General features: G+C 41.9%; 1 long non-coding RNA gene and 1 pseudogene across 1 annotated transcript; both read right to left on the bottom strand.

Moving 5' to 3' along the window:
• Pnpla8-ps1 (patatin-like phospholipase domain containing 8, pseudogene 1) overlaps positions 1–22724 on the bottom strand; it is a 26725-nt pseudogene extending 4001 nt beyond the window's left edge.
• A 12835-nt stretch (positions 22725–35559) lies between these two features.
• On the bottom strand, positions 35560–71873 carry LOC134485146 (uncharacterized). The gene is made up of 2 exons (XR_010063096.1): positions 48878–71873; positions 35560–41424 (listed from the first exon to the last, which is right to left on the bottom strand). It is a non-coding gene; the product is annotated as an uncharacterized LOC134485146 (long non-coding RNA).
• Between the last annotated feature and the right edge of the window lie 216 nt (positions 71874–72089).

The following is a 72089-nucleotide window of genomic DNA, read 5'->3' as shown; positions in this document are numbered from 1 at the left end:
CAATAGTCACAAATAATATAAAATACCTTTATGTGACTCTACTGAAGCACGTGAAATGTCTGCAAGACAAGAACTTCAAGTCTCTAAAGAAAGAAATCAAAGAAGATTTCAGATAGAAAGGTTTCCCATGCTCATGAATTGGCAGGATTAATATAGCAAATATGGCCATCTTCACAAAAGCAATTTACAGATTTAATGCAATCCCCATCAAAATTCTAACGCAACTCTTCATAGAGTTAGAAAGAACTATTTCCAAATTCATTTTGAGTAACAAAAAACCCAGGATAGTGAAAACTATTCTCAACAATAAAAGAACATCTGGGGGAGTCACCATCCCTGACCTCAAGCAGTATTACAGAGCAGTCATAATAAATACTGGGTGGTATTGGTACAGAGACAGGCAGGTAGACCAATGGAATAGAATTGAAGACTCAGAAATAAACCCACATATCTATGGTCACTTGATCTTTGACAAAGGAGCTAAAACCATCCAATGGAAAAAAGACAGCATTTTCAACAAATGGTGCTGGTTCAACTAGAGGTCAGCATGTAGAAGATTGCAAATTGACCCATTCTTATCTCCTTGTACAAAGCTCAAGTCCAAGTGGATCAAGGACCTCCACTATAAAACCAGATACATTCAAAGTAATAGAAGAAAACGTGGGAAAGAGCCTCAGACACATGGGTACTGGGGAAAATTTCCTGAACAGAACACCAATGGCTTATGTGCTAAGATCAAGAATCTTCAAATGGGAACTCAAAATTGCAAAGCTTCTGTAAGGCAAAGGATATTGACATTAGGACAAAACAGCAACCAACAGATTAGGAAAAGATCTTTGCCATGCCTACGTCAGATAGAGGGATAATATCCAATATATACAATGAACTCATGAAGTTAAACTCTAAAGAGTCAAATAACCCTATTAAAAATGGGGTATACAATTAAACAAAGAATTCTCAGCTGAGGACTATCAAATAGTTGAGAAGTATCTAAAGAAATGTTCAACATCCTTAGTCATTAGGGAAATGCAAATCAAAACAACCCTGAGATTCCACCTCACACTAGTCAGAATGGCTAAGATCAAACACTCAGGTGACAACAGATATTGGTGAGGATGCGGAGAAAGAGGGACACTCCTCCATTGTTTGTGGCATTGCAAGCTAGTACAACCACTCTGGAAATCAGTCTGGTGATTTCTCAGAAAATTGGACATGGTACCACCTGAGGACCCAGCTAAACCACTTTTGAAAATACACCCAAAAGATGCTCCAACATATAAAAAGGACACATGTTCCGCTATGTTCATAGTCTTATTTATAATAGCCAGAAGTTGGGAAAAAACAGATGTCTTTCTACAGAGGAATGGATACAGAAAATGTGGTACATTTACTTAATGGAGTACCACTCAACTATTAAAAACAGTGACTTCGTGAAATTCTTAGGCAAATGGATGGAACTAGGAAATATCATGCTGAGTATGGTAAACCAATCACAAAAGAACACCAATGGTATGCACTCACTGATAAATGAATATTAGCCCCAAAAGCTAGAATACCCAAGAAACAATTCACAGACCATATGAACCTCAAGAAGAAGGAAAACAAAGTTGTGAGTGTTTCAGTCCTTCTTTGAAGGGGGAACAAAATAATCATGGGAGGAAATACAGAGACAAAGAGTGGAGCAGGGACGGAAGGAAACATCATCCAGAGACTGCCTCACCTGGAGATGCATCCCATATGTGGCCACCAAACCCAGTCACTATTGCTGAAGCCAAGAAGTGCGTGATGTGGATGTCTCCTGAGAGGCTCTACCAGAGCCTTGCTGATACAGATGGGGATGCTTGCAGCTAACCATTGGACTGAGCATGGGGACCCTAATGTAGGAGTTAGAGAAAGGATTGAAGGAGCTGAAGGGGTTTGCAACTCCATAGAAAGAAAGACAATATCAACCAATCAAACCCCCCAGAGCTCTCAGGGACTAAACCACAACCGAAGAGTACACATGGTGTGACTCATGCCTCCAACCACATCTGTAGCAGAGAATGGCATTGTCTGGCATCAATAGGAGGAGAAGCCTTTGGTACTGTGAAGGCTCATTTCCCCAGTGCAGGGGAATGCCAGGTTGTTGATATGGGAGTGAGTGGGTGGGTGGGAGTGGAAACATCTTCATAGAAGCGTGGGGAGGGAAAGTGTGCATTGGGAGAGGGAGGTGAGTGGATAACATTTAATGTAAATACATAAAGTATCCAATAAAAATAAGTTAAAAATACATTTTCAATAAATAAATAAATAAATAAATAAAATGATACATTGAGGCCTTTGAGGCCATTTGGGGTTAGGAAGTATTGAGGTTTTGAGATGTAGGCATAAGAAAATTTCTTGAACAAAACACTAATGCTCTAAGATCAAGAATCAACAAATGGGATCTCATAAAACTGCAAACCTTCTGTAAGGCAAAGGACACTGTGGTTAGGACAAAACGGCAACCAACAGATTGGGAAAAGATCTTTACCAATTCTACAACACATAGAGGGCTTATATCCAAAATATACAAAGAACTCAAGAAGTTAGACCGCGGGGAGACAAATAACTGTATTTAAAAATGGCATTCAGAGCTAAACAAAGAATTCACAGCTGAGGAATGCCGAATGGCTGAGAAACACCTAAAAAATGTTCAAAATCTTTAGTCATAACGGAAATGCAAATCAAAACAACCCTGAGATTTCACCTCACACCAGTGAGAATGGCTGAGATCAAAAACTCAGGTGACAGCAAATGCTGGTGAGAATGTGGAGAAAGAGGAACACTCCTCCATTGTTCGTGGGGTTGCAGACTGGTACAACCATTCTGGAAATCAGTCTGGAGGTTCCTCAGAAAATTGGACATTGCACTACCTGAGGATCCAACTATACCTCTCTAGGGCATATACCCAAAATATGCCCCAACATATAACAAAGACACATGCTCCACTATATTCATAGCAGCCTTATTTATAATAGCCAGAAGCCAGAAAGAACCCAGATGCCCTTCCACAGAGGAATGGATACAGAAAATATGGTACATCTACACAATGGAATACTACTCAGCTATCAAAAACAATGACTTTATGAAATTCATAGGCAAATGGATGGAACTGGAAAATATCATCCTGAGTGAGGTAACCCAATCACAGGAAAACACACATGGTATGCACTCATTGATAAGTTGCTATTAGCCCAAAAGCTTGAATTACCCTAGATGCACAGAACACATGAAACTCAAGAAGGATAACCAAAATGTGAATGCCTCACTCCTTCTTTAAAAGGGGAACAAGAAAACCATTGGCAGGGAATAGGGAGGCAAAGTTTAGAACAGAGGCAGAAGGAACACCCATTCAGAGCCTGCCCCACATGTGGTCCATACATATACAGCCACCAAACTAGATAAGATGGATGAAGCAAAGAAGTGCAGGCTGACAGGAACCGGATGTAGATCTCTCCTGAGAGACACAGCCAGAATACAGCAAATACATAGGCGAATGCCAGCAGTAAACCACTGAACTGAGAACGGGACCCCCGTTGAAGGAATCAGAGAAAGGACTGGAAGAGCTTGAAGGGGCTCAAGACCCCATATAAACAGCAATGCCAAACAACCAGAGATTGCAGGGACTAAGCCACTACCCAAAGACTATATATGGACTGACCCTGGACTCCAACCTCATAGGTAGCAATGAATAGCCTAGTAAGAGCACCAGCGGAAGTGGAAGCCCTTGGTCCTGCTAAGACTGAACCCCTAGTGAACGTGATTGTTGGGGGGAGGGTGGTAATGGGGGAAGGATGGGGAGGGGAAGCCCATATAGAAGGGGATGGGGAGAAGTTAGGGGGATGTTGGCCCGGAAACCGGGAAGGAGAATAATAATTGAAATGTAAATAAGAAATACTCAAGTTAATAAAGATAAAAAAAATGATACGTTTGAGGCCTTTGAGGTCATTTGGGGTTAGGAAGTGTTGAGGTTTTGAGATGTAGGCATAAGGGTCTTTAACTGTAATTGAAAGGGGTTTGTGATGTGTAGCAAAGAAAGAGGAGGTGGTATCCCAGGTGGCAGGATTGACTAAAGAAGGAAACAAGAGACAGGGGAGGTTTGGGGATTCAAGAGAAAGAGAGTACAAGTAGAGGTCAAAGAAAGGAGAATGAGGGACACAGAAGTGTCTTAGGCACTGTGATGAGGGCAGAAGGCATAATTTATTCCAATTTCAGAGAGGATATCTCTTTCTAGTAAAGAATAGGGCATGAAAGTATAAAGAAGAAGGAGTGGGGAAAGGAAAGGCCTTTAAAATAGCAAGTTAAGGGAGGATTTTGAGCACTCTGGAAAAATGTCTATATACTCCAGCTATGGGAGAGGGAAAGGGGGTGAATGGAGCCCCAGAATTCCATCAGGGCTGAGAAAGTGGCCCCAGTATATGGGAGGAATGTGATGAAGCAACATGACAGAAGAAGTGAGACCCTGGGCTCCTGGAAATTAATGGATGAGCCCAGGCCCTGTCAATCCTCTTGCTAGACCCAGTAGGTCCAAGGAGAATTCAGGAAGGCTGGATGGACCCCAAAGAAGTTGTGACCTAGGGCAGTCCGACGCTCAGTGACCCCGTTGTTGACACTTGGAACAAGAACAGGTAGGTCTGTGAGGAGTTGGACAAGTGCAGGCACAGTGACCTTCCTTGCCACACTTGAAGCAGGGACCTAGTGGCTGCTTCTGGGAGTTCATTAGAGACCCTGATCCAAGAGTTTGTGCTTATATTTCTGGTTGCATGCACCACAATTATGGAAGACCTTAAAAGCGAAGACCAGAACCTTGGCCTGGGGTATAAGCAGGCCTTGGTCTGGTCATTTGAATTTGGCCTTTATGTCTGAGTAGAACTGGGCAAAACAGTAGGTCATAAAAAGTTGTTGGTCAACTATGGTCCCCAGGTCTATGTATGAAAGTTGAAGCAGGGACTGTGTGGTGCATAAGTGGAAGTGAGAGGGAATTTTAGGCTTGCCTTAATTATCTCTTGGACTTTTTGAAAGTTAAGGGTTAAGGGTTGCTCCCCTAAGGCCAGAGGGGAGACAAGTAATAAACCAGTCTCTGGCCTGATAATCATCACAGTCATTGTAATCTCAATGAGGATCTATGCTAGGGGCTGCTGCAGCTCTGGCATGATGGGTCCTGTGTTTGGTATATTTGATCTGCATGGTCTCAGGCCTTTTTCTATACATGTCTGCATTCCCCAGGAAGGAGGTTATTGGAAAGAAGCGTATAGAGGTCATGAAAGGTAACGTCATAAGACTGGGTTAGGTATCAGAATTGTTTGATAAAGGTGTTAGTGTCTGAGGTAAAGGAAACCAGACTCTTTTTTTCAACGTATTAACGGGATTTTGAAACATTTAATAGCACACACCAGATTTTGAAGGGAAATCCACTAACAATGCCAAACTCAACAGAATGTGCCTACAGACCATCCAAGGAAGCCTGCCAAAACCAATAAAGTTTGTGGCAGGGTGAAGTCTTTCCAATCCTACAAGAAATAGCAGGAACAAAAGAAAAGAGCAGAAATGCTCAAAGATCTATCAAAATCCAATAACCTACGGAATGTTTGGTACAACAAGTGATGGGGATGTTACCCATCACCCACTGTTGGATAAGGAAATGGGGCAACAGAAGAACCAGAAAATGCAGAAGGCGGGTGGAGCTACTGACCAATCTTAGTCACATCACCAAAATAAAAGGACCTCCGAGTCTGCACAAAACACAACCATACAACAAACCCTCACTCCAAAGGAGATTTATTTACCCTGGAAGGTAAGTGGGCTGCCTCTGCACCCCACAAAAATAGCAGCAGGTGGCGCTGTAGGAGTGGTTTTTAAAGAAGAAAAGGGAGCTGGTCATGCTAAGTTGAGCTGGTTAGTTCTGATTGGACATGTTGGTCAGTGTAGCGAAATTAGAAATGTTGATAGCTGAACCTTGGTGGTCAGGCTCAGGAAAGAGGAAGTGGCCAAATAAGGAAGTCTAGTGATTTAACTAAGGTGAGACTGGAGTGCGGGCGAGAGCAAGACCTGCTGGCACCATGTTTGGGCCCTTAGAGTCTTTCAGGTATAATGATTAAGCAACTTAATAATCAGTTCTAAAATTTTAAGACATTTTAACTTCAGATTGCACATTTGTTGCTCTAAAATATATGACTTTGAAGGCAAATTTGAGGCAGAATATTACCTACCAGTGGTACTCTTAGTATGTTTTAGTCCAGCTCTTTGCTTATACAAAACAAAGAAAGTCACGTGTAAAGATTCAGAAGAAAATAAAGCAGTGAGGTAGGAATCCTATTCCAGGAAAATAGAACTCAAGCTATGGAATAAAGAGTAGAACAATGTGAAAATGAGAAGCAAGACCAAGGTCAGGGGCAATCTGCTTTGGAAGTCTTTACTTAAAACTCAGGGCAGCAGAGATTAACTAAAAATATAAACAGTGGAAGACATTATCAATATGATTTATTATTGTTGTTATTATTAATATTTAATCTTTAATTTTTACAGTGCAGTCGTTATCTGCCTTCCAGTCCACCTTCTGACTGTTCCTCCTCCCATTCTTCCTCCTCTGTTTTCAAGAGGACGTCCCTACCCCTTTACCCCCACCCTACCATACCTCCCCACTCCCTAGGGCCTCAAGTCTCTTGAGGGCAGTGTGCATCTTCTTTCACTGAGGTCACACCAGGCAGCAGTTATCTGCTGTACATGTGTGGGGCCTCTTACCAGCTAGTGTATGCTGCTTGGCTGGAGGTTTAGTGTCTAAGAGATCACAAGAGTCCAGGTTAGTTGAGACTGCTGGTCTTCTGATGGGATCATCCTCCTCAGTTTTTCCAGCCTTTCCCTAATTCAACATCAGTCTCTGGCCTCAGTCTCTGCATCTGACTCTGTTAGCTGTTTGTTGGGCCTCTCAGAGGACAGCCCTGCTAGGTTCCTGTCTATAAGCATTGTATCAGTAATAGTGTCCGGCCTTGGAGCCTTACCTGGAGCTTGATCCCAATTTGGGCCGGTCACTGAACCCCCTTTCCCTCAGTCTCTTCTCCATATTTGTCCCTGAAATTCCTTTAGACAGGGACAATTATGAGTCAGAGTTATGACTGTGGAATGGCAACCTCACCCCTCCACTTGATACCCTGTCTTCTACTGGAGGTGAACTCTATGAGATCCCTCGCCCCCACTATTGAGCATTTCATCTAATTTGAATCCTGAGCAGCTCTCACATACCAGGTCTCTGATACATTCTAGAGAGTCCCCCACTTACTACCTCCCTAGGTTGCCTGTTTCCAGTCTTTCTGCTGGCCCTCAGGGTTTCATTCCCACCCCCAATACCTGATCATGTTCCTCCTTTGCCCTTCCTGTCCCCTCTCCCAACCAGGTCCCTCCCTTCCTCTGTCTCCCTCTGATTGCTTTCTTCTCTCTCCCAAGTAAGATTCACATATCCTCACTTGGGCCATTTGGCTTCTTAATCTCCTGTGGATTGTATCCCGCATATTCTGTACATTTTTGGCCAATATCCACTTAATAATGAATACACAATCTGCATGTCCTTTTGGGTCTGAGTTACCTTACTCAGGATATTTTCTAGTTCCATTTGCCTGCAAAACTCATGATGTCATCATTCTTAATAGCTGAGTAGTATTCCATTGTGTAAATGAACCACATTTTTTGTATCTATTCTTCGTTTGTGGGAAACCTGTGTTGTTTCCAGCTTCTGGCTATTACAAATAAGGCCACTACAAATATAGGGGAGCATGTGTCCCTGTGGAATGGTGAGGCATTTTTTGGGTATATGCCCAAGAGTAGTATAGCTAGGTTTTCAGGTAGATTTACTTTCAATTTTCTGAGAAACCTTCAGATTGATTTCCAGAGTGGTTTTACCAATTTGCAATTCTACCAGCAATGGAGGAGTGTTCCTTTTTCTCCACACCCTCACCAACATATGCTGTCACCTGAGATTTTGATCTTAGCCATTCTGATTGGTGTAAGGTAGAACCTCAGGGTTGTTGTGGAAAACAATAAAAAGGGGCACTACCTGTTCCCACTCATACCCCTGTGGTCAGGCTCTCCCTAGTTTCAGCTCCAGTGGGCCATTGGAACTATCGCTAATTTATCTCAGCAGCTCCATGCTACCCCCAAGTACTTTCTGACCCACTGTCCAAGAGCCATTCCAATGCAGCGCCCTGTCGGGTCTTCCCACTCTCACTCACAGCTCTTTTAGCTGGTTTCCACCATGCCAGACATACACATCACAATTCCATGGTGGGTCCAGTGTGTTCTGCCACCATACACTCCCTTTAACTCAATTGAGTTGTCACATAAAAGAACACATCACACAATATCCTCTGACCCAATTGATAAGCTATAATTTGCCCATCTAGACAACACAAAATCCTGTACACAGCCACCCTTTAAAAATAGTCCTAACAAATTGTAATGTGTGTAGGGAAGAATCTTAACATCTGCCACCATGTTCTCTTAGCTGCCTTTTCTTCTCGCTCCAGCCTCCTCTACCACTCTAAAACTTTTCTCATGCCCATCCTTCCTTCTTATCCAATGACAGGCCTCATTCTATCATGTACTTGCCTTCACCTGCATAATGACATCAACCTACACAGGGTTTTTTGATTGGCATTTCCCTGATCACTAAGGACTTTGAACATTTCTTTAACTGCTTCTCAGTCAATCAAGATTCCTCTGTTGTGAATTCTCGGTTTAGCTCTATACCCAATTTTTTGGGTTGTTTGGGTTTTGGGGAGTTTTCTTCTTGACTTCTTATATATTTTGAATACTAGTCCTTTATCAGATGTGGGGTTAATGAAAATGTTTTTCCCAATCTGTAGGTTGCCAATTTGTACTGTTGACTATGCCTTTGCCTTACAAAAGCTTTTCAGTTTCATGACTTCCAATTCCTAAATTCTTGACCTTAGCTCCTGAGCCATTGAGAATTCTGTTTAAAACCCCCTCAACCACTACCACCCCCACATGGCAATGAGCTTGAGGCTCTTTCTCACTTTGTCTTCTATTAGACGCAGTGTATTTGGATTCATATTGAGGTCCTTGATCTGCTTGAACTTGAGCGTTGTGTAAGGTGACAAATATGGATGTATTTTCATGTGTCTACATACCAACTACCACTTAGACCGCCACCATTTATTGAAAATGCTTTCTTTTTTCCACTGTACATTTTTGGCTTCTTTGCCAAAGATCAAGTGTCCATAGGTGTGTGGGTTTATTTCTGGATCTTCAATAATATTCCACCTGTCTGTCTCTGTTCCAATACCATGCAGTTTTTATCACTATTGCAGTATAATACAGCTTGAGGTCAGGGATGATGATTCCCCCTAGAAATTCTCTTATTGTTAAGAATAGTTTTCACTATCCTGAGTTTTTTGCTATCCCAAATGAATTCAAGAATTGTTCTTTCCATGTTTTGAAGAATCATGTTGGAATTTTGGTGGAGATGCCATTGAATTTGTAGATTGCTTTTGGTAGGATGACCATTCTTACTATGTTAATTCTACCAATCCATAGTCATAAGAAATCTCTCCATTTTCTGAGATCTTTTATTTCTTTATAGAGAGACTTGAAGTTCTTGTCATACAGATCTTTCACTTGTTTGGTTAGAGTTACCCCACAATATTTTATATTATTTGTGATTAGTGTAAAGGGTGTTGTTTCCCTAATTTCTTTCTCAGCACATTTATCATTTATATAAAGTATGGCTACTGACGTGTTTGAATTAATTTTATATCTAGCCAATTTGCTGAAGTTGTTTATTAACCGTAGAAGTTCTCTGGTAGAATTTTTGGGGTTGCTTATGTGCACTATCATGTCATCTGCAAATAGTGACACCTTGACTACTTGCCAATTTGTATTACCTTGAATTCCTCTTGTTCTCTTATTGCTCTAGCTAGAATTTCCAGAACTATACTGAATAGATACTGGGAGAGTGGACATCCTTGTCTTGTTCTTGATTTTAGTGGGACTGCTTCAACTATCTCTCCATTTAACTTGGTATTGGCTGCTTGTTTGCTGTATATTGCTATTTTATCTTTAGGTGTGGGCCTTGAATTCCTGATCTCTCCAATACTTTTAACACAAAGGGGTGTTGTATTTTGTCAAATGCTTTTTTTCAGCATCTAAGGAGATGATCATGTGATTTTATTTTCTTTGAGTTTGTTTATATAGTGGATTACAGTAATGGATTCTTGTATACTAAACCAACCTTGCATTCCTGGGATGAAACCTATTTATTTGATCACAGTTAATGATGGTTTTAATGTGTTCTTGGATTCCATTTGAGAGAATTTTATTGAATATATTTGCATCAATATTCATAAGTGAAATTTGTCTGAAGTTCTCTTTTTTGTGTCTTCAGTATTATAATAATTGTGGCTTCATAGAATTAATTATGTAGTGTTCCCTCTGTTTCTATTTTATAGAATAGTTTGAGGCGTATTGGTATTAACTCTTCATTGAAGGTCTGGTAGACTTCTGCACTAAAGGTATCTGGCCCTAAGCTTTTTTTGGTTGGGAGGTTTTTAATGACTTCTATTTCCTTAGGGTATATGGGCTAGTTTAGATAGTTGATCTGCTCTTGATTTGACTTTGGTACAAGGTATCTGTCTAGAAAATCATCCACTTCATTTGGATTTTCCAGTTTTGTTGAGTATAGGCTTTTGTAGTGGGATCTGATGATTTTTTTAATTTCCTCAGATGTTATATCTCCCTTTTCATTTCTGATCTGGTTAATTTGGATGCTGTCTCTGGGCCCTTTAATTAGTTTGGCTAGGGATTTATCTATCTTGTTGATCTTCTCAAAGAACAAGTGTTTGCTTTGTTGATTCTTTGTATTGTTCTATTTGTTTCTATTTAGTTGATTTAGGCCCTGGGTTTGACTATTCCCTGCTGTCTACTCCTCTTGGGTGTTTGCTTCTTTTTGTTCTAGAGCTCTCATGTGTGTCTTTGTTTAGTTTCTATTTCAATGACCTGTCCATTAAGTAAGAATGGGGTGTTGAAGTCTCCCACTATTATTGTGTGAGGTTCAATATGTATTTTGAGCTTTAGTTAAGCTTCTTTTATGAATGTGAATGCTGTTGCATTTGGGGCATAGATGTTCAGAATTGAGACTTTCTCTTGGTGAATTTTTCCTTTGATGAATATTTTGGTTGAAAGTCTACTTTATTGGATATTAGGATGGCAACTCTGCCTTGTTTCTGGGGACCATTTGCTTGGAAAACTTTTCCCTAGCCTTTTACTCTAAGGTAGTGTCTGTCTTTGTTATTGATGTATGTTTCTTGTATGCAGCAAAATGCTGAATCCTGTTTGCATATTCAATTTGTTATCTTTTATTGGGGAATTGAGTCCATTGATTTGAGATATTAAAGACATTGTTTTTAGTTCCTGTTATGTTTGTTGTTGTAGGTGGCGTTATGTGCATGTGACTCCTTTCTGATTTGCTATGAGATGATTGTTTTTTCTTTGGTATAGGTACCCTCCTTGTGATGGAGTTTTCCTTCTAGAATCTTCTGTAGGACTGGATTGGTATAGTTTAAATTTGGTTTTTGTCCTCTATATTTTGGTTTCTCCATCAATGTTGGTTGAGGGGTTTTCTGGGTACAGTAACCTGTATAGGCATTTGAGTTCTATTAGGCTCTGTGTGAACTCTGCCCAAGCTCTTCCAGCTTCTCTGGTTCTCTGTTGAGAAGTCTGGTGTAATTCTTATAGGTCTGCCTTTATATTTTATTTGACCTTTTTCCCTTACAGTGTTTAATATTCTTTCTTTGGTCTGTGCATTTTATTATTATGTGATGAGAAGATTTTCTTTTCTCATCCAATATATTTGGTGTTCTATAGGCTTCTTGTACATTTACGGCCATGTCTTTCTTTAGGTGGGGGAAGTTTTCTTCTATGATTTTGTGGAAAACATTTTTAGGACCTTTAAGCTGGGAATCTTCTCTCTCTTCTATTCCTATTATTGTTATATTTGGTCTTTTCATTGTATCCTGGATTTCCTGGATGTTTTGGGTTGGGGGTTATGTTTTAAATTTTCTTTAACAGCTGTGTTAATATCTTCTAAGGTATATTCTACACCTGAGATTCTCTCTTCTATCTCTTGTAATATGTTGGTGATGCTTACATCTGTAATTCCTTACCTCTTTCCTAGGTCTTCCATTTCAATGGTTGCCTCCATTTGTGTCTTCATTGTTTCTACTTCCTCTTTTAGATCTTAGACCACTTTGTTCAATCCCTTCACCTGTCTTAGTATTTCTGTATTTCTTTAAGGGATTTATTTGTTTCCTCTTTAAGGGCTTCTACTTGTTTGCCTGTGTCCTGTATTTCTTTCAGTGATACACACACACACACACACACACACACACACACACACACACACATTAAAGGACCCTATTATCTTCATGAGATAGGATTTTAGGTCAGCTTCCTGATTTTCAGGTGTTTTGGAGTATCCATGGCTTGCTATGATGAGAGAACTGGGTTCTGATGATACCAAAGTCTACTGGTTTCCATTGCTTATGGTTTTGTGCTTGCCTCTTGCCATCTGGTTATCTCTGGTGTTAGCTGGTCTGAGTATCTGTGTCTGGAGCCTGCCTCCTATGTCCCTGGGTTGCTGCAGGTCTCTTGGGAAGTCTTCAGACTGTTGGGTCAGAGGAACAGAAAAGCTGATAATCTGCCCCAGCAGAAGGTACAAGCTGAAAGGGAAGTATAATCTGGGGGTGGGGTGGGGTGATGGGTCCTTAATTTGCTGGGCTCATTGGGGTTCCCAGCTACTGCAATTATTGTTTGTGAGGGTCTCTTACCTGTTGGTAAGGTCTCTTACAAACAGAACTCCTGGGAGACTGTCAGACTCTGGGAACTTTAGAGAAACATACAAACTGGTCCAATACAAGTTTTTTGAAATCTTGTTTTATTTACAAGGTGGAACATGCCTGTATTTCCAGTACTTGGGAGGCTAAATCAAGAGGCTCACAAGCACAAGCACAAGTTACTCTGAACTACATTAAAGAAGGCCAGCCTGGGCCTTTTCTCAGAAAATGAAACAAAAACAACAGAATTCTTGAACTGAGAATGTAGCTCAGTAGGCAAAATTACTTTCAGTAGAAGTTGGGTCTGGTTCTTTCTCCAAGCCCCATGCTCCCAGAAATAAGATTCAGACTCAAATACCTTGGCCATATCTGTCTGACACCACATGTTTAGCACAGACTAACAGATGACTTGTCCTGGGAGTAGATATGGAGCTACCTTATAAATTCATTTAGGGTAAATTGAACTATAGATGCACATGGACACATTAAAATCTTATCAGGAAAACTAGGCCCAAGAACTTATTGAACATAGCCGAACAAGGAAAGGCTGTAATTCTCTCATCTGGACCCTGTACAAAAACTCAGAGATGTACTCATGTTTATAGCCCCATTGACCTGTTATCTTACAACCCTGTGTGGGTACCAAGTACCAGCAAGCAGAGAAGTACCATTTGTCCCAGGGGGCTTCAATTTGACTTGGTCCCTACTGTTGACACAGCCTACTCAACTATCATCTGTCCATCTTCCTGTTCTCCCATCCACACCTGCCATCCATTCATCTGCCCATTCCTTCATCTGGATCTACTCTAAGCCTTTCACCTCTGCAACTAGACACAACTCTAAGCATCATTCTCAAATCCATGACCCACAGTGGCCTGACTCACAACAGTAGCTTCCTCTCTGTAACACAATACAGATCCCTCATTGTCTTCCCACCTTTGGTTTCTCAAACTTCTTTGAAACCCCTTGCCTATTTAACCCTTTATAATTATTCTGTGACCAACATATAGAGAAAGAAATTTAGTGTACGTACATTGTATACTATGTAAACTGACATTTAATATTATTAAGAGTGGAATAGAACTTCACTTCAGTCAGTGGAAGTGAAGGAAGCACCAAGGAAGCAGAAATATCTTCCAAGTAGCTGCCATTAAAACCTCTATACTTTGTGAACTTATTGTAATAATAATATTAATAATAAACTCTGACAGTGTAGAAAAACATAAACATGTCCATTCATGTTTCTGACATAGTAAACCCAAAGGGCTGCTATCCCAGCATGCCTGAGGCCCTGGTTTCCCATCCCTAGCAAAACAAAAACAAAAACAAACAAAAGCAAAACAGAAAAAGCAATCTACTCCTTTCAGAGACTATAAGGGTGATAACCCTGAACCAGTACTGGAAACTAAGCCAGTACGGGGGGGGGGGGGGGGGGTGTACATCCTATATCTCTTTCCACAATTCTTTAACTCTCACCATAGGTTTGCAAAGGTAATTTTATCTATTGTTTTGATAAGGAAACAGGGGTTCAGGATTTACCTGTCCAAAGCTGATACCAGTGCAAAAGCAGAGAAGCCAGATTAAATTCAGATGTGCTTTTCCAGGCTCTATCACTCTGCTTTCCTTCTCCTGCCCAAATTCCTCGTGTAAATCACCTGATCATCTTCCTATAGAAAGTGTCCCAGTCCTCCTATCTAGATTTCCACATATTCTGGGTACAAGGCTGTTGTTTTTGCATGCTTCCTCTTCCTCGTTTTCTCTTGCTTTAGATGGGGAAAATCATCTTTTTTCATCCCTCAGGTACTACTAGATGTTAAGTAATAAGTAACCTAAATTTACCGTGCTCTATCTAAAGCACTCACAAAGTCTTCCTCTTAATGGGATAAACAATTCATTGTGGATAACTAAATCCAAAGGAGTTGAGTGTGTGCGCCCCCAAGTGGCCAGAGCGACCTTCGGATCAAAAGTTCCAAAAATGGCTGAGCTTTCCGGACTTGAGTCTCTTTGTGGACCTGAGCACCACCGGAGGACGCGCCACCCACTGGATGACGCGCCCGCGCCCGAGTAACCGGGTGCGCGCTGGGACTGCGCCTGCGCAGATAGAGAACCGTGCATATTGGACTTTCAAAGCCGTAGTTTCTGTGATGCAAGGCACACGGGGCTCATACAGTCGCCTCAGAATTTAGGACCTCCAGCCCTGGGAGGCTGCAAATGCTGCATCATCTGTACCCTCCTCTCAGGCGAGTCCATCAACTCCCGGAGAACGGAGCTCGCAGGGACCAACGCTGCCCAGTCTAGCTTGCAGCACACGCTGCCTACAGCAGGGGGCGCTGAGTTGTCTAGTGCTGACCACTGGTAGCTGCGCTGCAGCCCAGTTACTGCGACCCTGTTGCTGGCCCCTTGAGGACTGCAAGAGTGAGATATGAGATAGCAAGATAGGAAAAGACCTGCCGCCACTAGGTACTAATTCCTACAGGTTAAAGAGTAAATGATTCCCTCCAACTGCAAAGCACCTTCCTCCATTTGAGTGGGTACCTTGGCTGGTGGACTATATGGGCCACATACAGAATAATGGGCCCTTGCTTGAGGAGGTTGTTTGTTCTCTTACCTCTGGAGAACTTAGAATTCAAAGTGAGTCATCCTGATCTTTATTGTCTCAGAGTTCGGCAGTCATGTCATTGCAGAATAATAGAACTTGGTCCTCCTGTAAGAGGTCTTCACAGAAAGCTAATTGGGAAGTGGAGAGCCTGGGCTACTTCTGTGTTGGAAGAGCATGGTAACAACGCTGTAGCACATGCAGAGAAGAGCACTACATTTACCCCTTATATGAACGACCAGGAACTCCACAATGGATTGAGAGTTTATTTTCAGTCTATAAAAGTCTTAACCTTTTAAATAAGAAGCTGGATTCTAAAATTTTACAAGGCAATGTGAAAGTTCGGTAGACCCATCTTAACAGTGAGTTCATATGGGAATTCAAGCATTTGGAAATAGAAAAGGCACTAAAAATAAAGATCGCAGGTGATTATGGCTTCTAGATATTAAATCATACTGTAAAGCCTGGCTTACAAGGCAGTACTGATGCTTTACTACACAAAGGACTAGAAAAGAAAGCACAAAATATATCTAAAGCCAGCTCAAATCACAGGGGCATGCATTTTTTAATAAAGTGTTGAAAAAACATTCATAAGGGAAAAAAACCAAATGGATTAGAAATCTAGCATAAAAGCCAACTCTACAAGTTTCAAAGAAAATAACACAACCTTCTTCTAAGAAAATGTTTTCTCAGAGACATAGGCAGTGTAATGAAAGGTCAATAGATTTGCTAACAAAATACTTTAAACTGTCATGGCACACAAGAACAAAAAGACATCTAATAAGCTGGGGAAAGTATCTAAACAACTTACTTCTATAACAGAATACCTGTCTATAATAAATAGAAATTTATAATGGGTAATTTACAATAAACAAAAGTGTATTGGCCCACAGTTCTGGAAACTGGGAGCTAACGGTTCTTCCTTGGCATTTCTGGATAACCAACTTAATGGCAAGACTATTCAAGATAATTCTTTATATATACATATATAGTAGGTATATAGATAGATGATAGATAGATAGATAGAGAGAGAGAGAGAGAGAGAGAGAGAGAGAGAGATAGATAGATAGATAGATAGATAGATAGATGAAATGATGAAATGGGTGGCATATATGTGTACCACTGGCATACAGTGCCCAAAGGGGCTGGAAGAAAGCATCACATCGTCAAGGACTGGAGTCACAGAGGGATGTGAATTGTCATATGGATATTGGAAATTGAATTCTCTTATTCAGGAAGAGCAACCAGTGATATTAACCACTGATCCATTTCTCCAGCCCTCAAGATAATTCTGTAAGGACTAATCTTCAACAAGTGATGTCAAGACAAGTGAGTGTTCACAGGCCAAAGAGGAAAGTTGGACCTCTCTGTAACACTGTATTCACATTTTAGATCAAAATAGATGACAGGTCTAAAGTACAGGAAGCAAAATAATAAAACCTTTAGAAGGAAAAGTCATAAATTTGTAAAGTTGATTCAGGCAAGATGCAAAAAATGGATAGTTTGGACTTAGTTTAAAGCATTTCAATGATTGCTGAAAGACAATTGAGAGAACAAAAGGAACTTAAAGAATGGAAAAAATAGTTGCAAATTATATCAGATAAGGAACCTACACCCAGATTATGTAAAGAATAACTAAGCAATAAATAATCAAGTTTTCCAAATGGGCAAATGGTTTGACTAGACATTTCTATACACACACACACACACACACACACACACACACACACACACACACACACACACAATTGCATAAGTACCCAAAAGCCACAAGAAAGGATTCTCAGAGTCATAAATCATTAGACAAATGCATGCAAGCCAACACCACAAAGATATACTGCTTCATACCCAGTAGGATGGCTATAACAACTTAAAAAAAAAAAGAATAAATCACCTGACCCTGACCCTCATTGGCCCATAGCACAGTAGCTGTACAGGCAATGGAGAGGGCTGGCTGGCTCCCTTGATGGTCAGTGTAGTGTTCTCCTCAGCTGATGGCTTCTAGAGAAAGACTCATTCTCCCTTAAGGGCCGATCACTAGGAATTTGACCATGCTCCAGTGAGTATATGAACAACACAAAGTGGACTCGTTTTTTATTCTTTTTTGGGGGGGACAGTCAGGGTGGGGAGGGAGACAGACATGGGAGAACAGGGAGGTGAGCATAATCCAGATGCATGATGTGAAATTCCCAAATAATGAACTTTATTAAAAATGATAAATCATAAGAATGTTAAGAAACTAAAACACTCATACCTATTGGAGCATAAAATGATTCACTTTGTAAAAATATTTCAACAGTTGTTCAAACTGTAAATGCAAAGTGGCTATGTGACTTATTAAATTATATACACTATTAGGTATATAACAAAACTGAACATGTTCACAAACACACTTGTATGTGAGTGTTGAGAGCAACAGCATCTACAATCTAGTTACAGAAAAATGTCCAAACAAAAGGGGGTATATCTATACACTGGATTTTTTTTTTACTGCTCCAGTCGATGGAAGGGGACTTTTATTTGGTCCAGGGATCACAGGCCAGGTATGGCCCCAGCTTTATTTGACCTTCTTCTTGGGGCACAGGTTGTTGGTGTGGCCTCATTTCTTATGGCAGTTGACTGCACAGGGGTGCAAGCATGCATAGCACTTACGGTAAATCATCTTGTCATAGTTGTACTTCTGTGCAAGCTGACGAAGGGACTGTTTGATGATGCCATCACGCAGATGCAGACCTAGGTGCAAGGTGTACTCTTTCTGGATGTTGTAATTGAACAGGGTGCAGCCATCCTGACAGCTGGGTTTCATGGAGGCATTTCAATCATCAGTGGAAATCCATTCCTTAACAAATCTGACTAAAGTATTAATAATGCATGCCTCAAAAGTCAAAGCCAAAAGAAGAAGAGTTCCTGTCGAGGCTGAAATCAGGGTCGTTAACAAAGGATACCAGTTGAAGATGAACTCATACTAACCCTGAGATTGTTCTTTTTCTAGCTTTCTAACCTGTAATCTCTTTCTAAGAACATAGATTATTTGACCACCCCTGAGTAGTCAACATAGAAACAACATTCTTCATTTAAAGTTAGGCAGAGTCCCCCTTGAAGGAAGAACAGTAAATCTAGGCCATTTCTGTTTTGTACAACTACTTCTGGCAGTGAGGAAAGGTAATCTTGCAGGGCTGTAATGGACTTTTCCATCTCCTATAAATCTGCATTGATAGCCACCTGTAGGGCCTTGTAATTTTTATCCTGGAGTACTACAGCTCAGGCCCCTACACTAGCAGTTCCATCCAGCTCCATGCCAAAAAGGGGGCCCAGTAACACAGCAGAGATGGCCACTCTACTTAATTGTTTGGAGGTGCCAGCTGTGTAGTAAACCACCCAAGAGACAAGCTGAACCAGAACACAAAAATCTTGAGTGAGATTTAGAATCAGGGAAGTAAAGCCCACCAAACATCCTCTGGGGTATCCTGCCACGGTAGGGGCTACAGTACAATTGCAGAGGTGGGAGTAGTCTGAGAGTATCTTAATTTTAGTACAGAGTCCTTGTCCCATTGTTGATTGCAGGGTCAGCTTTCCTCTGATTGTTGCCATCTACATTTTCTGTGCACTGTGACTAAATCCCAGGGACTGCTATTCCTTCCTAGTAAGGGGGCTGAGTATCTAAGCATAATCAACAGTCCTGAGTCAAATCTGGACAGGAGGATTAAGGACTTGGAAATTGGATTCTAATAGGATCCTGAATCAGGCAACAAAGTTGGACATTGTAGGGAGCAAGAGGGTGGTGGGTCCTGGTGCAGAGGAGGGGACAGGTTGGGGCAGAGGTTTGAAAGGTGGTTGGTTTGACTTGCCTAACATCTTGTTGGTGCCTAAGGAGGAGCTTGAGCCAGGCTGGCTCAGTTGAATAGTGAATATGGCTCCAAGGTTATGGTTTTTCCACCCATACATTGGTAAATTTCCTATTTTCCATCCTACACTCTGTTTTACTTCTTCAGTAAACCTTATAACCCACCTACTGTTGTTGGCAAGCTTAGTCCCTGCTCCTTTCCAATTTACTGTGATTAAATCTGAGGTGATGGGGTGGGGGTGGGGGGAATCCACCATATTCACATCCTGAAGCCACACAAAAGTAATCAGAGGAGCTGCCACACTTATCTTTCTAGCCTTGGTATGGCCATGGCCTGAGCAGACATAGAATCAGCCAATTTTGGTCCAATGGTGCCATTCTAAGCCTCCAAACTCAGAGAAATCATCCGGTCATAGCTCCAGATTAGGGAACGAGGTGGCATCTGGCACTAATTTGGTGACTTGGTGAAGCATTTCAACTCCCCTGATATCTATGAGCATCTAGCTTAGACTGCGGGATTGGTGGAGAGTGTAGCATGCTGTGTGCAGCAGGCAAATAGGATCAGTGCTGAAGTTGAAGTTTTATTGGATTGACAGGATGTGGATGTGCCTTCCATAGCTCTTGTGGTGGACCATGTGGATGTCTCCCCCTGCCTGACCTCAACTGCTGGGTTGTCTCTCTCTTAATATGGGAGTGATGTACCCACGTCCAGATCCATCCACCTTTACAGCCATTAGTGTGGTCAGGATTACAGTGTAAGGTCCTTTCCAGCATGGCTCCAGTTATGTCTATTAATCTAAACTTTATCACCTGGTTCAAAGCAGTGGGGAGATTAAGGGGAGTGGCAGATTCATGATCCTAGCAGATGGCAGGCTGGATTTACTTCTGGATTCTGTGGAGGGCCTTCAATGACTCCAAGAACCTGTGTTGGTCAAAGTTCGCTAGAATATCAGATTGGAGGTTAGGCAGCATGGGTGGGGTCTCCCATATAGGATATCAATTGGGGGATGAGACCCAAAATATAGGAAATCTTCCTACTCCTATATAAGACATAAGATAGGAGAGACACCCAGTCACTGCCAGTTTAAGTGTTAATTTGGTTAAGGAATCCTTCAGGGTTCCATTCATTCTCTCTACCTGTCCAGAACTCTAGGGTCTGTAAGTACAATGCAGTTTGCAATGGGTCCCTAAGACATGTACTAAAGACTGATTTACCTGAGAAATGAATGTTGGTCCACTGTTAGATTTAAGCAGGGTAGGTAGTCCATACCTGTGTATGATGTCTTTCAGAATCTTCTTTGCCACTCCTTCATAGGGCATGCTTCTAACCATCCTGAAAAGGTATCTATAAAAACTAACAGGTATTTATATCCATATGTTCCTGACTTCACTTCTGTGAAATCTATATCCCAATCAGCCTCTGGCTGTTGACCTCTAATTCTGATTCCTGGAGTTCCTTGATTTGGGTCTGGGGGATCCACAGCCTGGCAGGTGGGACAATGCAAAATTACCTGATCAACCAAGCCTCACAAGTAAAATATTTTGTACTTTAACCCTCAATGAAATCCCTTTTATTTTCAGTGGCCCCAGTGTGTGGCCTGATGGACTTAATGGATGAGTTGTTTAGCAAATCCCTTAGGTGGGATGGCATGGCCTTCAGAAGTATGCAGGTATCTATTTCTTCTGCAGAGTCCCTTGCATTTGACCTGATCTTGTGTGTCCTCAACAGTGTATTTGAGGAATGGCCAGACATGCAGGAGGAGGCAGGTGACAGAGTGACCAGGATACGGGTAGTGGAAGCTTGGGTTGCTTCCCTTGCAACTTTACCAACTTGTCACTTTCCTTAGACTATTTCTAATGTCCCTTCTTGATGCCAGGGGCAATAAATTATCACCACCTGCAGAAGGAGCAATAAAGCCTCTAGTAAAGCATGCATTTCATCCTTATTTTTTATGGTTTTTCGTTCTGCAATCAGAAGTCCCCCTCTCTTGGTATATGGACCCATGCACATAAGCTGTAGCAAAGATACATCTGTTATCAGTATAAATGTTAGCTACCCCACCACCACCACCACCAGTTTTAAAGCCTTAGGTTAGAGCCTTTAGTACTGCTTTCTGTGCTAAAGTTCCTGGCAGCAAAGCAGTTGCACAGATGACAGAGTCCAAATCCACTATGGCCACTCCAGCATACTTGGTTCAGTTCTGGCAGAAGCTGCTCCCATTCATGAGATAGATGCACCCAGCATCTGGCCACAGAATGTCAGTCAGGTCTGGCCTAATACTTGGAACATGAGCCAAAACTTATATAGCAATCATTGTTGTGTCTGAGGATTGGTCCAATAGCAGGGTGGCTGCATTTAGTGCAGACAATGAGTTATATCTTATGTGAGGGGGATTCAAAAGCAGAGCCTGGAAGTGTATCGGTCTAGCATTGGACAGCCATTGACTGGATAGATTCTTGAGGGTCCCCTCCATAGTGTAGGGAGTGGTGACACATTCCTGACCCATGGTTATTTTGTCAGCATCCTTGACCAGCTAGGCGATGGGCCACCAGATTCAGCTTTTTAGGTAAATAGGCCACTACTCTTATCTATGGGCCCAAAGTTTGTGTGAGCAAGCCTTCTGCTATTCCATTTCTTTCATCCACATATAGGTAGAAAGGTTTGTGAATGTCCAGGAAGGTCAGGGCCATTGCCTCCAATAAGGCTTTTCTTGGGATCTTAAAAGCCATTTGAATCTTGGAGGTCCATTCCACCTTATCTTCTTGGCCCCTGGTAGCCTCATATAATGGCTTTGCTATCTCAGTGAACCCTAGCACCCAGAAACTACAATACTTAGTGGGTCCCAGAAATTCTCATATTTGCCTCTGGGTTGATGGAACTGGGATGCTGGGGATTTGCTTCTGGCCATCCAACTGCATGTATTACCCTCACATCCTTGAGTATGTACCCCAGTTGGGTGATTTCAAGTTGGCAAAATTGGGCCTTCTTAGCAGACAATTGGTAACCCAGTTGTCTCAGTTCTTGTAGCAGGTCTTGTGTGGCCTCCTAGCATGTCTCCAGGTGGGTGGCCACAATTAAGAGATCATCTATGTACTGGAGTAAAGTTATTTGAGGGTGAACCCACCGATTCTCATCCCAGTACTCATATAATGCCTTGTCAAAGACTGTGGATGAGTTCTTGAATTCTTGAGGCAGATACATCCAAGTCAGTTGTTCACTGAAGCCTCTCTCCAAGTCTTGCCATTTGAAGGCAAATAGGTACTGGCTTTTGGGTGCCAGATACAAGAAGAAGAAGGCATTCTTCAAGTCGAACACAGTGTACACAGTGTGCTTGGGAGGGAGGCTGCTCACCAAGGTGTATAAGTTTGAAACTGTGGGATGGATGTCCGCTACCCATGTCTTTACTTCCCTCAAATCCTGCATGGGTCAATAGTCATAGGAAGTAGGCTTCTTGACTGGAAGAAGAAAGATGGCAAAAAATCAGATTTCCTACTTCCCAGAGCCAGCTGATATGTGGGGTCATGCTTGTTGTGACTTCTCTGGACATTGGATATTGCCTGATTCAGACTGGGGTGGCCCCAGACCTTAATTGGACTAGAACTGGGGCTGGATAATGGGTGAGTCCTACTGGTTCTTTATGCCCACATCTTGGGAACGTCAGCCAGAAACCTCTAGAGCAACATGCCTGGAGATGGGGCTGGGCTGTGGGAACAATTTGTACTCTTCTAGGGCCAAGGTCAAGATATGGATGGGGCCATTCTTATCCAGCAGTTTCACTCCCTCTGGGCCAAAATGGATTTGGGCTCCAATTTTGGTGAGAAAAAAACCTCTCTTCCCAGCAGGGGGTATAGACATTCATGGATGACAATAAGTGAGTTATCTGTCCCACTCCAAAGTCTACCTTTATTCAGGTAGTCCATGGATAAGGCATTGTGCCCCTTGCCCCTTGCATTCAGGTTTTCTGGTCTGACAGTGGCTCTGGTGGTTATTTCAAAATAGAGTGTTGCGCCCTTGTGTCTACTAGAAAGTGTATGGGCTTCCCTTCTATCTTTAGAGTTATCCAAGGCTCATGGAGCAGCGGTTGAGCCCCAATGCCCTCAGTCATCTTGTTCTTCAATTCCAGAAGTTTTTGGGCATTCCCTTGGGTTTTTCTTAGGGCAATCATTTTTCCAATACCCTTTTTGTTTGCAATAGGCCCATTGGCCCCTCTGTAATTGAGGGTGGATTTCTCCTTATGTGGGGACTGGCTTACCTCTGCCCCTTCTGTAAACCAGATTTTTGCAGCTTTCTTTCACCGGGACAGCCACGGTTCATAGCAGCAAGCAGCACTTTCGCCACTCCTCTGGTCTGTTGATCCTCAGAGGTCACTGAGTTGTTGAAAACCTCAGCTATAACTACTAATTCAGTTAGCTGCATACACACAAAGCCATCTAGGCACTAAGGTTTCTGACATGTCAGGGGCAGCTTGGTTAACAAAAGCCATGTTCAGAACCAATTGGTTCTCTCTGGCCTCTGAGTCTAAGGGGGATAGGTCCTATAGGCTTTTAAAAGTCTCCCTAGGTATTTTCTAGGACTTTCATTCTTTCCCTGCATCACCTGGCTTACCTGGAATGCATTTGTGAGCCACCTGGTGGCTTTCCAGAGGCCCCCCATCAGAGTCTGGCAGTAGGCCCAGAGGCTTTCCTTACCTTCAGCAGAGATATAATCTCAGTCGGGCTAAGCCAAAAAGAAGCCCACATCAATATCAGCCTGGATATGGGTGGACAGCCTATTTGCTCCCAGAACCAATTTCCAGGTGGCTCCCAAGATCTGTTACATTTCTTCAGTAGTTAAGAATACCTGAAACAGTCAGCATGATTGACTCTAAGAGAACTATGAGAGATGATGACCTCTCTAAAAATGGGGGATTCTGCAACTTCAAATTGTTTAAGTTATTACTGGCAAATTGCAAACATGTCATAAATCATCTTCCTTGAGTGTCTAGGGGTCCCATTGGTCAGAGGGGTTGGGGCTATGGTAGAGTCACCCCTCCCAAAAGTACAGGTTCTAGTGTGAGGTGGACTCCAGATGGAGTCAGGAGTTTCCATCCTTTATGCCTGCACTAGTTAGGCAGGAGAAACAGCTGCAGGGGCAAGAACATAAAAAAGAGGGCAGAAATCTTCCTTGGAGGCATAGGGAGGAAGCAAGGCAGGTGGCCAAGGCTGGCCCTCCCTCACAAGAAGGAGGGCTGGGAGTGGCACAGCTGGTGACATAAAGTGTTTCAGCCAGGCAGGGGCTTCTCGATCAGGTATTGCCACATAGTGATATATGTTACCTGGTCTGGGAGTCCATAGACAATAAGTCTTCACCCTGTAAATAGTGGGGAGATGGGAAGTTCCCTCCTCAAGCCATCTTATCTTGAAGGTGTACCATTTATTCCTGCAAAAGTTTAATTTGCCAGGATGAATCACCATACCCGAGTCTTCTGTTACTCAGCAGAAATCCTTGAAATGGTTCAATATGAACCCCAAGGGCATGGTCTATGTCTGACCCATTTTAGGACTCAAAAAGTAATTTGCACAAGAGGACAGAAAGCATGAAGAGAATATGCACAGACAAGTACAGAAAGACGTTACAGGAAAAACAAAAAGACAGTCTCAATCGGTCCTCCTCCCTGTGTACTGGAGACGCAAAGACCCACACCCGGTTCAGAAATCAGATGAGAACTATCAAATTCTCCCTTTCCTGGTAGGGAGTTGGAAGCATCCTCTTTATCCCCTGGCCAGTGCCAAATATGCATCCATTTTGTCCTCCTTGGCCTCTAGATTGAACCCAAAACAGAAACACAGAGACTAACAAGATGCTGAGGTCCCCGAACTTACCAATCAGAAAAACACTCCACTATTTGGGTTAGGTCCCAAATTTAAGGGTCCATGAATCATTGAAGAGTAACACTCAAGACTCAAATAATGTGCAAAAGCTAAAAGCGTTTATCTGCAGAAATCCAACATGCAGGGGGTCTATATCATTCATCACAATGGCAACCTTGAGATGAGCTCATAGGCTTAATTTAGAGCTGATTAGGGGAGTTCCAGGGGTTTGATTGGCTCTATCTCTAGGGGTAAGCATAATTCTAGGATTGGCTAGAGTTCTGGGGGCTTTCCAGAATCATTGCTGGGGGTTGGGAACTTTCCAGAACCATTGGTGAGTAAATATTCTTAGCTCAGCCAGATGACAGGGCTGTGTTTTTTCCTGGACTGGTTTGTTAGATTCTGGGAAACAGAAACTTAGACCTAGTCTCCAAAACTGGCCCCTTGCAGCCTGTCCTAGAGTCAGTCTGGCTCAATCCTCTTACTTGGGTGTAAACTTTAGGGTTATTATTGTAAGACTTTGTTTTGTTTTGTTTTTAAAAGATGAAGAATTAAGAACTAGATAGGAACCATACGGTGATAAGAGGCACTGACTTTCTGCGTGTCAGGTACTATGCTAAATACTTGATACATTCTTCAAAAGAAATTATGGGTATGATGTTCAATGCCTATTAACTCAGCATGTAGGAAGCAGAGACAGAAGGATTGCCACCGATTCAATGCCAGCCTAAGCTACACAGGAGGACCTTGCCAGTCTCAGGGAAAATGTCTATTAATTAGGTATAATATGATTACAGTGTTGTTTTAGAAGAGGAAGTAGTATAGATATAGTGTTTGAAGATTACAATTTTAATGCCCAATTACTTTGAGACTGGATATTTAGTGAAAGCAGATGGAAATCTTATGTTCAGATTTGGATAGTGAGTTGGATGTGGGCATTTGTGTGGATGATTCTACAGTTCAGAGAAGTATTACCTAGAGATATAAATTGGAAGGACATAAGCAGGTAATTAATCCATAAGGTCTTGATACTAAATGGTTAATCTACAATATGAGTATAAATAAGAAAAAAGAGAAAGCAAGGACTAGCCAAACCATTCCAAATTTTATACTTTTTTCTCTTTTTTCTATTTTTCAGAGCTGGGGACCGAACCCAGGGCCTTGCACTTGCTAGGCAAGCGCTCTACCACTGAGCTAAATCCCCAACTCCCCATTCCAAATTTTAGAGTTAGGGAACTTCACCAAAGTTCAGTAGCAGACAGATTGGTGAGAGCCTGTGAAGCCTTGGAAATGCTATCTGTGATCATAAGTCCTATGAATACCAGAAAATATGTCAATGCTGTGAAAAGATGATTTGGTCAAGCTCCATCCCAACAATGTGGCCCCAATAACATCTGGTAGAAATAACCATGGAGATCTGGAGTGATAGAGGAAACATCGTGAGGCCAGTTTGAGTTGGAGGGGCCATCCTACAACAGGATACACACAAAGAAGGGGATAGACATGATGGTGAAGGAATCTGAGTACACTCACCTGATAACTATTGATGGTAAAAATCAGCTAGCAGCTGCCATTCACAAAGCTCCAAGTGGAAAAAAGAGAGACACCTAGCCATAACAAGGAAATAGGAAGAGGCCCAGTGCTGTGGGAGAAAACCCTCTGGAGCAAGGACCAGACTGGGCTCTGTGAGGGTCAGGGCTACCTCTGACTCCCTCACCCAACTCTGACTGAGGTCAGGTTTCTTATTGACTATAAGCCTGTCAACATGGTAATAGTACCCACTTCAGTTGGCTATCATGAGGATTAGAGGAAAGATTATGTACCAAAAGCTCTGAGTGTGTGTAAGGCCCAGAGCCAAAATAAAATAATATAGTAAAGGATTCCTAGCACACAAGAAACAACCCATAATATGTCAACTCTCATCCATGCTGTTACTGAAAACATGGTGTTCTGTTTCATCAGGTCTCACACTGAAAAAAGAGCAAGCTTCCAAGCTTAAGAGTGGCTTAGCACCAGAGCTTCCAGGGACTGAGCCACTACCTAAAGACTATACATGGACTGACCCTGGACTCTGACCTCATAGGTAGCAATGAATATCCTAGTAAGAGCACCAGTGGAAGGGGAAGCCCTGGGTCCTGCTAAGACTGAACCCCCAGTGAACTAGACTGTTGGGAGGAGGGCGGCAATGGGGGGAGGGTTGGGAGGGGAACACCCATAAGGAAGGGGAGGGGGGAGGGGGATGTTTGCCCGGAAACTGGGAAAGGGAATAACACTCGAAATGTATATAAGAAATACTCAAGTTAATAAAAAAAAAAGGAAAAAAAAAAGAGTGGCTTAGCATTGGATCATTTACATATTAATGTCCAAAGTACCTAGAGCTTCTGGCTGCTGAAACAGAAAGGAAGAAATCCTTTACTGCCTATCACAATGGCATGTATTAGACACCACTATAACAAACGACAGAACAACCAGCAAAACAAAACAGATTTGATTAAAGTTTTACTGACACAGGAACATTTAGGTTGAAAATACAAGGACCCAGAGGGAACTATTTGATTTGATATTTAGGATCAACCAAGAATGCACAGCCATGTAGAAACATATTGAAAGGGATGTGATTTAATTGTAAAACGCTGAGGGGGCGTGTTAGACTCTAGACTCTTTCTTGGCAGCTTTCCTTCCTTTCAGGTATGCAACAGAATCTTCTTGAATGGGAGTCCTGTGACTCACAATCAAATGAGGTGAGTCACAGAATTCATGGCTAACTCTCTAAAAAACAGAGGAAAGTTAGAATAGGGTTTAATAGCTGAATCTGGGCTAAGGAGATCCTGTTTCCTACACCTTGGAGAAAATGAACTCTATTATCTATAATCTAAGGTGAAGGGTGAACCTTTGTCAGATAAAAACTGCTAATGAAGACTTCACTCTGGAATATTATTTTCTTAGCACCTTCCTACTATATAGAAAGCTAAGAAATGAGTTGGAGAGAGTAGGAAATGTAAGCATCCAGGACACTGGGAATACAGCAAGAATAGGCTTCAGCAGAGTGACAGACCTTGGTCCCTGGGTAGTCTACACTAACCACAGTAATGATACAGAATAACTCTTGATTGATGCATAAATCCGTAAAAAAAAATCTGCTATGAACAGGAAGAAAAGTCCACCTTGAAGGTCAACCCCCTCTCACCAATATTTGTCTTCTGTATTAGCTTTGCCATTTTGAAATTCTATAAAGGCTCAAGGACTTAAAAGACAAATTGCAGAGATGAATATCTAAATTTATCCATTAAAATGGTGGCAAATTCTGTAATTCTGTAAAGTCAAGTTCCATCGTCAAAGTTGTATAAAAAATAGAAGGGATGTATATTGCAATAGTTCTCACGGGAGCAGGTCCTTTCTGGTCAGTAGTATTGCTTAAGGATGAAGGCATTTCTAGATCTGTCCTATGACCTTCAGAAAAGGCAGCCAGCCAAACTTAAGCTCAGACTTCTTTCCAAATTCATTTTTTATTAATTTTTATTAATCATTTTATTTGTTTACATTTCAAATGTTCCTTCTAGTCTCCCCTCCACAAATCCCCCAACCAATCTCAATCTCCCCCTCCCCTTTGCCTCTAAGTGGGTACTCCTCCACCCACCCACCTACTTCTGTCTCACCTCACTAGCATCCCCTTTCTCTGGGGCAATAAGTCTCTACAGGACCAAGCCACTTCCCTCCCACTGTTACCAGATAAGGCAGGCAGTTTCAGGCTTCATATATATGGAGTGGGAGCCATGGACTGATCCATGTATACTTTTTGGTTGGTGGTTTAGTCCCTGGGATCTCTGAGGGGTCCAGCTAGTTGATATTGTTCTTCCTATGGGGTTGCAATTCCCTTCAGTTCCATCAGTCCTTCTGCCTAACTCTTCCATTGGGGTCCCCAGGCTCAGCCCAATGGTTGGCTCTGAGTATCTGCATCGGTCTTAGTCAAGATGCTGGCAGAGGACTCTCAGAGGACAGTCATACCAGACTCCTGTCTGCAAGCACACGTTTGCATCAGCAATATTCTTGGAGTTTGGTGTCTGTAGATGGGATGGATCCCATGGTGGGGCAGACTCTTAATGGCCTTTCCTTCAGTCTCTGTTCTATTTTTGTCCATGCATTTTATTTATTAAGGAAAAATTCTGGGTTAAAACTTTTTTTTTTGGTTCTTTTATTCGGAGCTGGGGACCGAACCCAGGGCCTTGCGCTTCCTAGGCAAGCGCTCTACCACTGAGCTAAATCCCCAACCCGGTTTAAACTTTTGAGATAGGTGGGTGGGCCCATACCTCAACTGGGGGCCATGTCTATCTACTGCAGGTGGTCTTGTCAGGTTCTATCTACCTACTGTTGGATATTTCAGCTGATGTCATTCCCACTGGGTCCTGGGAACCTCTCACATCCCTGGTAACTGGGATTTTCTAGTGGTTCCCTCATTGAATACCCCCCCCCCCGCTACATATTTCTATTCATTCTGCTGGCCCTCTGGAAGTTTTTCCTGTCTCCTCCCATACCTGATCCACCCCTTTCCCTCCCCCATTACTCTCTCACCCAGTTCCCTCTGTCTGTCTCCCAGGATTGTTTTGTTCCCCCTTCTAAGTGGAATGGAAGCAGCTACTTCGGCCTTCCTTCTTGTTAAGCTTCATAGGGTCTGTGAGTTGTATCGTGGTTATTCTGAACTTTTGGGCTAATATATCTCTATGAGTGAATGCATTTAATATATTTAAAAACAGTAGAGAATAGAGTTTCACAAAATAAGAAGAGATATAAGTCACAAGACAGTCTCTATATTTTCCCTTTCTTATGTTCAGGTTGTCTTCATGACTTTTTTATTTGTTTGCATCTTTTCGGTTTTTTTTAATTTTTTAATATATATTTCTTTACTTACATTTCAAAGGTTATTCCCCTTCCTAGTTTCCTGTCCATAAGCCCTCTATCCCCTCCCCTCCCCCTCCCCATATGGGTATTCCCCCTATATATCCCCCTTATTTCCCTCCCGCATATTCCGCTGCTCTGGGTGTCCAACCTTGGCAAGACCAAGGGCTTTCCCTTCCACTGGTGCCCCAACAAGGCTATTCTCTGCTATATATGCAGTTGGAGCCCTGGTCCATGTATAGTCTTTTGCTAGTAGTTTAGTCCCTGGAAGCTCTGGTTGGTTGGCATTGTTGTTTTTATAGGGTTGCAAGCTCCTTCAACTTTTTCAATACTTCCTCTAATTTCCCCCAAGGGGGTCCTGTTCTCAGTTTGGTGGTTTGCTGCTAGCATTGACCTCTGTATTGGACATGCTCTGGATGGGTCTCTCAGGAGAGATCTATATCCAGTCCCTTTCTGCATTTATTTTTTAGCTTCATCAATTTTATCTCGTTTTGGTGGCAATATATATATGGGCCACATGTGTGTCACACTCTGAATGGACATTCCTTGAGTAGCTGCTCTAAACTTTGCTTCCATATCCCCTCCTATGAATATTTTCTCCCACTTAAGAAGGAGTGGGAGCATCTGCATTTTAGTCATCCTTCTTCTTGAGCTTCCTGTGGTCTGTAGATTGCATCTTGGATAATTTGAGCTTTTTGGCTAATACCCACTTATCAATGAGTGCACACCACGTGTGTTTTTCTGTGATTGAGTAATCTCACTCAGGATGATATTTTCTGTTCATTCAAATTGCCTATGAATTTTATGAAGTCATTGTTTTTGATTGCTGAGTAAAACTCCATTGTGTAGATGTACCACATTTTTTTAATCCATTCCTCTGTTGAAGGGCATCTGGGTTCTTTCCAGCTTCTGACTATTATAAGGCTGCTATGAACATAGTGGAGCATGTGTTTTTGTTGTATGTTGGGGCATCTTTTGGGTATATGCCCAAGAGGAGTATAGCTGGGTCCTCAGGTAGTTCAATGTCCAATTTTCTGAGGAACCTCCAGACTGATTTCCAGAATGGTTGTACCAGTCTGCAATCCCACCAACAATGGAGGAGTGTTCCTCTTTCTCCACATCCTCGTCAGCATCTGCTGTCACCTGAGTTTTTCATCTTAGACACTCTGACTGGTGTGAGGTGGAATATCAGGGTTGTTTTTAGTTGCATTTCCCTGATAACTAAGGATGTTGAACATTTCTTTAGGTGCTTTTTGGCCATTCGATAATCCTCAGCTGAGAATGTTTTATTTAGCTCTGTACCCCTTTTTTTCTTTTTTTCTTTTTTTTTAAAGATTTATTCATTTATTATATATAAGTACACTGTAGCTGTCTTCAGATACACCAGAAGAGGGCATCGGATCTCTTTTACAGATGGTTGTGAGCCACCATGTGGTTGCTGGGAATTGAACTCAGGACCTCTGAAAGAGCAGTCGGGTGCTCTTAACCGCTGAGCCATCTCTCCAGCCCTGTACCCCACTTTTAATAGGGTGATTTGGCTCTCTGGAGTCTAACTTCTTGAGTTCTTTGTATATTTTGGATATTAGCCCTCTATCAGATGTAGGATTGGTAAAGATCTTTTCCCAATCTGTTGGTAGCCATTTTGTCCTAATGACAGTGTCTTTTGCTTTACAAAACTTTGCAGCTTCATGAGGTCCCATTTGTCAATTGTTGATCTTACATAAGCCATTGGTGTTTTGTTCAGGAAATCTTCCCCACTTTTTCTTCTATTAGTTTAAGTGTATCTAGTTTGATATGGGGGTCCTTGATCCACGAGGAGTTAAGCTTTGTAAATGGTGATAAGAATGGATTGATTTGCATTCTTCTACATGCTGACCTCCAGTTGAACCAGCACCATTTGTTGAAAATGCTATCTTTCTTCCATTGGATGGTTTTAACTCCTTTGTCAAAGATCAAGTGGCTATAGGTGTGTGGGTTCATTTCTGGGTCTTCAATTCTGCTCCACCGATCTACCTGCCTGTCTCTGAATCAATACCATAAAGTTTTTATGACTATTGCTCTGTAATACTGCTTGAAGTCATGGACTGTGATTCCCCCAGAAGTTCTTTTATTGTTGAGTATAGTTTTCACTATCCTGGGTTTTTTGTTATTCCAAATGAATTTGCAAATTGCTCTTTCTATCTCTATAGATAATTAAGTAGGGATTTTGATGGGAATTGCATTGAATCTGTACATTGCTTTTGGCAAAATAGCCATTTTTACTATATTAATCCTGCCAATCCATGAGCATGGAAGATTTTTCAATCTTTTGAGATCTTCCTCAATTTCTTTCTTCAGAGATTTGAAGTTCTTGTCATACAGATCTTTCACTTGCTTGGTTAAAGTCACACCAAGATATTTTATGTTATTTGGGACTATTGCGAAGGGTGTCATTTCTTTAATTTCTTTCTCAGCCTGTTTATCCTTTGAATAGAGGAAGGCTACTGATTTGTTTAAGTTAATTTTATACATCGACACTTTGCTGAAGTTATTTATCAGGCTAAGTAGTTCTCTGGTGGAACTTTTGGGGCTGCTTAACTACACTATCATATCATCTGCAAATAGTGATATTTTGATTTCTTCCCTTCCAATTTGTATCCCTTTGACCTCCTTTCACTGTCTGATTGCTGTGGCTAGGACTTTGAGTACTATACTGAATAAGTAGGACAGCCTTGTCTAGTCCCTGATTTTAGTGGGATTGCTTCAAGTTTCTCTCCATTTAGTGTGATGTTAGCTACTGGTTTGCTGTATATTGCTTTTATTATGTTTAGGTATGGGCCTTGAATTCCTGATCTTTCCAGGACTTTTATCATAAAGGGGTGTTGAATTTTGTCAAATGCTTTCTCAGCATCTAACAAAATGACCATGTGGTTCTTATCTTTGAGTTTGTTTATATAGTTGATTACATTGATGGATTTTCATATATTAAACCATCCCTGCATCCCTGGGATGAAGTCTACTCTCATGATGGATGATCATTTTGATGTGTTCTTGGATTCGGTTTGCAAGAATTTTATTGAGTATTCTTGCATCAATATTCAAAAGGGAAATTGGGTCTGAAGTTCTCTTTTTGGGTCATTGTGTGGTTTCGGTATAAGAGTAATTGTGGCTTCATAGAAGGAATTGGTGGTGCTCCGTCTGTTTCAATTTTATGGAATAGTTTGGACAGTATTGGTATGTCTTCTATGAAGGTCTGATAGAATTCCGCACTGAACCCATCTGGACCTGGTCTCCTTTTGGTTGGGAGACTTTTAATAACTGCTTCTATTTCTTTAGGAGTTATGGGGTTGTTTAGATTATTTATTTATTCCAGATTTAACTTTGGTACCTGGTATCTATCTAGAAAAGTGTCCATTTTCTCCAGATTTTCCAGTTTTGTTGTATATAGGCTTTTGTAGTAGGATCTGATGACTTTTTTAATCTCTTCAGATTCTGTTGTTATGTCTCCTTTTTCATTTCTGATTTTCTTAATTTGGATACACTCTCTGCGACCTCTGGTTAATCTGACTAAGGGTCTATCTATCTTATTGATTTTCTCAAAGAACCAGCTCCTGCTTTTGTTGATTCTTTGTATAGTCCTTTTTGTTTCTACTTGGTTGATTTCAGCTCTGAGTTTGATTATTTCCTGCCTTCTACTCCTCTTGGGTTTATTTATTTCTTTTTGTTCTAGAGCTTTAAGGTATGCTGTCAAGCTGCTGACATATGCTTTCTCCTGTTTCTTTTTGCAAGCACTCAGAGTTATGAGTTTTCCTCTTAGCACAGCTTTCATTGTGTCCCATAAGTTTGGGAATGTTGTATCTTCATTTTCATTAAATTCTAAGAAGTCTTTAATTTCTTTCTTTATTTCTTCCTTGACCAAGTTTTCATTGAGTAGAACACTGTTCAACTTCAATATATATGTGGGCTTTTTGTCATTAATGTTATTATTGAAGACTAGTCTCAGTGTGTGGTGATCTGATACAATGCATGGGATTATTTCTATCTTCCTGTATCTGTTGAGGCCTGTTTTGTGACCAATTTTGTGGTCAATTTTGGAGAAGGTTCCATGAGGTGGTGAGAAGAAGGTATATCCTTTTGTTTTAGGATGGAATGTTCTATAAATATCTGTTAAATCCAATTGTTTCATAACTTCTGTTAGTTTCTCTACATCTCTGTTTAATTTCTGTTTCCATGATCTGTCCAGTGATGAGTGGGGTGTTGAAATTTCCTACTATTATTGTGTGAGGTACAATGTGTGCTTTGAGCTTAAGTAAGGTTTGTTTTATAAATGTAGGTGCCCTTGCATTTGGAGCATAGGTATTTAGGAATGAGAGTTCATCTTGGTGGATTTTTCCTTTGATGAATACGAAGTGTCCTTCCTTATCTTTTTTAATGACTCTTGGTTGAAAGTCAATTTTATTTGATATCAGAATGGCAACTCCAGCTTGTTTCTTTGGGCCATTTGCTTGGAAAATTTGGGACATTTACTCTGAGGTAGTGTCTGTCTTTGTCTCTGAGATGTGTTTCCTGCATGGAGCAAAATGCTGGGTCCTCTTTACATATCCAGTCTGTTAGTCTATGTCTTTTTATTAGGGAATTGAGTTCGTTGATATTGAGAGATAGTAAGGAATAGTGATTATTGCTTCCTGTTATTATTGTTGTTAGAGGTGGAATTATGTTTGTCTCTCTTTTGGTTTCATTGCAAGGAAATTATATTCTTGCTTTCTGTACAATGTAGTTTTTCTCCTTGTGTTTGAGTTTTGCATCTATTATCCTTTGTAGGGATTGGTAGAAAGATATTGCGTAAATTTGGTTTTGTCGTGGAATATCTTGGTTTCTCAATCTATGTTAATTAAAAGTTTTGCTGGAAAGTTTTATAGTAACTTGGGCTGGCATTTGTGTTCTATTAGGGTCTGTATGACATCTGTCCAGGATCTTCTGGCTTTCATAGTCTCTGGTGAGAAGTCTGGTGTAATTCTTATAGGTCTGCCCTTATATGTCACTTGACCTTTTTTCCCTTACTGCTTTTAATATTCTTTGTTTTGTGCATTTGCTGTTTAAACTATTATGTGATGGGAGGAATTTCTCTTCTGGTCCAATCTATTTGGAGTTCTCTAGGCTTCTTGTATGTTTATGGGCATCTCTTTCTTTAGGTTAGGGAAGTTTTCTTTTATAATTTTGTTGAATATATTTACTGGCCCCTTAAGTTCACTTTCTTCTATACCTATTATCCTTAGATTTGATCTTCTCATTGTGTCCTGGATTTCCTGTATGTTTTGGGCTAGGAGCTTTTTGCGTTTTACATTACCTTTGACAGTTGTTTAGATGTTTTCTATGGTATCTTCTGCCCCTAAGATTCTCTCTTCTATCTCTTGTATTCTGTTGGTGATGCTTGTGTCTACAGCTCCTTGTCTCTTCCTTTGGTTTTCTATATCCAGGGTTGTCTCCCTTTGTGCTTTCTTTATTGTTTCTATTTCCATTTTCAATTCCTTCACCTGTTTGGTTTTGTTTTCCTGTAATTCTTTCAGGGATTTTTGTGTTTCCTCTCTAAGGGCTTCAACTTGTTTACTTGTGCTTTCCTGCATTTCTCTAAGGGAGTTCTTTATGTCTTTCTTAAAGTCCTCCATCATTATCAAAAAATGTGATTTCAAATCTAAATCTTGCTTTTCTGGTGTGTCTGCATATCCAATATTTTCTTTGTTGGGAGATCTGGGTTCTGATGATGCCAAGTAGTCTTGGTTTCTGTTGATTAGGTCCTGTACTTGCCTCTAGCCATTGGGTTTTCTCTAATGTATGCTTGTCTTGCTGTTTCTGGGAGTGACTTGGCCCTGCTGTAGGCCTCTGTGTCAGTACTCCTGTAGAACTGTTTTCCTGTTTTCTTTCAGCCTTTCCTGAGAACAGGTACTCTGCTCTCAGCTGTGGTGGCACTCCTGGAGACTGTCTTCCAGCTCTCGGCGTGGGCAGGAATCAAAGGTTCCTGTCCCTGATTGCTCATGTAGGTCCTTGCACCCAATGGGCACAGTTGGCACTATGCAATTCCCTCTTCAGTCTGGACTATGGGCAGAGGGTATTCTCCTCTGACTTCTCAGGGGTATCCATACTTCTGAGGTTCTGCTCTCTTCCCCCATGGGATTTGGGTGCAGGGAGCTGTTTGGCCGGATCAGTTCTGTCCTGGGCACAGACCAGAACTGCAGGTACTGGTGGCTGTCTGTTCCTATATCCCTCTGTCCAGAGGCACTGCGCAGTTTCCCCTTGGACCAGGGATGTCAGCTGAGGTGTGCAGAGGTGGCAGTCTGTCCTGCAACCTCGGGATGTCTGCACTACTGGGTGGTTCGCTCTTTTCCCCATGGGATTTTGCTGTCTTCATGATTATTCTAGACTCATTTGGGGCAAAATTACATGAAAAAGACTTATTTGAGGTACGCATAGTTTTAACTTCTTAGCATCATTATGTTTTTTAAGGCAAAAAATAGTTTTATATCTAATTCAATGCATATCTAATATATCCAAAATATTATTTAGTATATAAACAGTATAAAATCAGCAGTGACATAGTCAATTTTGTTTGCATACCAGATCTTCAAAACACAGTGAATGTTTAATATTTCCATCTATCTATTCAGACTAATCACATTTCAGTAGTTTGAGGCCTACAAATAACTGGCCATTGGACAGCAAGCAAAACTTAGAGAGCAAGATCTCTATATTTTTTTCTAAATATGAAAATATATATTTCATTTATAAGGTATCAAGAAGTATGAGGATTCTGTGAAAATCCAGATGAAACCATTATATTCGAGCCTATGGAGAAAAATAGAAAATGTTTCTTCCTACTGCAATTCATTGTTTTAAAGACTAGATATAGTTTTATAAAGTGATAACCTAAACAGGTGCATGTACTTGCCTAGTATATGCAAGGTCATTGGATTGATTCCCCAGTGCTGCAAGAATAGTAGTAATAAATAATGAGAAGAATTATACTATAATTAAGTTTACCATTAATAACTATAAACTGTCTCTGCCAGAAATTACTTTCAAAGATGAGCATAGTGGTTCATGCCTTTAAGTTCAAAACTTGGTACTCTAAGGCAGGAGGATTAACATAAATTTGAGGCCAGCCTAACTGTGATTTAAAAAAAAACTGAAATAAAGGTATGGAGAGATGGAGGCAATTAAGAATCCTTTGCTATGCAATTATGAAGACCAAAGCTGAGATCCCATCACCCACATAACAAGCCAGGCATCCTGCAAAATAAAAAATAATAAATAAATAAATAAAAATTTTAAAAATAGACCACAGAAAAAGCTATTATGAATATGGGGATTCTGTTTTAAAATTTATCAAAAACTAAAATAACCATAGACTAAGAAAGCAATTTAACATGAAACAGTCCACCAAAATGTAATCAAGCCCCTCCAAAGGAAATCAAGCCCGTAAGAGTTTAAGAGGGAAGGCCACTAAAAAGAGAAACATAATCACCAGCAGGTAAGTGGGGAAGGCTTATCATGAGCAATTAAACACATTTCCATAAACCACTGCTTTTAATCACCCTTGTTGTTTTAAGTTGATTAAAAGTGATATTAGTATTGGAATGCTAAGGCTGTGACACTATCCCATCGTTACAACCTGTTTTTGTAAGCATTCATTCCAACACACATGAGCAGTGCAAATTTCCTCACATCTCATAAACCCACATGAAACACAACCCTCAGAACCAGTAGAAATAAAGGGAGGGAAGACAGAGAAAGAGAGGGAGAAGGGAGGGAGCATAGGAAGGAACAAACATGCTGTACTCAAACGTTTCATCAAAGAATTGTTCTAACAGGGATAAAAGGAGAATCAGATCAAATGTCAACAGTTGAGAACTGGTTAGGTAAACTACTCTTCATTAGATTATTCTGTAAGCATTAGAAATGTCAACCTGGACCACGGGAGGAAACATGGAAGATATAACAATGAAAACGCAATTGTGTACACCCTAATTATAACTGCATATAATGTCTTCATCTGCAGAAATGAGTGTGATTTTTCCTTCTCAGCATTTTTTCGAACACAATCCTTGCAAAAATATTTTTAATGATGCTATTTGCATTTAAAGGTCATTATATAAAAATAACTATACAAATAAGGATTCACCATCCTGTCTGTCACGCACAGTACACACAGTCATACCCAAGCCTGCTTCTTTGGGGATACATGGCAATTTGTTGAGATACTATGGTTTCATGAAAGCATAAAGCACATGCAATACACCACACTGCTGTAGTCTGCCTATCTTTACAAATCACACGTCTTCAGCTCCATTTCATAATACTGAAAGACACAACTTTAAGAGAGAATTCTTTCAAAGTGCACAGTCCACAGGAATAGGTCAAGACTTTTATGGGAAAATCAGTAATCAAAGTGGGGAATTGGCCCCTTTTCTCCTCTCCCTTCTCTCCAGTCCCTTCTGTGTCTTCTTCTTCATACTCTCTGTCTCCTCTTCACCTTCATCTTAGTTCCTTTTTATGGCTGTGATAAAACACCATAACCAGGGCAAACTATGAAAGAAAGCATTTCATTTGGTGCTCATAGCTCCACAGGGCTAGAGTCCGTAATCGTTACGTTGGGGAACATGGCAGCAGGCAGACAGACATGATGCTGGAGCAGTAGCTGAGAGCTCACATCTCAATCCATTAGGGATGGAGTGAGCTTTTGAAACCTCAGAACCTACCTCTGGGGACATACTTCTTCCAACAGGCCACACCTTGTGATCCTTGACAAACAGTTCCACTAACTAGGGAATGCTTAGTTCCACCAAGCATTCAAATAAATGGGCCTATGAAGCCATGACTATCTCATCCTACGATTAATTCAGAGTGTGAGGAGGTGGAGAGATGAGAGTCTGTGTGCATTACAGGTAGAAATGTAAACTGATGTACCTCCCATGAGAAACCTTGGCAATTCCTCAAAAGATTAAGTATAAAATTCCTAGAATGCAGAGAACCACTCCGAAGAGTCAGAGAAAAAAGACATGCATCCCTGTTGTAAAACTTACCTTGAGCAGCAATTACTGGAAGAACTAACCTCAGAAAAGGCCACTTGGCCTGCCTTCCTCCCACAGGGAGCTAAACAAGTCTCTCTTTTTCTGTGGTTTTTATTTGTGTATATTAATTGGAAAAATAATGGGATTTCACTCTGACAACCTCGTATATGCATTAATGTATGTCAACTATAGCCCACCTCAGTATCCTCTCTTTTCTCATTTCCCTGTTTCCCTTCTGCTCCTCTTTTCCCTCCGTGCTACTCTCCCCCCACCTTGATTCCACATGAGTGAAATAAATGACACTTTTCTTTTTTTTTCCATCTTTATTAACTTGGGTATTTCTTATTTACATTTCGATTGTTATTCCCTTTCCCGGTTTCCAGGCCAACATCCCCCTAACCCCTCCTCCTCTCCTTCTCTATGAGTGTTCCCCTCCCATCATCCTCCCACTACAGCCCTCCCCCCAACAATCACGTTCACTGGGGGTTCAGTCATGGCAGGACCAAGGGCTTCCCCTTCCACTGGTGCTCTTACTAGGCTATTCATTGCTACCTATGAGGTTGGAGTCCAGGGTCAGTCCATGTATAGTCTTTGGGTAGTGGCTAAGTCCCTGGAAGCTCTGGTTGCTTGGCATTGTTGTTCATATGGAGTCTCAAGCCCCTTCAAGCTCTTTCAGTCCTTTCTAAGATTCTTTCAATGGGGGGCCCGTTCTTAGTTCAATGGTTTAATGATGGCATTCGCCTATGTATTTGCTGTATTCTGGCTGTGTCTCTCAGGAGCGCTCTACATCTAGTTCCTCTCAGCCTGCACTTCTTTGCTTCATCCATCTTATCTAGTATGGTGGCTGTAAATGTATGGGCCACATGTGGGGCAGGCTGTGAATGGGTCTTCCTTCTGCCTCTGTTCTAAACTTTGCCTCCCTATTCCCTCCCAAGGGTATTCTTGTTCCCCTTTTAAAGAAGGAGTGAAGCATTCGCATTTTGGTCATCCTTGAGTTTCATATGTTCTGTGCATTTAGGGTAATTCAAGCATTTGGGCTAACATCCACTTATCAATGAGTGCATACCATGTGTGTTTTTCTGTGATTGGGTGACCTCACTCAGAATGATATTTTCCAGTTCCATCCATTTGCCTATGAATTTCATAATGTCATTGTTTTTGATAGCTGAGTAATATTCCATTGTGTAGATGTACCACATTTTCTGTATCCATTCTTCTGTTGAAGGGCATCTGGGTTCTTTCCAGCTTCTGGCTATTATAAATAAGGCTGCTATGAACATAGTGGAGCACGTGTCTTTGTTATATGTTGGGGCATCTTTTGTGTATATGCCCAAGAGAGGTATAGCTGGGTCCTCAGGTAGTTCAATGTCCAATTTTCTGAGGAACCTCCAGACTGATTTCCAGAATGGTTGTACCAGTCTGCAATCCCACCAACAATGGTGGAGTGTTCCTCTTTCTCCGCATCCTCGCCATCATCTGCTGTCACCTCAGTTTTTGATCTTAGCCATTCTCACTGTTGTGAGGTGAAATCTCAGGGCTGTTTTGATTTGCATTTCCCTTATGACTAAAGATGTTGAACATTTCTTTAGGTGTTTCTCAGCCATTCGGCATTCCTCAGCTGTGAATTCTTTGTTTAGCTCTGAACCCCATTTTTAATAGGGTTATTTGTCTCCCTGCGGTCTAACTTCTTGAGTTCTTTGTATATTTTGGATATGAGCCCTCTATCTGTTGTAGGATTGGTAAAGATCTTTTCCCAATCTGTTGGTTGCCGTTTTGTCCTAACCACAGTGTCCTTTGCCTTACAGAAGCTTTGCAGTTTTAAAAGATCCCATTTGTCGATTCTTGATCTTAAAGCATAAGCCATTGGTGTTTTGTTCAGGAAATTTTCTCCAGTGCCCATGTGTTCGAGATGCATCCCCACTTTTTCTTCTATTAGTTTGAGTGTATCTGGTTTGATGTGGAGGTCCTTGATCCACTTGGACTTAAGCTTTGTACAGGGTGATAAGCACTTTTCTTTCTGAGTCTGGCTTCTTTTGCTTACCTTGATAGGCTATAGTTCTATGCATTTTCCTGAAAATATCATGAACTTTTTCTTCTTCAAACTGCAAACACTCTTCAGGGAAGAACATCCTTTATGTACCAGGGAATCGAGACTGTTTCGTTACCAAGCCTGGCATGAACTCCCATGGGCCTAAACATACTTTGAAGCATCCTTGTCATCTGCCAGCTTTTACACACAATCATCACCTCCAGTCTCTTTGTTAACACCTACAATTTCCATTCCAGTCTGGACACTTTAGTGTTCTATCAGCCCTGCATGTATAAATTGTTATTTGTCTAAAAAAAAACACAAAACCATTATGATTTGTTCATTTCCTCAAAGTTTACTTGTGATGAGTCCTATATGCACAGAAATTTAATAATAACCTTTACTATTTTGTCTTGCAACGTGGCTCCTGTACCGTTTGTGTTCCTAGATTCAGCAAGGGACACAAATAAGCAACAAAAGTGTATCTTTCTTCCTTACAGCTTATGCCCAAATAATTGAAACCAGGTGTTCAAAGGCATACAGGAATGCTCATGGCAATATTATAATAGCCAATGGTTGGAAACACCTACAATGTTCCTCAAAAAATTATAAATGAGTGCATAGGTCATTTATGGGATACTATTCTGCCATAGAAGAAATGAAGGACTGACATAACCATGGTGTTGACGAACTTAGAACAATATGCTGAGTGAAAGAAGACTGAAGGTTGCAGAAAATGCCATATTTTTTTAATAAAAATAGATGAATGTAAGGGACGAAGACATAGTTTCGCAGTTAAGAGCACTAGCTACTCTTCTGGAGGGCTAGAATTCAGTTCCCAGATATCAGGAAGCTCACAACTGTCTGTAACTCCAGACCCAGGGAATCCACCACTTTCATCAGGCTTCTGTAGGCACTGCACACATGGTGAGCAGATATTCATACAAAACATTCATCCACATTATGGTAATCTTTTTCCAAGATATTTTTATTAATTATTTAGGAGCTTCATATAGTACACTCCAATCACAGTTCCCACCCACCCCCAGGTCTACCCTCCCACCTTTGTACTCCACAACTCCTAAAGTAAAATTTGTGTTGCCTATACACTCATTGGAGCATGGTCAAATTCCCAGTGGCCAGCCACTAAAAGGAAACTTGAGCCCTGCCCCACCGGCTCCACGCCAGAAGCCATCAACTGTAAAGAACCACAGTTCAGCATCTTTATCACAATGTTTAAGGACTCTCTTCAGGGGAATATGGGGGGGGGCAGTAAGGGGGATATATAGGGAAATACCCGTATGGGGGAGGGGGAGGGGAAGGGATGGGGCTTACGGACAGGAAACCGGGAAGGGGAATAGCCTTTGAAATGTAAGTAAAGAAATATATCTAATAAAAATTATTTAAAAGAAAAAGACAAACAAAGTAGAAAAAAGAGCTTTACCCTTCCAGAAGGAAAAAAAAAAGGAATCACTTCAATAACATCCTGTCTGAACTGTTTCTTTTTGGGTTAGAAAAAGAGGTGGTCACAGAAGCCTTCAATGTCTCTCATTCAGTTATGAATCTTTAGTCGTCAATACCACTCTAAAAGAAGCTTGCTTGTCTATAGCAACATGGATTTCCACATGGTTTCCAGCAGCAGCACAGATCAACCTGGTCCCTGCTAGCAGCCTCAGTCATGAACATCACCATGGTCTCCGTCTAAGGAATGGATCACAGACATCATGGTGGCACCTGGACCATGGATAACAATATGGCTTTTATTGGCAGCATGGATTACAGACATCAACATGTCCTCTGCGAATTAATTGTCTTTAGAAGGGTATCTTTTTAAATAGGTAAATTTCTAAAGATAGCAGAAGCACCATTGTCACAGGTTGAGTGGAACAGCTGCTTAATGGACAGAGAGATTTGTTCTGTATAACTCTAAATGCCATTGAATTGTTCTCATCAACATAGTCATTTTTGTATTGGTGAATTTCATCTCAAATTAAAAGGTTCTAAAAACAGCTCCCAGGCAAACAAGATTAATGAAAGTTGTTACTGTCAACCAGAGAGCATGGTAACAAAGATCCAGGATCTGTCAAGTACTGGGATGGTCCCCTGGATAGCATGGTATTCTATGGGGAGGAAGGAACAAATAGCTCCTTTGGATATTACTTACTGTCTACTCAGATCTCTGACAGGAAAAAAGTTTGACTTTAAGCCTGACTTAATTTGTAAGCCTGATTTAAGTTTGCTAAATTACCTAGTGTATGGATCAGAAATCACAGACTGAGAAAAAGTATTTGCCTGAGAGTCAGAGAACTCAGACTCAGTCCTCACCAAATCTTTCCCTTACTAAACTCATGGTCTGGGCCAGGGCTTTGGGCATAAAGCTCTCGAGACCTCAGAGCATAAAATGGGGTGTCCTGGTACAGGGATAGACCAGTTTCTGTCACCCATCGTCTTCTTATGTATGCTTGGGTTGCCTCTGCATCAGGCTGCTATATGCAAACCCGGGCACATCTCTGCCTCTATTTTCACTGGCAAGTGTGAGCGCAGGTCTCTACCGTCAACTATTTCATACTCGGCTTGGATTCTTTTGAGCAATTACCTAGCAACTGAATTATGCGATCATACCCATTTTAATTTATGAAGGACATTTCACTGGAAAGGAAGACTAACTTTTAGGGAAGGAAACTATGCTTTAGTGAGTTCTTCTATATGTGCTGTCTTTCCATCTCTTTCTCTCTGCCTTCTCTATCACATAGAGAAACCTTTCTTCCATAGTTTCATACTAATGTTCTACGTCAAGGAATAAGGATTTCTGCCTGGGATCACATTTGCCATTGGCATTAATGGCAGACATAAAGGTTATATTGAGACTCTACCTTACAAATATTCGAATGCTTGCTAGGCAAATCTTTGGTTTGAAAACTAAATTGGATTATACATATTGAATTTCTGAAGTGGCCTATGTATAAAAACAGCCAGTGTTGATGTGTTGAAAGAAGTGTTTGTCTGGTGTGCAGGAAGACCTGGGTTTGATGATGCCCAGTACCACATAGCATTCTCTCTCTCTCTCTCTCTCTCTCTCTCTCTCTCTCTCTCTCTCTCTCTCTCCCTCTCCCTCCCCCTTTCCTCCTTCCCCCTCCCCCTTTCCTCCTTCCCCCTCCCCCTCTCCTCCTCCCCCTCCCCCCTCCCCTCCCCCCATCTCTTGTTCTCACTCTCCCCTCCTCTTTGTCATAGAAACTATTTGTAACTTTGCTGGTATCTCTTAGTGAGAAAGACAAATAGAGAGAAGGATTTACCTTAAACATAACAAAAGGTAGACCTTGATCTGAGAGTATAATAGGGGAAATGTACTTTCTGGATACCTTGAAGATTTATTTATTCTTATGTATATGGGTACAGTATAGCTGTCTTCAGACACACACAAGAAGAGGGCATCAGATCCCATTACAGATGGTTGTGAGCCACCATGTGGTTGCTGGGAATTGAACTCAGGACCTCTGGAAGAGCAGTCAGTGCTCTTAACCATTGAGCCATCTCTCCAGTCTTTGAAACTATACCAAAACAAATCCAGTGTGGAAAGTGAGGTTGTTATGTTTCTGTGCATCTCTGGGAATGAGTGTGGTGGCCCAGTTCTTTGATCTTCATAGGTAGTCTTGCTGGTGATGACTATTTGCAACTTTGCTGGCACCAATCTTGACTACTTGAGGGGAGGTCCACAGCTAGTTTAATCAGGGATCAAAGTATGGACTAAACACTTGATCACTACTAGGTAGATTTAAAAAGATCAAATTAGAAGATGTCAGCTTCATTTTTCTATAAAGCTGACTTTAAAGTCTATTCACTACATCACCTAATAAAGCCCCTCCTCTCAATTTATGTGCATGTACGTATGTATGGGGTTTGTGAGTGTGTGTGTGTGTGTGTGTGTGTGTGTGTGGCCAGTGTGGTGTGTGTGTGTGTGTGTGTGTGTGTGTGGCCACTCTGTGTGTGTGGCCAGTGTGGCCACACACACACACACACACACACACACACACACACACACGCATGTGAAGAGGATATCCCATGTGGCTGAGCCTTGGCAGGAGAGATTTGGGGCAGAAGCATGGAGCTTGTGGCTATCTAGACCCAGTGCAGTAACCTGAGAACTCAGGCATGGGGCAACTCCAAATTCTGTCTCAGCATTACTTCTTTGATGGTTACGTTAGATTTCTATAAAGGCTCTGCAGCCTCCTGAATCATGGTAAGAGTTGCTTATGATCTAGAAAAACAATATAAAAGGTGGGAAAGAAAAAAAAGAATGGGTCAAAATGTTGGCAATTGATGAAGGAGGTGAGGTGCCCAGGATCTCATACACTTCTATTTCGAGTGTAATTCTTCCCATAAATCCTTTTTATTAAATCCCCAAAGATAAAAAATCTTCTATGAATTCAAATACCTCTAGAATCTTTGTTTTCCAGTGCCAGTGGGAAGTTACATCTGACTGGTAACTTGTCACTTTCAAGGGAAACACCCTCTCTTTGTGATCCTTGACGTCCCTGCTCTATCCTGGTTAACAGTTTCCACCCGCACTGTTCTACAACCTTAGGTTTTAGAAGCTTCTTCTAGAACCTGCCTCACATTCTCAGACTCCAGCTATCGAGTAACAAAACTCAGTCAGGACACACAGAGTTCCAGCAGTTGCCTTGCTGGTAACTATAAAAGGCTTCTTACAATGAGCAAAGCCCCATCTGCAGAATCCTGCAGGAGCCACCCTTGTCAATGCAGAGGAGCTGAAGGTCAAAAGCTGATATTCTTTTCCCCACTGCCCTGCATCCTCTTTCTCCCATCCCTTCCTCTCCTCCTTATTAATTTTCAGACAGGGTCTAGTGTATCTCTAGCTGTCCTTAAACTGCTTTTATAGCTGAAAATTACCTCAGACCTGATCCTCCTGCCTCTACCTCCTGAAGGATGAGATTGTATGTGCTACCATAGTTGACTTACATAGTGCTGGATATCAAATTCAGGGCTTCTAATGTGCCAAGCAGGCACACTATGAACTAGTCCATATTCTAGATTCTCCCATTCCATTAGAAGGATTATGCTGTCATGTGTGGGATCTCAGGTAGAAGTGAAGGGGCCCAAGATAGTGGTTCCAAGTTTGCAAAGCACAGGCAGGTCCTCATATTCCAAGTGCAGTTTCTTGGGCACAGTCCACACTGAGAACCTTAAGCAAATCTCCTAGTAAGTAGCAGGAATTGTCTCTGATTTCTGACTGAGGGTCCTATGTGACGTTTTGTCCCTGCTGACATGACTTCCCTGTCTTGGTGAACTTTACTCTCTGAACAAAATAAACCTTTCCTTCCTCAAACAGCCTTTAACAAGTATTTTGGCACTGTATCAAAAACACTGAGAAAAATAGCTAAACAGAGTCACTTCGGGGCTTATTAGCATGAAGCATTAGCTTTTTTCTTTTGAGGAAAGTGGTGTTTGTTTGGCTTTTTGAGACACGGTTCTCTGTGTAGCCTTGGCTGTCCTGGAACTCACTCTGTAGACCAGGCTGGCATGGAACTCAGAAATCCACCTGCCTCTTCCTTCTGAGTGCTGTGACAAAAATCATGAACCAACACACCAGGTGCTTCTTTTCCTTTTTTTTAATAATATTTTATTTTGTTTTATAATATTAAATCAAAAATATTTTGTTTTAATAGCATTAACTCTTCGTAGGGAAGAATGAACAAATACCTATTCATTCCAAACGAGGCCAACAACAGACCAAAAAAAAATTTTTTTTATTCCAGCTTAGCTGGATGAACCAATGAGCTAACTGGGGTTACTTACAGGATAAGGGCATTATCTACAGCAGTGGTTCTCAACCTGTGAGTCTTGACACTCTGGGGACAAGGGATACACATCAGATACCTGCATATTGGATATTTACATTACAATTCATAACAGTAGCAAGTTATGAAGTAGCGATGTAGCAAGATTATAACTATGAAGTATCAATGAAAATAATTTTATGGTTGGGGTCATCACAATGTGAGGAAGGTTCACAGCTTTAGGAAGGGTAAGTAAGAACCACTGATCTATAGGAAATCCAACAATCCACCTACAGCTATACCAGTTTACACATCCCCAGGGAAAGGTAGGGTCCTGTTAATACCTCCTTGTCCTCCATGAAGAAAGACTAGTGCAGCCAGTGTTTGGTGTAGATAACCGCAGGTGCTCTGACATGGAGACTCCAATACCCATGCTTAGAGAACAAGGTTTCACGGCATAGAGCTTTAGTTTTAGCTTGTAAGCAAAAATAACTCCTTAGACCTGGATAGCTCAGCTTTTCTTTTATACAGGAAGGGGATAGAAAAATGAGTTTAGGGAGAGGGAAGGGAAGGTGTCTAAATAAATTGCAGTTCTTCATCTCAAATTATGCACATAGAGGCTAATACAGGAAGTTGAGGGTCAGTCTAACAGCCCTTCACGAGTGCCATCTCCTGTTCTCAAGTGGGACTGCATTAGAAAACGCAGCCTTTTTAGATCAGGGTCCATTTCAGTATGAATTCCTAGACATGGGACTGGGAAATGCTTCAGGCCAACACCAAATGCTGAGTTGGGAACAAAATGCCAGAGACCTCGCACAACTCTTCTCTGGAAACACCTGCAGGTTAGTGAGGGTTGTGTCTGCAACAAACGTCCTCCGCATCATAAAGAACTCTTTCACTGGAGTTTGGGGAGGGACCGTACAGTCCTTGAATTACTCCCTCTAGTGAAGGAGTCAGGAAAATGCCTGAAAATCCTATCCGCGTGTGCCAAGTTAGCTGATAGCCAGGAACATGGGGTAGTTGGAAAGCTTCCCGGACAAGATTACAGGGAGCTGACGCTTCAGCATGTGTAGGAGTTTGCCAGGCTGGAAGCGGGCACAGATAAATGATCCAGGCATATGGATGAGGGAGGAAAGCAAACAGAATCTGGGGGGGAAAAACGCCCTGTTTCAGGTTGAACAGAATGCAATCAACAAGCATCTGGAAAGGAAGGGGGTGGATGATGAGCAGGACAGGTCGCTGAGGGTCAGTAAACCCCAGCCTGTGAACCCTGGGGCTTGAGGTAAGGCACATCTGTTTTTTAGAAAAAGCCTGGCCTCACCCGCCTCACCTCTGGCATATTTTCAGACTCATTTGTTTCTGGTTTCTTAATAAACTATCCTTTCTCCTACTGGAAAAACAATGGAAAGAAGAGGAAGAAGGAAGGGAATAGAAGACAGGATGGGAGTGGGGAATAATGAGAAGAGGGAGGGAGAAATGGAAAATGGATGAGAAAAGAATCTGCCCACAGTAACCAGTGGCGCGGGAATGGGGGAACCTCAGAAGTGAGAGGCACAATGACTCAGGTAAGAAATCCTAGAAGGGCATGTCAAATGCCAGGTAGGAGAGGTTCCTGCAGTTTGAGATGCATTCATTCCAGGAAGCTAGGGCAGTGGGGCAGGAGCATGGGCAGGGTTTAGACTGGAAGTAGGGAGTCACGAATGTATTTATGGCCCTGAAGTCTTAGAAGAGGTTGAACTCAGTCCTGAAGGGTGAGGATAAAGGGTAGTAGACGGGCATTGGGCAGTCCTACCCAAATCCTAGATTTTGACTTTAAGCTCCTAACAGTGGACTTTGCAATACCATGAAGTGCCAAGGAGGCTTTAAAAGCCAGGTGCAGATGTAATCTATGCTTGTAAGGGCTCTTTCCACTGAACTCTAAAGGATCCCCACACAATTTGTTTTGTCTTTCTGAAATGTGACTTACCTGTGAATGAACCACTGTGTAAAAAGCTGAGTAACCAGTTTCCTTTTCCTGTGAAGATCTTGGTATCTTCACTTAATGGCATGGAATTTTCTGGGTGCCAAAGCAAAAGAAAATGAGAATTTATGCCAAACCCTAGCAAAAGAAATTAAAACCTTTAGCCATGGACATATAAGTAAATAAAAATTAATAACTTTTATTTCTCCACCTATCTCCTTTAGAGATGTATTTCCAATAAATATACATTTTAAAGTAAGGTTTAAACATATTTATATTACTTTACATGCTAAGAATAATTGTAATAAATCAAAAAGTTATTTATTGTGATTGTGTGTGTGTGTGTCTATAAGTAAAGCTTACCAGTACCACAGTGCACACATGGAGGTGAGACTATAAAATGTGGGAGTTAGTTCTCCCCTCCCACCTTTATGTGCGTTCTGAGAGTAGAACTCAGATCATCAGGCTTGTAAGGCAAGCAGTTTTACCTGCTGAGCCCTCGTATTGCCCTCCAAAAAATGTTTAACTTAGTGAGGTACAGTTACATGAAATGCAGATGCCAGGTATTTGAACGATTTACTTGTGAGTCCACATCCTCAAGGTATCAGACCAAAGCTGAGGGTGACTCAGGTTGGAGTGACTGGTCAGGGGGAAGACAGCAAAGGAAGCATTGCCAGAGTTCTGAGAAGCCACTGCCTGTTTATACCGTACAGAAGCAACACTATCCCAGAACTGAATCTGTTATCTTAAGGCAGACAGCAGGTGTCCCCAGCTTCCCTGTGTCACCCCAGCCCCCTCAGGACAGAGAGCGGAGGCTCAGAGGATCACTGAGTCAGTCCCAGACACAGGGCAGGAGCTGTGGTGTTCTCTTCCCCCAGCAAGGATTGCCTCTCTCTCTCCTTATGCCTCCACATTGTGGAGGACAGGACTACTGTCCAAACAGACTGCTGTCTTCTTTATGGCTCTTCACTGGCCTGACAGTTGAGAGTATGGGTTTCTGGCTTTTTCCAGTTCCTCTTCCTGCCCGGTCTCTTGTCCTCACTTAGTCCTTTTACTTCTATTCTCATTCCATTCACTCTCCACAGGTAATAGCAGATGACTCCTTAGTTCACTCGCTGTTTGCCCTGAGGGGCTCCCAAGTCTACAACACTAGGCCAGATCTAGAAACAGGGCTATCCGTGGGGTCTCTATGGCAACCAACCTACCCTCTACTGGGATATTACTGGGGTTAAGTTTCACACACTGCATTGTGGTTAGCTGGGCAGCCTTAGTGTATTCAGGACTGTAGGTCTTAGAAAATATGAAGTTGGGTATTGTACAGTTAGTTGGCAATATCTACTCTCAAGAACACTTTTTGTCTGTCTGTCTATCTGTCTGTCTGTCTGTCTGTCTGTCTGGTTTTTGGTCTCTTGAAACATCATCTCCTATAGCCCAGCCCAGCCTTGAACTGGCTACGTAATCGACAATGTCCTTAAACTCCTGCTGCCCCTGCTTCCCCAGGGATGACATACAAACACTAGATTAGTTCTGATAATTTAAAAGTTTTACTTCCTTTGTAAACTCATTATAAATTAGTATTTGTCCATCTGGCTTTTGCCTCTGTCAAGTAATCACTTGGCTCTGTCACCCTACTCCCAACCCCCTCACCACTGTTGTGGAAAGACTCACATCCTAGAAATGAGGTATCTTCTTAAGGGCTTTTTGACACAGGATCTGGAGTGGCTATCCTGGCTACCTGCTGTATACCTGAGAATGACCTGAACTGATCCTCCCATCACTTCTCTTCCTGAGTTCTAGCCTTACAGGATTGTACTACCAATTTCATGAAGTCCTGGGGGACCACACCTGGGGCTTTGAGAATGGTAGATGCATCCTACTGAGCTACATTCTCAGTCAGCATTGTTTTCCCCTGTACTATGTATAGTCTTCTTTTCTGTAATACTATATGGATATGAGTCTTTTCCTGGGGGGGGGGGCGGGTACTGCCAAACAGTAATGTACACCAGGCAGTCCCCTAAAACCAGACTTCTTTGGTGTGCGCAGTGCTTGCCTCTGACCGAAACTAGGAAGCACTGGGAGGAAGACACACCACATACACCTCTGACTTGTCTGACATCCTTCCAGCTGCCTGATGTGCACTGTGCCTGAGAGGCCCCCTTACACAGTGCAGACTGCCTGGCTCCAGGCTTGTTTTCAGCACCATTACCAAGGCTAGGTCATGGCTGGCAAAGGACCCAACAATTACAGTCATTATCAAGATGAGGCGATCTCACAGGTAAGACAGGTTTCCAGCAGCTTCAAAATATAGAAATGTCACATTGTTTACAGAGGTTCCCCCAGCTTTGTGATGACAGTGACAAGTGCCTTTGGCAGTCCAGGTGGCTTTTTTTTTTTTTCATCCGTCCTCCCTCTCCACACCCTTACTTCCTAACTCTTTACAACTAAGTTCCTGGACTGGCTGGCAATCTTGGAAAATCTCCTCCCACTCAGTAAGAAGGTATAATAAAAACAAAGTAAGGAAAACAAATATCCCTCAAACATGCTGACAGGTGAGCTATGCAGGAACATGTAACAGGAGGCAGGAAGTTCTATCTCAGTGACCATTTGACTTTTGGGCTACATAAGCCATGGTGCTCCTCCTTCCCAGTATGCCTGTGGTGTGAGGATGGTTCTCTGGCTTCAGTGTGCAGACTTTTTTCTACACTGTGCTCCAAGACAAGAGATAGGCAAGTAACCACTGAAAACAGGAACCTCGTTAAAAGCCTCCCTGGATCATGGTCCCTAGGTTACAGAGACAAGGATCCCTTTGTGTCTGGTTCTCTGTCCTGATGGCCTGCCTAGAATTCTGGGTAGAGCTAGTCAGGCTTCCCCATTCTGGTGCTCCACTGGTACAGAATTCTTTCTATTTCCTATAGGCTCTCCCTGGCAAAATATGGTGTCCAGAGCTGATCTCTGCTTTTAGTTTTCACTCTGACTGAATTTAAAACAGAAATTGGGAATTGGTGACAGGTGCAAAAGCCTGGGACCCCATACAGTGGAAAGGGAGAATCAACTTTGGCAAGTTGTACACTGGCCTCCACATGCATGGCATAACACACACACACACACACACACACACACACACACACACACACACACACACAGATGACAAAAAAGTGGGTCATTTTCACTGTAGCTAACACAACCGTCCAGCTGCATGTTGAGATACCATATTCTATTTTATGTCTGACCCTGCTCTTTGCCAATATACTCCAACCCTGTTCTGGAAATCAGGCTATTGGGATGACATGGGTAAACTAATCTGAAATATTGAGAAAGCCATGTTACTATGTAGATGTGGATGTGTGAAGCCTGTCCCTGCCATTCCACTCATCCTAGGGGCCCACCACTCATCTGAAGCTACCCACGGATACACACTTGGAAACACCCTCTCAGGTTTCATAGCCGGGTGTCCACTAAGCCTATCTAATTGCAGACTCTCTGTGCTTCTGACCTGCTCCACTTAGTTGGAGTTAATTGCTCCCTACTCAGTCATGTCACAAGAAAACCAGAGCTGGTGATCACAGTAGCCTTCTTAAGTTGACGCAGTAATGAACTTTGAAAAACATTGGGCAAAAATGGCTCCTAGATGGTTCAAAACAAAACTCAGTCAAGTATAATCAGCCAAAAGGATATAATTCAAAGCTATTAGATTTTTAAAAATTGACCACATTTAAAAGTTAAGTATCTTCTTTAAAACATATGAGGTAAGATGGCTTTGGGGGTCTTGCTTAAACCTCACTAAAGTGACTTCCATTAAAAGTTCAACCAAGTTGTGTCAGCTCTTTGACTTACTAATATTTTTCATGGCTCAGTGTTCTCATTTTGAGCCCTTGAGGCTTCATCCCAGTTAAAGAATTTTTTTTAACCCTAGATATTTGAAGAGAACTTATTAATGATATGCAGTTTCCAGTTCCTAAAAGTCTAGTCTCTCTGGTATCATCAGCAGTGTGGCTGGAAACGTTTAGACACACCTATTCTGTGATGAAGCAGCAGCCAGACCCCATTTGACACTCTTGAAGATGAATAATCTCAAAAGGTACCCATTTTTCTTATAGTTTATGAGTTAACAGAGTTGGGGGTATAGCTCACTGGCATTTGCTTAACCCCCATGAGGCCCTGAGGTCAAGCCTTGGCACACTCAAAACAAGATGAAAAGAGTTTTGTTTCCTCTGGTGATCTTTTGAAATACGTTCACTAGGCCCCATGTTTTCAGTTTTTATAGAGACTGGGAACTTAGCTCATTAGGTACGACACTTATCTAACAAGAACTAAGTCGTGAGTTGTATTTCTAACTTCATTAAAAACTGGTTCATTCTTGGCTGCCTGTTGATGTTGAGACCAACCTGGGGCTATATGAGACCCAATCTCAAAAAAAGAATTAAAAAAAAGCTTTAAAAACCCTATAAAGAGTAACCAGCAATTTAACTTATTAAAATGAAAATACAAAAATCTATCCGGCATCCACTTGCTCCTACCAGCTCTCACTCTCAAGTAGTGAGTAGTGGGTTGAAAGACTCCGAGGAGGTCTCCCAGAACTGGAGGACAAAACAAAGGCAAGGGGCCAAAATGCCATTTAAGAGCTGGACATGGAGCAGGAGGCAAGAGACACGGGGGTGCGGTGTCCAGGACTGAGGGAGTGTTCTAGCAGGCATGGGAATATTCCTATCCAGAATTCTTTACTTCTGGAGAACAGATATCCACTTCTCAATTTTTATCTTACAAGGGCCTTGGAGTTCATAAAGCAAGAATGTGCTCGCTTTAACAATAGCAACAGCAAGTCAGCCCATTTCATAATCTGTAAATGAAAACAAAAGAACAATTGGGTTTCAAAAAATTGAATATTCACACGAACCTGTCAAAAAGAGCGGGGCGGGGGGGGGAGCCCTAAATGAGATGTGGCTTGTGAGAACAGAAAATCGTGGCACACTAGACAAAGGATTTGAGCCTGGAATGCATAATGAACTCTTAAGATTCAGTAACAACATAAACCTACTTCTACAAATGGGTAAAGGATTTCAATGCCATTTTAGATTTATTTCTTTTATATTTTTATTTATTGTATATGAATACACTGTCAGTCTATGTATTCAGACACACCAGAGAGGAGCATTGGATCCCACTGCAAGCTACCATATAGTTGCTGGGAACTGAACTCAGGACCTCTAGGAGGAGCAGAGAGTGCTCTCCACCACTGAGCCATCAATGCCATTTTAAATCCTATCATGAAATAAGCCAATTAACGAAGCTTACCATCATGAACCTACAGGGAAACATCAATCAAAAACACACTGAGAGAGAGACTACCTCTCCATGTTTTCCATGGGGGCAGAAGCTAAATACATGGACACTATCAAGTGCAAAGAAAAACAAAGCAACTGGAACTCTCAACTGTACTAGCAAAAAGTAGAGTGGTGAGGTCACTTTGGAAGAATCCGGGGGTCCTCATAAATATGAGTACAAAACTCCCCTCATAGGTCATAATTATAGGATCAGCAGTGTACTCAAGGCAGATATAGTCTTCCTGAGGAAGTATACTCAAATTTCATAGCAGGTTCATTCACAGTAACTCAAAGCTAAAAGCCCAAATGCCTGTCAGAGGGGAATGGATAAACACACAAATAACCACAAGTGGAACCCTCATCTGTAAGGAAGGAATTGCTAAGATAGGAAACAGCATGGGAAACTGTAAAACATTACACCAAGTAAAAGAAGTTAGACAGAAAAACAGTCTGTGCCTCATAACCTGTTTATGTGGAATTCTTGAGCAGGCAACGCCAGTCTTAGGAAGGCAGAAAAAAGGAATCAGTAGCTTGCAGGGCTACAGTCTGGAAACTGCTGTGTAGAGTGGGAGGTGAGTGTTCAGGGTGTAAGAATATTCTTTATCTTCAGTGTGCTGGCTTGTGGTTACAGATGGGGATTTCAACTGTGCAAACTCATCAAACTGAAAACAACCCCAAAACCCCACATCAGATGGTGAATTTAAAATGGGTACAAACTTTACCCCAATAAAATTATCTTTAAAACAACCATACCCTTTTTTTGCAATAGAAAGAAAAGTTATTTTCACTTTGAGAATGGGATAACTTGGTACCAAGAGAGGAAGGGGTGGGGCGTAGCAGTGATAGTGTGTTTGACTAGCATATGAAAAGTCCCCCAGAAATAAGAAGAGGCTTTAAGAAGAGTTAGCCATTTCATTTTCAAATAGGCTTTATTCTTCAGAGTGGTTGTGGGTTCTCTGAGTATGAAATGCAGATATTGCCAATGTGATCTCTCTCCCCCACAAAGAGGCAGCCCACACACACACCAGCACCCATCATGGTACACTCCACTGGTGAAAACTCATGAATCAGAATGGAAAGACCACTATCACCTGAGGTCCACAGTCCATATCAAGTCCTGGTATTGGACATTTCATGGGTTTGTACCTAGATCATTATGACACCACTCAGAGTGTTTTTCCTGCTCTAAAATCCCTCTGTACTTCATTCTCTCATCCTTCTCTATTCAGCCCTTACAATCCCACACCCCCCAGCAGCCATTGATACATGGTTTGCCTTCTCAAGGTTCATTAGAGTTGAAATTGAGCAACCTGCACAGTATGCAAAATGGATTCTTTCAATTAGTCATAGTTAAGGTGCCTCATCTTTTCATCAGCTGATAGAACTTTTTTTTAACCGCTGACGTGTCAATTTATCTAGACGTGCTGTGGTTATCGTTCATCCATTTACTACTGCACTTACCTACCTCTGTATTACTTATTCCTGTTGCTGTGACAAAATACCTCACAAAAGCAACTTAAAGGAGGGTTTGTGTTGGCTCTCCTCTTAAGGATAAAGTGCATGGAAGTGGGAAAGGCCCGATGGCAGGAGTACTAAGTAGCTGGTTACATTGTCTGCAGTATGGAAGCAAAGAGATGGGAAGGTAGATCTCCTGATATTTTCTCCTCATAATTCAGTCTGGAAACTGAGCCCATGAAAAGGAACTGTCCATATTCAGAGTGTGTATTCCTTCCTTAGTCAAAGCTCCCTGGGAACACCTTCGTGGAAGGCTCAGGGCTATGTCTCCTAGGTGATTCTACTAGCCACCAAACAGAAAATGACAATGAACCATAACTTTTATTCAAAGTTATCTTGGTTGTTTCAAAGTTATGGCAGTATGAATAAAGCTTCAAATATTTATGTGCAGATTTTCATGATTTATTATTGTTTAGAGACTTGTTTTCTTTTTTCCTGATGCTGGACATCAAAGTCATACCCTTACAAATGGTGGGCAAGCAACCTATTATACCCCAGCCCAATTGTGAAGAATTTTGTGTTGACATAGTTTTTAACCAAGTTGGACAAATATCTAAGAGTATGGGGATCTGCTGTGATTGAATCTAACAGTGTTAGTCATTGGGCTGGGGATTTAGCTCAGTGGTAGAGCACTTACCTAGGAAGCACAAGGCCCTGGGTTCGGTCCTCAGCTCTGAAAAAAAAAAGTCATTAGACCTACCTACTCAGAGTCTACAGAAATTCTTCAATTGTGGTTCTAATTTTTCTGCTCTTATATTGGATCCTACCATAAGTACCTGGTCTGGGAGTGATTATGACAATAAATAGAAAAGGCCAGGAAAAAAAAGGTCTAGGTTCTAGATTGGATAGCTTGTATTTATATAACTCTAAAAGAGCAGTAGCTTCAGACCCAGCAAAGCTTCAAGATGTCTATCAAAATGCAGAAATTTAAAAAAAGACTAAAAACAAGGGGTGAGGCTCTGCTCAATGTTTAAGCTGTAACATTCCCCAAGAATGTAATCATGTATGACTGCACAGACACACACACACACACACACACACACACACACACACACACACACACACACACACACACTGTATTCTATTATACTCAACCAAAGAACTTGGAATCAGAGAAAATGGCCATTGGGTCAAGAATAGTAAAAGAGATGATCAAACACAACTCTCTACTTTCCAGTAGCAAAGTGGACAGCTGTTGTCTCCTTTTTCCTTATTCAAGGGTTATTAGGAGCAGCACCCACCTATAAGATCCAGTTAGCTCCAGCAGCTGGACTTCTGCATGTATCAGACAAGAGTGAGAAATGCTCTAGCACCAGATAGTGGTATATTCTGATCCCAGTAGAGGGCAGCAAGCCAACTTCTACTATGATATGAGTAACCAGGAAGAGCCCATCTACAGACATGAGGTATTAGTCAGAATTCTCAGCTACAGACCACAGGATCTGCCCCAGCTAGTATAAACAGAAAGGTGTCTATTAAGGGTTAAAGACAGATCATAGAATCATTGAGGGCACAAAGAAAGCAAACACTGGCAGGAGCCTCCCCGAAGGACTCTCAAAACCACAACAGAGACCTATGTATTAAAGGCATCTCTTGCTTCTTTGTGATCAGGAAGCTTCAGAAGCAGGAAGCAGCCACCCCTGTCACCTACTGGAAGCCATCTCTTAAATCAGGCTGCCACTGGCAACCTCCAATTTTATATAGCCCTACTATCTTTCACTTTATCAAATTCACTGTTACAAAATAAACACACACACACACACACACACACACACACACACACACACAATTTAAGGAAAACAACTCATATCTTCTCTAGCCATACAGGAATCTGAAAAATAGCATTTGTAACTACCACTTCTTAGAATAGACGATACCAATCTACATGTATTCTATTTTTACTGGTCCTTCAACAACCAGAGCATGTTTATGATTTTTGTTTTTGTTTTTTGAGACAGGGTCTCACTACATAGGCCTGGCTGGCCTGGAATTGGTTCCAGGTTGGCCTGGAACTCACAGAGCTCTGCCTGCCTCTGCCTCTCTGCCTCCCTCTGCCTCTGCCTCTGCCTCTGCCTCTGCCTCTGCCTCTGCCTCTGCCTCTGCCTCTGCCTCTGCCTCTGCCTCTGCCTCTGCCTCTGCCTCTGCCTCTGCCTCTGCCTCTCTCTGCCTCTGCCTCTGCCTCTCTCTGCCTCTGCCTCTCTCTGCCTCTCTGCCTCTCTGCCTCTCTCTGCCTCTCTGCCTCTGCCTCTGCCTCTGCCTCCCAAGTGCTAAAATTAAAAGCATACACCACCACACCTAGCACGTTTATGCTAGTTTGTTTTTGTTTATTTTTATTTGTGTTAATTATTAATATATTTTGTTTTTCAAGACACAATATCTCTATGTAGTCCTGGCTGTCTTGTCTCCAAGCTATAGACCAAGCTGGCCTCAAACTCGGAGATCCATCTGCCTCTGCCTTCTAAGGGCTGGGATTAAAGGCATTTGCTGCTGCTGCCACCACCACTATCACCATCACTGGCACCTGTTTGTTTGTTTTTCAAACATTGTGAATTGTTGAAATTTTTTGTTTAGAAGATTCTGCGACTATAGCAATAGCTTACAGTAGCCCAGCCAAGAGGCTTCATAAATATGTCCACTTTTCTGTTTTACTCAGAAAAGTAATATTTCTTTTTCTTCCATCTTTGTTCTAAGCATGCTTTCTCTGGTATCTGGGGCTAAGTTACTGGCTCTTTGAAGCCCCCTTCTCTACCCTGTGATGTTTATCTACCATGTGCTTTAATTCAGCATGTCATTATTTCTTTCTTTTGCTTGCCTTCCTTAATATAATATTTTATTAATTCTCAGAGAAATTCATACAATGTATTTTGATCATATTCACCTCCAACTCTTCCCTCAACTCCTTTAAGCAGTAGTTATAGACCATTTTCCCATTTTCCCACTGAGATGGTAGAAGTTAGACAGATTCCCTGGTAGGCAGACAGATATGGAATTGGGTCTATGGCTAGGTCATAAAGATGGTCGTTTTCCAAGATGTCTAGCTTCCAACAAAAGCCTGACAGCTTATAACAAAGGCTTTGTAGGTTTTTGTCTCCCACCAGCAGGCACCCTGCTGATGGACTGGCTCAACAAGTTCAAGGCCTGCTCAGGACATGCCACACAAGTTCTGGCTATTCAACCACCCTAGTTCAATTTGTGTTGCCCATACACTCATCAGGAGTGTGAGCCTGTTCACTGGAAGGTGATTGACCTACCGATGACCACACCCTGAAAGAACTACTGAAAGTTGATGGCTAGGGGTCTGGGATCAGGATCTAAAGTGCTAAAGGGGTTTAATGCAGGCAATCGCAGAAGTCCTGACATGTTCAAAGCCACTTTCACTCTGGTCCTCCCTGACCTCTGGCTATTATATCTTTCTGTTCCCCCCTTATAAAATAGTTCCTAAGCCTTAGTGGGAGATTGGGAGTGGGCATAAATGTCCCATTTGTACCTGAGCACAGGAATGAGTTTTCTTTTTCTTCTAGAGTCCATTTTCCTCCTCTGAGCAGCTGCTGTGATCTACAGCTTTCTTGCCCTTGGATTTTTCTTTAAATTATCAAAATTACCCTTGACAAAAAAAAAAACCCATAAAACAAAACTCCATGACCCTGCTTGCCATGATCTAAGTTTTCAGAGGCTCAAGGACCTCTGTAGAGAAAGTGAAAGGTTGCTCTGCTTACTTCACTATTGGCATACACTATGGCTTCTTAAGCTATGGGACAAAATGTTTGTGCTAACTTCAACAAGATCTCAAGATCTATCTACTTTACCTAGAGTACCACAGTTCTCAGCTACAGAATCACTAATGGTCTACTTTACCTAGAGTGCCACAGTTCTCAGCTACAGAACCCTTAATCTCATGCAGGCCAGCTCAGGAGATTTAGCAACTAGTCTGATTTTTTTCTCTTCCTTGAAATTCATTAAGTACTTCTTATAATCTTTAAGACACATGGGTAAATAAGATCTTATTGACAAGAAACAAAGACTTTGGACTTATAACAAAGAGCCATGAGTTCAAGTCCTGACCATGGTAATGTATATAGGTAATGTTGATCAACTAATTTACTTAACTCCTGGAGATTTTAGTTTTCTCATTGCTAAAGCGATCCTGCTATCAAACAAGTCAGTCGACCTTCCATGTCTGTGCATTCCACATCTGTGATTTAATCAATCTCAGACTTAAATATTAGAAAATAATGAATAAGTCTGATACGATAATACATGCCTATAATCCCAGCACTGAGGAGGGTAAGGCAAGAAGATGGCTGTGAGTGGCCAAACTGGTTACATAGCAAGGTCATGTCTGCAAACGTGTATGGGTTTCTTATTTTACCATTCTTCTCTCAATTACATCATAACAACCTATTTTTAAAAATGTACATCACATATAGTATCACAGTTATCATATGTAACAACAGAATATAGGAGGATGTGCATAGGCCAAATGCAGAAACCATGCAATTTTATATAAGGGACTGAACATCTACAGATTCAGCCAATTTTAGGGATCTCAAACCCTGGCACCTAAGGATACTAAGGAAAGACTAAATTTCATAAAATTAGCAAGAAAAGTAAAGGCAACATACATTGAAATTTTGTATAAGCTGGATCTGTCACACAAACCTGGAGTTCTAGCTATCAAGTAAGCTGGGTAGGAGGATTCTAAATTGTGATAGCTAATCTTGGTGGTCTACTGGACATGCCTGGGAAGAAGGAACTTCAGTTGAGGGATTGTCTCCATCAGACTGGCCTGTGGGCATATCCATGAGGCATTTTCTTGATTGCAAATTGATACAGTAGAGTCCAGTCCACTGTGGGCATCATCATCCATAGATGGGTGGGTCTAGTCTATATAAGAAAAGTACTTGAACATAAGCCTTAGAGCAAGCCAGTGAGCAGTGTTCCTTTGTGGTTTCTGTTTCCAGTTCCATCCCTCTGGCATTCCTTCCCTGACTGTTTTCAGTGATGGACTGTAATGTGCAGTATGAAATAAACTCCCAATTCCTCCCCAAGTTATTCTTGGTCATGATGTTAATCACAGAAACAAAAAGCAAAGAAAGGACACAGGTTAAGCTCTATTGAGTGAGTTCAAGGCCAATCCAGGTATCTTAGTAAAAGTTTGATCAAATTAAGATGCAAAAAAGGGAAAAGGGAGAAAATGGTGTAATTATACTTTAATTTTTAAAAAGTTATTTAATCTTATAAAAGTAGAAAGAAATCTGGAGATGTATATAAGTCAATGATAGAGGCTTGTTAGAATGTATAAGACCTTGGGATGAATCTTTGATATCACAAGCACAAAATAAAAAGTTGGGTAAATCTAAAGTCATTTGGCCTAAGCTAGTTAGCAGGATACACTTCATGAGCTAACTCATGATCTATCAAGAATAGAGCAACACCTCATGAGTTAATTGTGATGAAGTTATCCAGGATTGTTTGCAAACTGGGTTGAGAAGGATTCCAAGTTCACTAAAAAAATTGTTTGGTAGAAATGTCTGTTACAATTACAAAAGGTTGATTGCATCAGAAGGGCATTGATTAGTAAGGAGGGTGTCACTGATGGCATATACTTGACATTACTCTTAACAGGTAGATGTTGTAATTATTATCCTAATGTCAGAGGTCATCTGCACCAGCCTTAAGAAGACAAGGCCAGTGCATTGAAGAAGCAACAGGACAGTAGCCCAAGAAGAATGGGACTTAAAGAAGCAAGGGACTTACTTGTTGGACATGAGTTGGTTTCCCAAACAGCAAACTCTGAACAAGACAAGGACCTCCACTGGCTGGAACTAGAGGTCTATGTATAGCACGCTTGCTCCTTGTGGAAAGTTCCTCCCTAACTGCCTTGCCTCCTGCCTTGAAAGATAAAAACTTGCAAAACAATACCCTCCCCTGGTATTAGCCTCCTCCATGATCTCTGTGGCCTAGATGTCCTAAGCCCTGTTCCTGTCAATCCAAGTAGGATCTGATCTATACTTGGAGGTTTATATAGGAGCAAGTGCTTAGCTAAAAGCAACAAAAGATATTGCTGATGAGTTTGTGCAGGAAAAAAAGGATCATTCTTTTTTTTTTTTTTTTTTTTTGGTTCTTTTTTTCGGAGCTGGGGACCGAACCCAGGGCCTTGCGCTTGCTAGGCAAGCGCTCTACCACTGAGCTAAATCCCCAACCCTAAAAAGGGTCATTCTTTTATTGCTCTTTGATGTTTGTTTGTTTGTTATATATTAAAGTAGTTCACAGAATATGAGAAACACTCAGGAACAGCAGAGAACAATGTAAAAGAGCACTGCACAGAGCTGAGACCAGTGGACAAGAGTGTAGAATCTGGGCTATTGATATTACTGACAAGATATGCTTCAGCCCATGCAGCTGTCACTCTAATCTCTACTTGCCGTGGAGGACATTGCCACTGCCTCCCTCAGCTGATTGGATTTGCAGACCCTCTTGATTCTTTTTTTTTTTTTTTTTGGTTTTTTTTTTTTTTTCGGAGCTGGGGACCGAACCCAGGGCCTTGAGCTTCCTAGGTAAGCGCTCTACCACTGAGCTAAATCCCCAGCCCCTATTCTTTATGTCATTTGTTTCCAAACCAAAGTCAGAAGGAAAAGCAACTAAATGACACAGGTGTAGCCAGGCACCCAAGCCTTGGAGTTCAGGAAATCTGAGTCTCGTATGTTCAGCCTTATGGTAAGATATAAGCACTGACACATCAGTTTACGGAAGGGGTTCAATGCTAGATGCTTTTCTGGGCTACAGTGCTGCGGTAATAACAACAGATGCAAGGAATCAGGGACCATCATGTTAGAGATTGTTGTGCTAATTCCAAACACCTACAATTAGACCATGATGTGGTCCACAAACAAAAACAAAAACAATTAAAATTTCACTCTTTTGCTCCAACAGAGACTTCAAATTCACAGGGTCATCTTTTTTTTATGCTATGCCTTCAGATTACTCTCTTATTTTCAGTCTTCTAGCCATCAGCAAGAATCCTGATTGACACCTGTCACTCATTCCTTTCTCTGTTTCACTCCTGAAGCAGGCCACATCCTGCAACCACAGACCAAATTGGGCAGACTGTCTCCTACTAATCTTTCCTTGGCTTTCTCTCTTTTCCACTGTGGCCTATTCCCTAATCCTCAACTAGCTCTACCTTGATACCAGATCAGTTTTTACCTGGCCTTCATTCTGACTTTGCTCTAGTGTAAACATCCTTCATCTCTCCATCCATACATCCACCCATTCATCTATCCACCCAACCAGCTATCTCCACAGCCAACCAGCCAGTCAGTCAGCAAACCACCCACCCATCCACCCAACAACACCGTCCACCCATTCATCTACTACTTCAACTTACGCTACTGAATACATCGCTCTGTGCTAGACAGCATAAATACTATAATAAATGAGTCCCTGGCAGACATGACGGACACTTGTAAAGCAGTTCCCCTAATAAATACATAATCAAAGATGCTATGAAAGAAAATTACAGGGTGCTATGAAAGCATCACAATGAGGCCCGGCATTGGTGAAGAGGCCAGGGAAGCTTTCCTAAAGAGATGACCTTTGAGGAAGGTTAAAAGATGAAGGAAATAACCTAACCTAGGTGGATAGGGCTAAGCTAACTAAAGGAACCAGTAAGTATGGATGTTGTCAGATAGGAAGAAGCATTGTTGTTTGATAAGAAGAAATCAAAAGTTTGGTATAACAGAGGAGCCTATCCTTTGCATCATAATTCCAGGACATAATGCCAGGACAACATGCCTGACATTCAGTAAGGGTTCCAATAGTTTGCTGAAGGAGAAAATGGATGGATAGGTGGACGGATGGTACTATATGGGCAAGGAGTTGAAGCTGTAATTCGTGGCACAACCTACAACTGAGAAGCAGAGCTGCAGCCTCCCTGCTAGTCTGCCACCTTTAATCTCTACGTAACCCTTACAGCCACTTATGCCACCCAGGCACTTATCACATTGTACATAATTGACTGGTTATTGTCTCCTCTTCCTCCATAATGAGTGTTTATAGACCCTTGCCTTGTTTACCAAGAATCCCAGCACCTAGCCAATTGCCTGCACAGAGGAAGTATTGCATATAAACATTTAACGAGTTGGTAGGCATCAAAGTCAGGAGGGCAGGAGAGGGTGGAGTTGAAAGTGAGTAAAAGGAGTCAGCTGCCAGCACAGGAGGGGCTGAAATCCAAGTGGAGCACACACATGCCAGTGGCATTCAGCATTCATATCTGGAGACAGGCCCAGAGCCTGCAGGTGAGCAAGGAAGCAGGTGCACAGAACTAAAGGAGGAGCCACAGGATGGGCCCATGCCATCCAGGCTATGGCATCCTTCTGGCTGCTCTACAGGACCTGGTTTACAGCTTTCAGATTATACCACAGCTTTCAGGAGGCCTCGCCACTGACATTTAACCTTTTGCACAGGCAGAGGGAGGATGGAAGAGATTGTGTGTGTACACATATCTATGTGCAGAACAAATCTTACCCCCACCCATGTATGAATGTCCAGATCCTCTTGACCTGTGCTGCTATGGCCCAGCTAGGTGACTGGCCTATTGGAGGAGTATGCAAGCTTGTAGTAGAGAAGCTTGAGCCCTGGAGCAGTGGCCTGTCCATCTGGATGGAGATCCCCCTCCCCAAATTGAACCTTGCTGGGAAAGATAGCAATACCAGGTACCACAGATGGCTGTGACTTATCTGAAGGTTTCCTGTTGGGTTGCTGGAAACCAGACTCCCTATGCTACCTATTCCTCTTGTTTTGAATTAATGGATTTCAAAATTACAAGTCCCACCTATTTCATTCTGCCCCTTTGGCTCCTTGTTTCTGCAAAGACTGCCCTGATTCTTAATGTGCTATTTAGTATTTAGTAAGAGTCCCATATAGGGTTCTATTATTTGTTTTTTTTGTATTATTCATTTATACAGGGTCTCACTGCTTAGCCTAGGCTGGCTTGAAACTCACAATCTGTCTGCCTTAGCCTCCCTTGAGGCTGAGTTTACAGATATGATCCACTGTACCCTGCCTGCACTATTTAATCTTATTGTTTACCTTAAATGTATTTCCTCATAGATGAAAATGACTAATGAACCAGAATTGGAGGTATTTAGGTCAGAGATGCCACTAATTAATTGCTTCCGAAATGCCCAGCCATGTGGCCCTTCAGAAGAGCTAGACATAAACACCAACTTGGCCTCATTAGCAGGGATGATGGAGCCCTAGGGCTTCATCTTGGCACCATCACTAGTTCACTTTGCACATGGCCACTCTACTCTTGTCAAGGATCTCAGTCCTTGAACCTCATCATTTTATTCTACAGAGGTTTCCAGGGAAGGTGATAAAAACCAAGTCAGTCCCAGGTAAGCTGAGACGGTCAAGCTCAAAAGTCTGTGTTGTTTTGAAGGGGTTCATCTGGTACTGCTTCAATTTAAATGGCTCCCAAGATCTAGTTGGCCCCAGATGAGCAGATCCTTATATACACCAAGTGATGCTATGTAAACCTTGCTCTCCAGTTTAAAACTATCAGTTAAATAAAACTGGTGTCATCCAATTACTGTAGGGAATACAGAGAAGTGGAGTTCAAGTTATCCAGTGGGAGTCTTATGTAGGCACCAAGGAGGAGGCAGGGGAGCACAGAGAAGACAAAGATGGGAGAACAGGAGGTCTCCAGAAGTCATGATGTACCAACAGCATGTGCCAGAGTGATACGCCTTCCAGACTGCTGGAGCAGAAATGACCCAGAGAAATTCAAACAGCAAATATTTGAGGAGCAGAGTTGAGCCAGTCGATAGACTAGCATTAAGAGATTTTGATAAGGGGTAATCCCCCTGTAATTATGCCAAGCCTAATAAAATATCATAGTTTGAGTCTCACTTACTTAAAGTTAGATGGGGATCAGTTTAATAAATATTATTTTACATTCTTTGTTGCAACATGTTCAAGAACTGGCAGTTTGGACCCGTCAGAGAGGGAAAGACAGTGACTGCTGCACAAAGGAACCGGCTCTTCAATCTGGCACTCGGTCTCTCCCTATATCCAGGCCACTCACACCTTGGGACCTGCTGACTCAGCCACACCTGGGCTGCCAAGTCCGTCATCCTGGCAGCAACAGGAAAGGCAGCTTCGAGCTCTGGAGAGTGGAGACAGACCTGCTCCTCCGGTTTATTGCTGGGTGCCTCAATGTAGCAGAGACCATTGCACAGCCAAGCCCAGTAAGAGCAAGCATTGACCCTAGTGTCTCTCTGTCTGTCTCTGTCTCTGAGAGAGAGAGAGGCTTAGAGTAAATCCTTGAACCACAGCCTTGCATGCCACTCCCCTCAATTCTCCTTTCCTGCCATTAAGCCTCATAACGATCCTCTTCTATCCCTACCTCAAGGATCAGCCTAGGAATTCCTTGTTGCCTAAAACCCAGGTCACCATCGTTGTCACAGGGACTCTAAGACTCTACTCAGGCCCTTTTGACCAATAATATCCCATTGCCTTTTACCCACAAAGTGACTGTGCCCTGTGTCAGCCAAACTTCCTGTGGCCCAGGGCTGGGATTTTCACATCCTGCTCAAGACCTCTAGTGTGTGGTCAGCTTCCTCACTCTTGGTTTCAGGATCTGCTTCCAGGCTACGCATGCCTAGGAAATCTGCATGTTGACTTTTCTGAATGTCTGAGCTGGCATCATCTGTAGATTCTATCCCAACCCCCACCCAGTTACACCCTCAGGGCCAATTACAGTCAAGTCAAAAGGTGAAAATGAGGTCCCAAGGAAAGGGCCAATATTTCGTCTTCCTAATTAATACATTTACCACCAGCTAACTGCCCCACCCCACACAAACTCTCTTTCTCTCTCCCTCTCCCCCTCTTTCTCCCACCTCCCCAGAGAGTGCAAGGTATCTGGATCTTCTTGACCTATGCTGCTACTGCCCAGCCAAGTGATTGGCCTATGGGAGGAGTGAGCAAGTATGTACTAGAGAAGTCTGAGCCCTGGAGCAGTGGACTGTCCACCTAGATGGAGACCCCCACTAGACAAACTGAACCTTGCTGGGAAAACTAGAAACACCAGGTACCACAGATGGCTGTAACTTGTCTGAATGCTTCCATTTGCACAAATAATAGAGCCCTGTATGGTAACTTAGTACCCGAGATATACTAGAGATTCTTACTAAATACTTACTAAATAGCAGGAGCTGTTTGTAGCCTCACAGCTTTAAAGCTGGGAGGAACTCAGTGGACCCTGCTTCTCATTTGTAAGGGAATCTTGCTATATTGTACTGTGCACACCAAAGCGCTTCAGCTTTTGCTCACCTCTGCCTGTATGAGTGTTCCTTTCTTTTCCTGTGGCTAACTGATACTTGGGAAAGCCTCCAGCATCACATATTCATATTCATGTCTCCTTTGGACACATGGTGGTGTGTGTTGTAATCCAATGCTTGATTCTGGTGAGCCTTACCCTATTGGTACCATTGAGAGTTGGGGTGACATCTCCCTCCCATGGTGTAACGCCATCTCCAGTTATACTGATCAGACTCCCAAAATGGTTCACTCAAGTTATTTAAATCAATGTGAGGTAGGGTCTTAATTACAGTTCTATTGCTATGAAGAGACACCATAACCAAAGCATCTTAGAAAGGTACACATTTAATTAAAGGCTTGCTTACAGTTTTAAAGGGTGAGTCCACAATCATAGTTGGAAGGATAGTTGCAGGCATGGTGCTGGAGGCATAGCTGGGAGCTTACATCTGATCCACAACCACTTGATAGAAAAGTGGGGGAAAGGGAGAGAGAGAGAGAGAGAGAGAGAGAGAGAGAGAGAGAGAGAGAGAGAGACTGACTGACTTGGCCTTGTTTAGTCTGTACAACACACCTCCAACAAGCCCATACCATTGTCAGAAGACAATGCTAAGGTGGATCTCAGCAGGTAAGGCCTTCCCAGTAGAATTTTCTAGACCAATTGTACACCAGGGGCTCTGCTCCAGGGGCTAAGAAACCAGAAGCTGGGAGACTGAAATTTTTGTTGTTAGATCTAAAAGCTAGGGAGACAGGGGGTGGGAGGCAGGGAGATAAGAACTGTGAGAGTTTACAATTCCTAATGTGACTATCTAGAGCAGGAAGCCTGGAAAGAGGGCACAGAAGGGTCCGTGCCTTTGTGAGGAGTGCCTGGGGCTTACTAGTATTGCCCTTTAGCTGTGGTCTGGCTGTGTCTCTCTCCAGGATTTCTTTGCTGCCTCAGGCTGAGGACCCATTTCTTCACAGAGAACCTGTCTGACTGGACTCTCAATGTCAGAATAGATGGTGACTCTGAGCTGCTGAAGTTTCTTTGAGCCTGGAGCTTTGTTTAAGAGGTCAATACACTGTCTAATCAGCAATTCAAGCCCCACGTGTCTCAAAGTAGAAGGTGCATAAAAATCCCCCAGGGGTCTTTTTAAAATGACAGTACTGATCCAGCAGGTCCTGGCTGACTGGGAGATCCTGTTTCCAACAAACTCCTTGATGGTACTGATGTTTCCAGGCCACAAGCCATACTTGAGCAGCAGCAAGGCTTTAAGTTCTCCAACCAGACAGAATCTGAACCACTTGGAGCTTTGAGGGAGTGAAATGCAACCAGTGTAGGATACTAGGCCAGGTAAGCTATAGCTAACAAACTTCTGGTAGCAGTCCTTGCAGGAACTCTTCTCCTTTGGTACCCATTGATATCCTTCTTACCTCCTTCTTTCCTGTCTTCATGACAGCACAGAGAGAGCTGGCCTATAAGCTTGGACCATAATTGCTTTTCATATGAAATAAACAAACATACTCTGCTTGCCCAGTGATGACTAAGGTTCTGTACAGTTCTACAATCAGCAAAGACAGTGGGAAGGGTAAAAATGAAAGGAAGAAGCCCAAAGGTAGGTGGCAAGGCATCCAATTTCTTCCACACATCACTGAACCCCAGGAGGGATGCAGGGAAAGATCTTTAGAGCTCCTTCTAGTCTTCTGCTCAACAACGCCAGAGCATTTCTACCATGAACAACCTTCTGAGATATGGCAAACAACCTTAGTCTGGGATTTGGTTCCATCCAAGGCTTTTGCTAGGGGACCTGACTTGATTTCATGCATCTCCCAGGACACTTCTTGTCACTCTCTAATTCTGGTTTCCCTCCTCCAAAGCTCCAGCTTAGTGCTGACACTGGTAGTCCCCACTACCTAGAACAGGGTTAACATGCAACAGTCCACAGGCCAGATTCACCTAGCTACTACTAAAGGCACGGGTACAAGGAAATAGAATTTTACATTCTATTATATTCTATATCTAAGGACCTCAAATTACTGTCCCTAATTTATTATGCCATTTGTAGCTTTATTGTTGTTGTTAATATTGCTACTATTACTATTACCATTACTATGTTGTAACATTTAAACTCATGTTCTTTATTTACAAGCCTAACAACAAAACTTATATATAAATAAAGCAAAATTAGCTTATATCAAATGTTTATGGTAGTCAGTGTGTGTGTGTGTGTGTGTGTGTGTGTGTGTGTGTGTGTGTGTGTGTGTGTGTGTGTGTGTATTGAACACAGGGCTCCATGCATACTAAACAGATGATCTATCATTGATCTATACTCTTAGCTACTCAAAATTTTTCTTTCTTTAAAGAAAGATATCAAGAAACTAAGGAGATGCTAAGTGCATAGAGTTCTTGATCTACAAACATCAGAATAGGATGTGACATCTCCAGCACTCAGATAAAAAGCTGGCAATGCCAGGAGTAGTGACACACTTCTTTAATCCCAGCATTTAGGAGGCAGAGGTACATGGATCTCTGTAAATTTGAGGCTACCCTAGTCTACATAGACAATTCCAGGATAGCCAGGGCTACACAGAGGGATCCAAGTCCTGTCTCAAAAAAACCGAAACAAAAGCTTGGTATGACTTCATGTACTTCTAACCCCAGCACTGTGGGGAAGAGGAACTTGGATCCTAACAGCCCTCTGGCTAGCCAACATAGCCCAAACAGTAGGCTTCCAGTTCTGAGAGACAACCTGACTTAAGACAATAAAGTAGAGAGTAATATAGAGAGAAAGCTTGCATTTGACATCCACATGTGCATGCATAGTATACTTGTATATACTCACATGCACCACACACACATATACCACAAACAAACAAACAAAATGGTGTACATTAAAAAAGAAAGCATTGTTGGTAGCTGCTTCTTGAGAAGCTCACAACTATATGAGGTATGTGCCATTCATTCCTTAAGCAATTCTCTCTCACAATAATGCCCATGTTAAAAACTATGCTGTAATCTTTGCTTGATAAATTCCAAGTTGATTTTTTTAAAAAAGGGCAGTGTTATAGCAGCTTTAAATACTATCAGAAAATGTCTTCTTGTTTTGGAGGAAAGACATGCCTCCTGTTCTTCTAGTTCCACTTTCTTGACTAACCAGCAAGGTTGAATAAGTTTTGCCAACAATTTTCTTTTGGATCCTTGCCTCACATACACTAAACCAATTGTTTGCTCATTAACTATTTATTTATGATCTTATTCACTTATCTTTTGTAAAAGACATGCAAATTTTATCTATGACTGAGCTGTATAAAACTGATAAGCACTGTTCTTTTGTCCCACAGGTGCTAAGCACTTTCTGGAGACTGTTTGCATTTATTCAACCAAGGAAAGAAGATATCCCTATCTGCACTTTAAAGACTTTTAAGTTGCACTTTTAAGCAACTAAGTCTCAGAGAACTAAAATCCCTTAAACTCACCCGGGAAGTTGAAAGACCCACAATGTGAGCCTAACCCTGGCAGTCCACTGCTCTCACAACTTAGCAACACTGTTATAAGGGTCTTATAATTTGAATTCTCTGAAGTTCGTTGGCTGACTCATTCATTTAGCAAATATTGAAGGCCCACTGGGGGACGCACCTATCTGCCTGCTGTCCAGGGTAATGGTGAGGTTGCTAGGGAGACAGTGATAAACTCTCCCCAGGGTGCTGAGCAGAGCTGTGCTTCAGACTGATAAGGGACACCAGACTTTGGGGAGTGAGCTGCTAGTGGATCCCAGAACAAGTAGATGAATGGAGGGTACTGCTAACATACACTGTGGCTTTCTAGGAGAATGACCCCAACCTTCTGTGAGCCAGAGGAGTTAGATGTGAGAACAAATAAGCCAACCAACCCCCCCAACCCACACACACATCCTAGAGACTTTTCTATAGACCATGCCCAACTGGAGGGCAAAGGTCATGAGTATTCATTGAAGAACTCCATATGGCTCAGCTTCTCAGAGAAGTTTTGGAGGAAAGAGCATGGAAAAGTGAATTAAAGAGATGATCAGAAAACGAAAGAAAATGCTGTCTTTTGCACATCAGCGCTAGGTTCAGAGCTGGCTGGGTATTTATGTGTCTTCCTTATTATAAAGCAGCATTCACTAGCTTGAGACTTGGCCAAAGCAGGTCACCAATACACGTTTGTAGGACACAAAAATGGGTTAGCAGTGTCTGAGGTGTCACTTAAATGAGTAAGTGAACTAAATGCATTCTTAAATGAAAATTTTATTTTAGAGTAGTTTATAGCTTGAAATTTATTTTGGAGTTCTAGATTTACAGAAAAAATGATCATTAACCTATTATTCATATCTTGTGGTACATTTGTCAAAATTAATTAACCAGCATTGGCACATTATTAACTGATATCTTCAGTGACTATGTAATATCCCTTATCTGTTCCTGGGTCCAACCCAGAACACCAAACTATATTTTACTGTCAATGCCATCTCAGGGTCTCCCAGGGGATAAAGACTCTTGCTTTCCTTGTCAGAGATGACCTTGACCTTGTCAATATCAGTCAGCAATACAGAACATCTTTTGTTGGAACTGATTTTATTGTTTTCTAGTGATTAGATAAGAAGGAAGGCTATGGATATAAAGCCTTCTCAAAGGACAGATTACCAACAGTGACTTTCCTGATGGACCTTGGTCCACGGTTTTGACTAATGTCATTTAAGATTGCCACTGTGATTGCTCTTTTCCTGAGATCCATATACTGTGTGACACAGTACACACAAGGACTTGGGAATCCCACTTGAGCTTTCCCCCATCTTTATTAAATTGGGTATTTCCTATTTATATTTCAAATGTTATTCCCTTTCCCAGTTTCCAGGCCAACATTCCCCTAACCCCTACCCCTCCCGTTTTATATAGGTGTTCCCCTCCCCATCCTCCCCCCCATTAATGCCCTCCCACCAACAATCACGTTCACTGGGGGTCCAGCCTTGGCAAAACCAAGGGCTTCCCCTTCCACTGGTGCTCTTACTAGGCTATTCATTGCTACCTATGCAGTTGGAGCCCAGGGTCAGTCCATGTATATAGTC

Source organism: Rattus norvegicus, chromosome 1, assembly GCF_036323735.1.
Source record: "Rattus norvegicus strain BN/NHsdMcwi chromosome 1, GRCr8, whole genome shotgun sequence".
In the NCBI taxonomy this organism is placed as follows: domain Eukaryota; kingdom Metazoa; phylum Chordata; class Mammalia; order Rodentia; family Muridae; genus Rattus; species Rattus norvegicus.
The sequence above is the reverse complement of the archived record's forward strand: the minus strand, read 5'-3'. Positions and strand labels throughout refer to the sequence as shown.